Below are 72,089 nucleotides of genomic sequence, written 5' to 3'. Positions count from 1 at the left end.
AGTACATTTAGGTACCTCACATACAGGGGGCTTTTTTCATTCATATTATCATTAACATCATGTATTACAAATTATGTATAATTCATATAATATTTTCCTTTGGTTTTAATGCAACATTTACCAGATAGAAAATTCTTATATGTACTTGACTGGTTACTTGAACTATTCTTTTTTTTTTTTTTTTTTTTTTTTAAGATTTTATTTATTTATCTGACAGAGATAGAGAGGGAGCCAGCGAGAGAGGGAACACAAGCAGGGGGAGTGGGAGAGGAAGAAGCAGGCTCATAGCGGAAGAGCCTGATGTGGGGCTCGATCCCATAATGCCGGGATCACGCCCTGAGCCGAAGGCAGACACTTAACCGCTGTGCCACCCAGGCGCCCCTATTTGAACTATTCTTGAACCAGAACCATGTTTATTAAGTTAAAATGATATTATAACATATTTGATACTTTGGTGTGGCAAATTTCTTATTACTCTTCTTTTTTGGAGTTTTTTGGCTATTTTCACTTTTTAAAATTCTTCCAGATAAGATTATAATCATTTATAAATTTTAAAATTGTGTTTGGATTTTTGTAATTTTATAAATGCATTTGGATTGAAATTACATTTAATAATATAATTTCCCACATAAGAACATAGTATGCTTTCATTTATTTGGGATCTGAGTCTATATTAAAGTTTTATTATAATCACCATAGGTCTTGAACAATTTAAATTTTTTAATGTGCTTTTAATTTTGTATTGTTATATCAAATGAGATTTTGCCCTCATATTCTCTAAATTTTTATGAATTATAAAGCTGGACGGCTACCTAAAAATTCTTATTCTATTACTGCTAGTTTTCAAAAAACACAACTTTAATTATAAATACTAACAGTTTGACTTTTGATTTTTACTTATTTCTATGTCCTTAAATTTTATTTTATGTCTTTTTAAACAGCATTAAATAGAAGATCTACTGTATACTCCTAAAGTCTGAGACCACTCAATATGTCATTTTGCACATTTCCCAAAAAACAAAATAGAACATACAAAAAACCTGTCCCTTTAACAAAAACTTAAGACAGAGTTGGAAGGTCTGTGTATGGCCCTGACTCACTCCAGGCACTGACTACACAATTAGCAGCCCAGAGAAACACATTCTGGTCAATAAGAGAATACCCCTAACATGGCTGGAGCTATTTGAGGTTTGCCTTCTTGTAAACAGTATGAAAAGTTCAAACAGAATGGGAAACTATAAAGGCACTCAGAGGCCTGAGTCAGAGGAAAAGGTATCCTGTGAACCAAAACCTACACTTTGTAATACGTTATTATGATCCCTATCTCTCTCTTGTTTTGTTTTCTTTCTGTGATAGTTTTTCAGGAAAATTCAGCCAAATGTTCTAAGCTGAAGCAATGGAATAGTTTCTTGTCTCCCTGTTACTTACAACTTTATTTGAATTAAAAAAGAGTTCCACCCTTGGATAGAGGGAAAGTGGGATACAGTTGGGGCAGAGGTTATCAGAATGTAAACACCTACAGAAAATCTGTATTACCAAGTTGACTTGTAGCTTTATATGACTACTGATTCCTCAAAGTCTCTATCAAGTGTCTAAGGCCTGGTTTCTTTTTTGCCCTCTGAATATATATTACTAATAAGTTCCCCAGGTTTTGTTTGTATTCAGAATGTCTGTGAATTTAATGTGATAGGGAAAGAGGATCACAAGGAAAATAGGCAATACTGCTTTGTCTCATCCCTCATCATTTGATAAGGAAGTGGCTTCCAGGGCAAGATCTTAGAGGGGCTGGATCTTGTTTCATTACCTTGTTTTTGTGTTTTTTTTTTTTTTTTTCTGGTTGAGAACCACAAGACTGCACTTTTGACCAGAAAATAGACTTACTGAAGACCATGGCAACCATGGTGTCTGTTATTCTTCAAGATCTCTTATTTTTATAATAGCAAATCTCGTCCCCACTACCACTCTGAACTAGTGCCACTGAGAGGCCAAAGGTAAGCAGAACATGGACTCAAATTCACACAGGGGTTTTTTAAAAGTTAGAGGCAAGAGGATTCTCTGGAAACTTTATAAGTTGTAGAGGACCTTGTTTCTAAACATATTCTGTCAGAACACATGCGGCAGCCAGAAACCCAGGTTGATTTCCCAAGAAGTTTCCCCACCTCTTTGTGGGAGGAGGTGGGGGTAGGGTGTGTTAGGAAGAGAAGGGAGAGATTCTGTCTCATTGCTTTGAAACTTGTCTAAACCTTGTATAAGTTAGTAGATTCCTCTACTTCGTAGTTGATTGCTATGTGACCTTTCAGAAGTCAACTTCTGTTTACTTTGCTTAAAAACAGAGAAGCATATCTTTTATAATCACATGGCATTATTTTTTCATTCTTTTCTGTTACATAATTGTACTTAGGAATAGTGGTAGAGAAAGAGAATCTACAACTCTTGGGCTATTATATAAGGGAATTAAAAAATGATTCCTAGATAGGAGTTAAGATGGTGGAGGAGTAGGGGACCCCTTTTTCAGCCGGTCCCCTGAGTCGAGTTGGATAGGTACCAGACCAGCCTGAACATCCACGGAATCAGTGCAAGTCACAAATGTTAGATCCAAGGATAAAGTATTGAAAGCGACCAAGACAAAGAAATTTCTCACGTACTAAGGGAAAGGTATCAGAATTACGTCAGAAATGGATGCCTTCCTGGAAACCTATAAACTACCAAGACTGAAACAGGAAGAAATTAATGACTTAAACAGACCGATTAACTATGAAGAGATTGAAGCACTGATCAAAAATCCCCCAAAAACAAAAGTCCAGGGCCTGACAGATTCCCTGTGGAATTCGACCAAACATTCAAAGAAGAAATAATACCTATTCTCCTAAAGCTATTTCAAAAAATAGAAACAGAAGGAAAGCTACCAAACGCATTCTATGAGGCCAATATTACCTTGATCCCCAAACCAGGCAAAGACCCCATCAAAAAGGAGAATTACAGACCAATTTCCCTAATGAATATGAACGCCAAAATCCTCAACAAGATCCTGGCTAATAGAATCCAACAGTACATTAAAAGGATTATCCATCATGACCAAGTGGGATTCATACCTGGGATGCAAGGGTGGTTCAACATTCGCAAATCGATCAGCATGATACATCATATCAAGAAGAAAAGATTCAGGAACCATATCATCCTCTCAATTGATGCAGAAAAAGCATTTGACAAAATACAGCATCCTTTCCTGATTAAAACCCTTCACAGTGTAGGGAGAGAGGGTACATTCCTCATTCTCATAAAAACCATCATGAAAAGCCTACAGCAAATATCATTCTCAATGGGGAAAAGCCGGAAGCCTTTCCCTTAAGATCAGGAAAACGACAAGGATGCCCACTCTAGCCACTATTATTCAACATAGTACCAGAAGTCCTTGCAACAGCAATCAGCCAACAAAAAGGGATGAAAGGTATCCAGATCGGCAAAGAAGTCAAAATGTCTCTCTTGCAGATGACATGATACTCTATATGGAAAACCCAAAAGAATCCACGCCCAAACTATTAGAAGTTATAGAGCAGGGGCGCCTGGGTGGCACAGCGGTTAAGCGTCTGCCTTCAGCTCAGGGCGTGATCCCGGCGTTATGGGATCGAGCCCCACATCAGGCTCCTCCGCTATGAGCCTGCTTCTTCCTCTCCCACTCCCCCTGCTTGTGTTCACTCTCTCACTGGCTGTCTCTATCTCTGTCGAATAAATAAAAATAAAATCTTTAAAAAAAAAAAAGAAGTTATAGAGCAATTCAGTAATGTGGCGGGATACAAACTCAATGCTCAGAAATCAGTTGCATTTCTATACATGAATAACGAGACTGAAGAAAGAGAAATTAGGGAATCCATCCCATTTACAATAGCACCAAAAACCATACGTTACCTTGGAATTAACTTAACCAGAGACGTAAAGGACCTATATTCTAGAAACTATAAATCACTCTTAAAAGACATTGAGGAAGACAGAAAAAGATGGAAAAATATTCCATGCTCATGGATTGGGAGAATTAACATAGTTAAAATGTCCTTGCTACCCAGAGCAATCTACACTTTCAATGCTATCCCAATCAAAATACTGAGGACATTTTTCAAAGGACTGGAACAAATAGTCCTTAAATTTGTATGGGACCAGAAAAGGCCCTGAATCGCCAAGGAACTGTTGAAAAGAAAAAACAAAGCTGGGGGTATCACAATGCGGATATCAAGCTGTACTACAAAGCTGTGATCACAAAGACAGCATGGTACTGGCACAAAAACAGACACATAGACCAATAGAACAGAATAGAGAACCCAGAAATGGACCCTCGGCTCTTTGGGCAACTAATATTTGATAAAGCAGGAAAAAACATCCGGTGGAAAAAAGACAGTCTCTTCAATAAATGGTGCTGGGAAAATTGGACAGCTACATGCAAAGGAATGAAACTTGACCACTCTCTCACACCATACACAAAGATAAACTCCAAATGGATGAAAGACCTCAATGTGAGACAGGAATCCATCAAAATCCTAGAGGAGAACATAGGCAACAACCTCTACGACATCGGCCAAAGCAACCTTTTTCATGATACATCTCCAAAGGCAAGAGAAACAAAAGATAAAATGAACTTGTGGGAGTTCATCAAGATAAAAAGCTTCTGCACAGCCAAGGAAACAGTCAGAAAAACTAAGAGGCAGCCCACGGAATGGGAGAAGATATTTGCAAATGACACTACAGATAAAAGACTGGTATCCAAGATCTACAAAGGACTTCTCAAACTCAATACACGAGAAACAAATAAACAAATAAAAAAATGGGCAGAAGATATGAACACACACTTTTCCAATGAAGACATACAAATGGCTAACAGACACATGAAAAAATGTTCAAAATCATTAGCCATCAGGGAAATTCAAATCAAAACCACACTGAGATACCACCTTACGCCAGTTAGAATGGCAACAATAGACAAGGCAAGAAACAACAATTGTTGGAGAGGATGTGGAGAAAGGGGATCCCTCCTACATTGTTGGTGGGAATGCAAGTTGGTACAGCCACTCTGGAAAACAGTGTGGAGGTCCCTTAAAAAGTTAAAAATTGAGCTACCCTATGACCCAGCCATTGCACTACTGGGTATTTACCCCAAAGATACAGACGTAGTGAAGAGAAGGGCCATATGCACCCCAATGTTCATAGCAGCATTGTCCACAATAGCCAAATCGTGGAAGGAGCCGAGATGCCCTTCAACAGATGACTGGAATAAGAAGTTGTGGTCCATATATACAATGGAATATTACTCAGCTATCAGAAAGAACGAGTTCTCAACATTTGCTGCAACACGGACGGCACTGGAGGAGATAATGCTAAGTGAAATAAGTCAAGCAGAGAAAGACAATTATCATACGATTTCTCTCATCTATGGAACATAAGAACTAGGAAGATCGGTAGGGGAAGAAAGGGATAAAGAAAGGGGGGGGAATTAGAAGGGAGAATAAAGCATGAGAGACTATGGACTATGAGAAACAAACTGAGGGCTTCAGAGGGGAGGGGCTGGGGGAATGGGATAGACTGGTGATGGGTAGTAAGGAGGGCACGTATTGCATGGTGCACTGGGTGTTATACGCAACTAATGAATCATCGAACTTTACATCAGAAACCAGGGATGCACTGTATGGTGACTAACATAATATAATAAAAAAACATTAAAAAAAAACTTAAATAATAAATAAATAAAATAAAAAATTTAAAGTAATTTTGGCATAGCGAGTCAATATCTCGGCAATTTATAAAATGTTGTAATGTATAAGATGTCTCGATTATTGCCCTATGAATGCTTAATGTGTTTTTTCGTTCTTCAATAAAGGTTAGAAAGTTGAAAAAAAAATGATTCCTATAGCTGAAGAGACTACCTCTAAGTCATCATCCTGTGGTGGTAGAGCACAGGAGCTTTGCAACAGCATGAAGAATCAAATCCAGTATCTGACAAGTCTGTTAAGTGCCTGACATGTAACATTCCAAGCATCACCATCATCATCACCACCACCACCATCATATCATCTGCAATTATCTAACTACTGTGGAGACATGATGACACTGTTAGGCAGTTAGTTAGGCATGAAGGAGAAGATAAAGCAGATGCCAGATATGCCCTGGGATTCTGCCCTCTCCCCCGCCCCAGGGTTAACAGCCACACCTTCAGAGCTACCACTACGGGCTAACGGAACATGAAAGGCCTAGCCACAGAGCTCCCTCAAAAGTCACAAAGGGTGACTAACATAATATAATAAAAAAACATTAAAAAAAAAAGTCACAAAGGGACTTCTAAGAGCCGAGCATGCACACAAAATACGCAACTTGGCCTTAAGTACTTTTAAGATCACAACAAAAGATCATTAGACACTCATAAATATATAATAAATACATACATACATACATACATACATACATACATTTATAACAACGCATCACGGGTAGGTACATGTGCAGAAGCCAGAAATTTTTGTCTATCAAATCATGGTGAGGTATAGAATACTAGTAAAGCAATCAGGGTTTATTCGCCCACTGACCACTGGTCATCTTATCTGCTCCCCAATTTTGTGTGAATTTAGAGCTCATATTACTAATGGCTTAACTAGGGGCAGAGAAACCACAGACCTTTTGCTGTGATATTGTTCCCTATCTCAATAACTATCAACAGCACCAGAAAATTATTAATTTGGCTGGGCTTTAAATCAATTCCTTGAAAGTAAGTTCCCTGAAAACCAAGGTTTAGAAAGTCAGTTTGTCAAATGTCAATTTGCTGAACCAGAAACTTATTCAAAACAGACAGACAACTCCTTCAATGGTATTCACCCTAGCCATTTTACCTTTGAGTATAGGGACAGACAGTGGTTGGGGTGAAGGCATGGTATAGAAAAGGGCAGCACAACTGGTTGTCAACTTAGTCAACCCTATGAAGAAGGCATCATGAGAAAAGAAAAGTGTGAAAGGCAGTTGCTGAAACACAATGCCCCAAGGATAATGAAAATTTTTCTATTTTTTCTCTAGGATACATGGCTCAGAAAGCAGAGAGTAGCAGATCTACTCATCTGTATCCTTTACATGTGGGCCCATGTTTAATCTTTATTAGACACTTAATCAAAATTAGAAAAATGAAGAATGAATTAATACATAAATACTAAATAAATTATTAAAAATTATAGGGGATATATAATTTTGCAGGCAGCAAGAAAAATCCCTTTTTATGACAATTTTTAGATTCTTGAGTGGGATAAGAAGAGCTTTGATTTGTCTTCAATTTTTTTCCAAAATTAAGGCCTGCTGGACATCTACCTCAGTCTAATAAGTATTTTCAGTTTGATGAATTTTATGCAGGTTTTCTTGCTATGTGAGTGTTAGCTGATTGGGTCCAAGGCTCAGGATTCTAGCCTAGTTTTTAGGCCCAGAAAAATTGAGAAGGAATATGTTTGATGTAGATGTATGTATTTTGAGGGGGAAGATTAAAGAATCTGTAGTTTTTCTGCATGATATATAGAGTACTTTGAAACAAAGGGAAAATCAGTTTTTCTTTATCTCTGCTTTGGCAGACTGTGGCCACCTGGGGAAATTACTAACTTTTTTAAGATCAGTTTCATTCATTCATTCATTCATTCATTCATTCATTCATTCATTCATTTGAAATAGACAAAAAGCAATCCTATGTTCTTGAAATAATTGATGTGGATGGGTTGGCATGTAACCTACAGATTTTCTGTATTCATAAAGCAAGTGCTGGCTCTAAGTAGGACAAATGGATAAATGGGTTTCCTCTTTCTGTCAGTCCTGGCAAAAGATCAGAAGCTCAGGATTTATCAAATACTAGATGAAAATAAACAAGACATCTATTTACTCACTAAGATGTATCTGCTCATATACTGTACATAGTTACATATTATTGTTTCTCGTTGAGTTCATAAATGCACTACTGTCTGTTTAAACTCATCAAAGTTTGGACCCCTTTCTTGTAGTAGTATACAACATAGGATGTCACCTATGTTATGAATACAGCAAATAAAAAAGCAGTTTTTTAATGGGCACAGGCATACCCCCACATGGCTGTGCATCTGAGCACGGGGAGCAAACAAAATGCCCATCTCTTGTTCTGAAAAAGGATTGATTGCATACCTTCCCAACTGCTGCCTAAGTATCAGCTTTTAATCATCCTACATCTGTGATGAGTCTTGGTACACCCTTAACTATTGGAAGCCACTAAGAACAAAGACAGAAGCTTGTACAGTTACAAAGGTTTAAGAGACAACCAGGAGTTTAGGCCAATCTGATTGACAAGGTTCACGTCCTCCAGGAAGCCAATATGCCAAGACTGGAAGAAGGAGCTGATTTATCTAATGTGCAGAAACCAATATAGAGAGTCAAGAAAAATGAAGGAAAAGATAAATATTTTCCAAACAGAACAAGAAACTTCCTAGTTTCAAACTATATTTTAAAGCTATAGTAATCAAAACAGTATGGTATTGGCATAAAAGCATATCCATATATCAATGGAACAAATAGAAAATCCAGAATTAAATCCATGTATACATGGTCAATTAATACCATAAAGTAGCCAAGACTATCAAATAGAGAAAAAAATAGTATTTCAATAAATGGATTAGGAACACTGGATATCCACATGCAAAAGCATGAAACCAGTTTCACCAAACACAACATACACCATACACAAAAATCAACCTAAAGTGTATTAAAGACTTAAATCTGACACTTGAAACCATAAAAATCCTGGAAGAAAATAGAGGGGGTAACCTCCTTGACATTGGTCTTGACAATGATTTTTAGGATTTGACACCAAAAGCAAAGTCAAAAAAAGCAAAATAAACAAGTGTGACTACATAAAACTAAAAAACTTCTGTACAGAAAAAAAAAAAAACATAAAAGAAGACAACCTATGGAATGGGAGAAAATATTTGCAAATCATAAATCTAATGAGTTAATATGCAAATTATACAAGGAATTCACTCACAAAAAATAAACAACGAATTTTAAAACTGGGCAAAGGACCTAAATAAACATTTTTCCAAAGAAGAAACACAAAGTATTTGAAAATGTGCTCAATATCACTATCATTAAGAAAATGGCAATTCAAAACCTCAAAATAATACCTCATACCTGTTAAGATTTCTATTATCAAAAAGACAAAAGATTAGATGGTGACTATATAGACTTGTGGTGAGCACTGAATAATATATAGAACTGTTGAACTACAATGTTGTACATCTGAAACTGATAAAACATTGTATGTTAATTATACTTCAATAACCATTTAAAACAAAACAAAACAACAAAAACATAACACCCGGTGATGAAGGGAAAAGGGAAGCCTTGTACCTTGTCTGTTGCAATAGCATATGGTAAAGTCACTATGGAAAACAATATGGTGGTTCCTCAAAAAACTAAAAATTGAACTACCATTTGATCCAGCAATCCCACTTCTGGATCTACAGTCAAAGAAAACAAAATCATTATCTTAAAGGTATATCTGTACTCCCATATTCATCACACCACCATTCACACTAGCTGAGGTATGGAAACAACACAAATCTTTGTTTACAGATTAATGTAGAAAGAAAATATATACATATACATAATGGAATATTATTCATTAAAAAAAAAATAAGGAAATCCTGCCATTTACAACAACATGGATGAATCTGGAGTGCATTGTGCTAAGTGAAATAAGCCAGAGAGAGACAAATATTGTTTGGTATCACTTATGTGTGGAATCTTTAAAAACAAAAACAAAACAGAGTGTTGAATGCTGACTTCCAGGGTTTGGGGAGTTCATAGAAATAGGAAGAAACTGGTAAAAGTGTACAAATTTTTAACTGAAAGATATATAAGGTCTGAGGATCTAAACTATAACAAGGTGACTATAGTTTATAATATTCTATTGTTTCACTGAAATTTACTAAGAGTATAACTTAAGTATTCTCACAAAATTTTTTAAAAAGGTAAATACACGAAATGATGTATATGTTAATTAATTCAACTGGCAATCCTTTCACAATGTATATCAAATTATTGCTCTTGTACAGAATAAACATACTTTTATTTGTCAATTATACCACAGTAAGACTAAAAAAAGAAATCTTGAGACAGCAAAAAAATCACAGATGTGGGTTAAGAATGCCATCTTCATTCAAATATTTTGTAAAGTTAGCTCTTTACTATCAGATTACAGAGTAAACGGGTATTTCATAAGACTCCTGATACAAAGATATTGTGAACAATGTGATACATATTTTGTTATGAGTATACTTTATTTTCTGATAAAAGTAAATATAAAAAAAACATTGATATATTTCATGTAGGAAAGTGAATAAATTATTTAGGTTTGCATTAAGGTGCAAATTACAGAAGACTTGACGAAAAGTGATTATATAGATGGAGAATTTATTTTTTTCATTGTAATAGAAATTATGAAGGCACATGGGCGCCTGGGTGGTGCAGTTGGTTAGGTGTCTGACTCTTGGTTTCAGCTCAAGTCATGATCTCAGGGTCATGAAATCAACCCCGCCTTGGGGTCAGGCTCCACGCTCAGCAGGGAGTCTGCTGGAGAGTCTCTCTCAGTCTTACTCTGCCCCTCGCTGCCGCGCTCTCTCAAATAAATAAATCTTAAAAAAAAAAAATTCTGAAGGCACAAATCTTAAGGATGATGTAGCAGTTAAAGTCATAAAAATAAGACTACTTCTATCTTTCTGCCCTATCACTATCAGCATGTGGTGTTTGTAGCCTCTCTCTACCTCTCTTCATATGTAGGTATCTCTATCTATATATTGCATTTTAACAAAAGAGACCCAATAGCTTTTGATAACATGAACCAGCAATATAAAAGTTCCCATTATAAACATAGCAATGGAAATCAGGTTGTTGAGTACAGGATGAAACAGATATTTGGTGAATGAACAAATTTACAATAATAATTTTAAGGTATAAAATATACTTTGGTAGTATTTCATGAAGTCTCACTTCATGAAAACCACTACCTTTATTGTGCATCCATTTATTCACACAATAAATGATTAACCTATTTCTATAGCATTATGATCTATTGTTCCATAATTTAAAAACAAACAGAAATATACTGAAACTGGTTATACTTATAAGCACTACATTACTTAGATTATTAATTGAAATCCTGTCTCTCTTTCCAAGCCAAAAGTCTTACACCCTTGTTTTTTTTTTTTTTTTCAGTAATCAAATGCAAATTCTGTTACAGTGACACTTTTTGGAGAACTTATCCTTGAAATTTAGTATTTGATCATAAACCCTCTGTTGAGGCTTGCTAGAAGCCTAGAAACACATAGAAGAAGGCCTGTTAGAGGATGACAAGGAAAAGACCTTGGCTAGATATCTAAGAGGTATACGAGAATTCTACTAGATGTATTCCATAGCCAACAGACAAATGTAAGCTCATAACCTAGGCCACGTGCAATTTTATGTTGGTGGTGTAAACTGAGTTTGGGTCTTTTGTCCAATAGTTGAATCTAATGGAAATACCCAGAAGGCAGTTAGAAAAATAAATCTAGAGTTCTACTGACAGATGTACTTTGAAGTATAGGCTACTAAGTCTTTAATATAGTAGTTAAGTTATCAATGAATATATGTTTACACAGATAATCAGATAAAAGTAGAAAGAAGATAATGAACTCAGAGGACACCAATACTGTTTTGATTAGAAAATTTGACCAATTAAATAGTTTTCTACCAAGTATATATTTTCTTCATTAGCACTTCCGAATAGGAATTTGTTGGAGTTAAAAATAGTGTCAGTAGTCAGGACCATTATATGATACAACTTTAGGAGAATCTATACACATTGTGCCATACTTTTTTTTTTTTTTTTTTAATTTGAGTACTGGGCATCTGGCTGGCTCAGCTGGTTAAGTATCCGACTCTTAATTATGGCTCAGGTCATGATCTCGGGGTTGTGAGATGGAACCCTGCGTTGGGCTCTGCACTCGGCTCAAGATTCTCTCTCTCCCTCTCTAAAAAAATAAATAAATAAAATAAATTTGAGTACTAATGTCTAAAATATGTGTTAACTGGATCAAAGCACTTTATGTGATTTTTTTTCCATTAACACCCTACCTAAAATCCTTCCTAAGAATCTGTATTTCCATGTTTTTTTGAGGTCTTTGAGTAAAGAGAATGTTCCATTCTTTATATCCTAACAAACAAACCAGAGTTAGCTGTAACTCAAGCAGCACATTCTGTGTTTAGCTAACCAATGAGACTGAATGTTCATATTAAGATTATTTTTGCTTCTGACTGGTTTCAGCTCCTTAAAAGCTTAGAGTCAGTAAAAAAATTTACCAGGTATAGCCTAGACTTCAGGCACATATTTTTTTCTTCATTTTAATTTTCGGTATTCAGGAAAATAGGCACTATTTTGTCACAAAAACAATACTTCAGTGACCTAAAACAATAGAAATTAATTTTATATTTTCTGAGATTCTAATGTGAGTCAGCAGGGATGCTCCTCTCTCCAGTCACTTAGGTTCCTGCGCTCCTTTCATCGTTTAATCTTGGGGATTTCACATTCACTTGTAGCGAGAAAAACTGGTGGAAAAGGCATTAGTTGCTTTTAAGCTCCTCAAAACAGAAGTGATGCATATTACTTTTTCTCTCCATCCACTGACAAAACTGGTCACATGGCCCCATTTTAAACGGAAGGGAGGCTGCGACATATAGGCAGAAGATGGGAGTATTTGTTGAGCACTGAGTATCTTCCACAGCATATTATTGGCTAGATTAGGCTCATATGGATCCCCACTTCCTGTAAAACATTCCTTTTATCTGACAATATTTGGTTAATGAACAGGCATAGACTCTCAACCAGACTTAATTAATCCTCATTTTGAAATCCTGCTAGCACAGGTGTATACTAAAAAAATTATCCAACAAATGTTGACTGAATAGCAATTTTCCATAATTTCATCGGTTATTCACCTCAGGTTTCATTTATGCATCTGCTGTGTCATTATCTGAGTTCATTATAACATTAGCTTTCAAATTTCATAGACCATTACATAAGAAAGAAGGGTACTAATTATAGAGGCTTATTGTTGCAACATAGTTCATCACAGGAATATTATATGAATGCTTTTATCTTTTGAAATGAGCTTGCTATAAAATAATTAAGTAAATATGTCAATAAAATCATAACAATTTCTTTCCATGTTTAAATATAACTTTCCTGTGTCATGACTATGATAAATAATTAGACATATTTGGGATATACTTTTAATCCAAATTAGGATGCTAAGTATTCATATGCCATCATTTTTGAGAATTTAAACTTTAGGAAGAACAAATATAATCAGACTGGTCAAAATTATTCTTCATATCAGTAACACAGATTTCAAATAGTATTCTTAGTTAACCAAGCATCAAGTCCAATTTAGAAATCCTTTGATTTTAGTAGAAAATGTATTATGATTTGTGAGATTCAGAAAAAGAGCAGCAACTGCTTTGTATGACTTAGGCTAAATTTATGAATCGCTAAAGTGGAAAATATGGCATTTCAATTTTTATTATATTTTTGGAAGTTTCACAACAAACCATGAACAGTTAATAAAGTATATTGCAAGTGCCTCTTCAACTTTAACTTCAAGGGTACTGCTATAGAGTCACCACTACATATGTGTGTCACATCTTTCTACAGATGGTAAATCAATAAGATGTGGAAAGACTTTTAAAATATTTCAACTATGAAAAAGGAAGATATGTATAAAATGGGATTTGTCAAAAATGTATTCTGTTCTTCCTTAATTCAAATATAAATACCTATAAAACACTAACAAGAAGCTCATTTTAATGCTGTTAAATGTAAGAAGCACATTTGATTGAAAAAAATACGTGCCAAACAATTTACTAGCAATATAACATACAGTATTATTTAATCATATAATAAGATATGCAGTAAATAGTATTATTCCCACTTTTTTTTTTTCAATTAGGATATGGTACAAATTTCGTTAAGGTCACACAATTATAAAAGTTATAGGCAGACTCTATACTCATTTCTGCCTAAAGCCCATGTTTTTTTCATTAAAATGTGTATAGGATCATCCAAATGAGACATCTGAAAAGAGGATTTAAGGTAAATCGCTAGTAAAACCTGACTTTATGATAGATAAAAAGGAGAGGAGCCAAATCACAGTATTGTTTAAAGGAACCATGGAATAATATGTAGATATTCCATTGACCCTATCCTTGAGAAGTTCACAAGTGTGTCATAAAGAGAAGTAGGTGATCAAAAGTGTACATGATCATAAACAAGGAGGAATGCTTCAAGAGAATGATCTTATCAATTATATTAAATTCTGAGAAGGTTGGGAAAGAAAAAGATTTGGCCCGGGAAATTAATGTCATCACACAATTAGGAGACTACCAATAACTTTATCAGAGTTTGAGGACAAATATAATCATTTTAATTAGAGAATGATTTAATATATAGAGTTTACACAAATTATGGAAGAATTAGAAGAGAAAAGGACAGTAGACTCAGGAAATAACAAAATGTAAATATCTCAAGTCTCTGCGGCCAGTGAATCCAGCGCTCTATAGCATCTAAATGAATGATTCTCCTGAAAACCTCCAGAACCAAAGAAAAGTTCCTGCTGATGTTCTGAGCTGTCTGCTCATGGTGAATGTGATTTCAACTGCTGGACTACAAGTGATTCTCAGTAGGAGTCCAAAGTCAAGGGGAACTACTACCAATATTCCGTACTATCCGTCTGAATCTGCCATCACAAAATACTGGCTTTTATTCCCCTTCTACTTTCCAATATTTGATTAAATGGTTCCCATGGGTTGAATCTAAGGGCCAAAATTCTGGGAAACGTAGTTTCAGCCTTCTCCCCAAAATGCGAAGGAAAATGCTGAAGGAGGCAACAGTGCTGAGTTGACAAAGGCAATTCAGCCCAATGGCTCGAGAAGTGCTGAAATTGGAAGCCAGATTGCAAAGAATAAATAAACCAATTTGAAACAAAGAAGTACATGCACTGACAGAAGATTACATAATTAAAAGAAGAAGGAGGAGGAGGAGGAGGAGGAGGAGGAGGAGGAGGAGGAGGAGGAGGAGATGATTACTCTTTAGGGAGGTCTGACAAACATGCAAACTGAAGAATGAAGGGAAAATGTTCCTTGATGCTTCTCATTGATTTTAGCGTGGTAAAACTTGTGGACAGAATTATAAGACCTGGATGATCTGGATAATGAGAAAAAAGGGCAAAATACATGTTCATCAATAGATGAATGGATAAAGAGGATATATATATATATGCTATATATACATACACATATGTGATTTATATGTATATATACACAAGAGAATATTACTCAGCTATAAAAAATAATGAAATCTTGCTATTTATAACATGGATAGACCTAGAGGGTATTACACTAAGTGAAATAAGTCATACAGAGAAAGACAAATACCATATTATTTCACTTATATGTGGAATCTAAGAAATAGAACAAATGAACAAACAGACTTAAAAACAGAGAACAAACTGGTGGTTGCCAGAGGGGAGTAGGAAAATAGGTGAAATAGGGGAAGAGGATTAAAAGATACAGACTTCCAGGTGTAAAATAAATTACAGAGATGAAAATTACAGCATAGGGGATATAGTCAGTAATGTTGTAATAATGTTGTATGGTGACAGATGGTGACTACACTTATTATGGTGAGCACGGAGCAATTGTCAAATCACTATGTTATAGAATGGAAATATAACATTGTATGTTATACTTCTACAAAAAAATTTTAAAGGGCAAAATACAATAAAAAAGGAAAAAGGTTAATACATGAAAAGCAAAATTAGGGAAATTTCATTTGATAAAGTCTAACAAGGAACTCATTTTTTTCTCATAAAATTAATAGAAAACTGATTTATTTTGGACAATATTTTGGCATTTCTAATTTAGAAGGATGTTTACGTTGAGTGATACATTTTCCCTAGCCTCTTTTGTCCCTCTAAAATTTCATAACCTATACAAAGTATAGCAAGCAACAAGAGTACTAACAGTTGAGAACTTTCTAATGTCTCTTAAGTGTCAGGCATGTACAGTACACATACACATCTAATATCTCCTAAATATAAACAACAATATAATTTTAAATCATGGAAATAAAAATATTAAAATGAAGTTTTCTATTGATAAGGCACATACCACTTAGGTGCACTACACTTTTAGATTTTCAAATTACTAAGTAACAATCACCACAGACACCTATCTCTACCCCATCAATCACTAGGAAGAAAATTAAAATGAGAAAACAGAATTGTGATATAAAAAGAATGTGTAGCAAATACTATCACAGCATCTGAAATGCTTCTGAATTTTAATGTGTATTTGGACAAGACACTACAGGTTACAAAGAAGGAAAGAGGAATATATGAGTTTCTGATGAAAGTTGCATGATTTTAAATCTCTCAAGATCTCCAATGTAGTGGAGTGTTTCAATTCATTAGAAAGAGACTGTTCATCTTGAACATCATGGTTACCTAGGATTATGCATCCCTTAGGCTGATGTAAAGTCGTAACTACAGACACATGAAACAGGCTGTTATAAAAACACATTTATCATGCAACACTAAATGAAAAGTGAAAGTGGCTAGAAGTTGTCAAAAGGACAATTTCAGTTCAATGTAAATATACTCTTTTGAATACTACAGACTTTTGTATTTGAGAAAATATTAATATACAGGATTAATAACCATCAAAAATAGTATTTCTTAAAATACATTTGGTGAAGATTCCATTTAGCTCACGCTCCACTGAATATAGTCCCATGACACAATAATATATATTAAAATAATATATATTAATGAGTAATAATTAATTATTATTTAATATTTTAAATATTTATATGATTTATAGAATAATTCAATCATTAATTAACAATTTATATATATTTATTTATATTTATCATATATTTATATTATATATCATATATTTATATAATATATATAAATATATATTCATTATATTTATTATATATAATATATACATGGTTTATATAATAATCTAATAATTATTAATTAATAATTGATATAATATAATATTCATATATTAACTGTGTTACATATTACATGTGTTGTACATGTACACATGCACATATCACATATTACATATGTATAACATAGTTATAGAGAATAAAGTGTATATACAATATATGAACACACACACACGCACAGATACTTGGTACAGCATGGCCACTAGCAATCAAAATACTGCCATAACCATCTAAAGGTGATCATAGGAGGTCTTAACTGAGTATTAGCCCCAATTTTATGAACACATGGGTTTATGAAATCTTTCTCTATACACATATCTCTTAGTGATTTATAAATAACATTAGATTATTAAGGTTCTGGGAAGACCTATATATGGAACATGTTTAATTATATTACATCTGTGTTTCCTAAAAGAATCTGGCTTGACAACTCATTTATCCTGATTTTTTAAAATCCATGCTCTATAAAACATTTTGGGGAATTAATAATCTATAATGGTGTTTCCACTGGATAGTAATGTTTTTCTCAGTTTCAGGGGATCTATGTTTTGTAGTCAGTCAGCGGAATCAGGATAGACATCACTTGAAATTTGGTTCAGATGTAAAGGCTGAGGACATTCTACATACCCAGATAATTTGAGAGAAAGTTTTTTAGTCATATGAGGTACTTGTGGATAGACCTAGACACAAACTAGCAGGTCTGGGCTGGCTTGGGCAAAGGAGAGATTGGAGGCTGGGCATTTATAGTGATGAGGGGATGGGACTGCAGTAAAATTCGTTACTGTGGTTTGAATTCCCTGTCTGCACCAAAGGAGGAGGTGCTTGTGCTTTATTATCAGCCTGTCCAGATACAAGGCCAAAGGAGAGTGAGGCATAAAAGAAGTTAGTAGTCAAATATCAATAACAGACTCATTTATTTTATTACATTTATTACAATTCACTACTTTTGTTTGATTGATGACTGACATGTGCCATGTATCATTTGAAGTTGCATTTAAGCATAAATGTTGGAACCATGTGCCTGTGCAACCATCTATAATGAAAATGAGAAGACCTTGGAAGAACATAAGCATCCAATTAACCTAGGTAGTTGAGGAGAGCCAGGAGAAGACATCCGGGAAGTTCAAGGCACTTGATTAAATACCCTAGTGATATTACTGACTTTAACCTATTGTCTCATTTGTTAGAACATCTGAGTGACTTTGCCTGTATTGTTTATCCATATTCGGCAACAAGTTCAGTGCACCCAAACTCCATGTCCCCAATCACTACAAATTTTTATTTTAGTATTTTTATTTCCAAGGCTTAGCTGGCTGGTGAACAGTCTAATGCTAGACCTTTATCAGCAACCATAGTTGCCAGAAAGGGTAGCCCTTTCATTTACAATTCTGAGGGGAGAAGTGGTTTGAATCATACATGTGGATATTATTTGGGACAGTTCTTGAATGGCATCAATTTAAATTTTTTTTGGTATAATATTGTGGATTCTGAAACCAGCACAGTGTCCCACAATGTGATTAGCAGAATGGGGTAAATGGCAAGAACACAATACACTTGGAAACAAGATTGCTGTGGTTTGTTTAGGGACAGGAACTCAAGAGGATATAGTTAGCCCTAAATGCAGATGGTACAAGTAAAAAGAAGAGGAGAAATCAGAGGAAAATTAATAAATTAGCTCAGAAGGATAATAAAACCATTAATCTTTGTAGAATAAAATCTTGAACCAAGAATTTATATGTTGCTGTATCAGCTCTGGCATTAAATTGAGCCCGATATGGGCAGAGACAGGTGAGATCTTAATTTCAATCTTTTGTTACCTTAAAGTCAGGAATTCCTAAATTCTTTACCCCAAAAAGGGTAGCCTTGAGTAAGAAGTGTTTTTTTGTTTGTTGTTCTTGTTTTCTGGGGTATTTTTGGTGATGGCCCAACCAAATGACTAGATAGACTATTGACAATGGGTTAGGATCTGTGAGGATTTATAATGTGAGTCAACTGTTGGCCAGGACATCCTCCAATGCCAATGTGACTGCCTGGAATTTGGCCTATTGTGCCTAGTATTGGGTTCCATCCTTTACCAAGAATGTTCTAGTTTAGGGATGAAAAGCAGCAGTTCTCTAGTGAACTCTACAATGTGCGATTGTGGTACCTGTTCTCCTCAAGTATTATGAACACATTCACTCTTCACTCAGTTGATCCCAGGGCTCCTCAAGTAGCCAAGGAGTCTAGAAGAGAGGTGATCTCCTTTAGCACAATGGTACCTAGCAAGGGGCTGAGAGCAGGAGAGGCCATCTCCTCTGGTATGGCCCAGATTTGGCTCTACCATGTAAGTGCAATCTCCATTTCAGCAAGGAGGCCTCAGTGGCTATGTTGACCTTGTGGAGTGCAGTTACCATAACTCACAAGGTAGTAAACCGAAGACCATCAAGGGTTCAAGTCCTATGAAGAAAGCCTTAGTTTCTAAGAGGGTCTGGCATGTAACTTGATATGCAAATATCAAGTAATACAGGATTAAATCAAGCAACCTTTTTCATGCAAAGTAACTTGCAGCCCTTAAGGGTTGTCCAGAGAATTCAAGAAGCTCAGGTAGTCATAAGAGTTTCCTCCATAAAGGAGTCTCCAGGAGGTACTAAAGGATGTGCCTGCAGTGTGGCCATCTGTACTGACTCGTGGGCCCTCTGGTATAAACAGCACGGAATAAAGTGCAATGATTTGTGGGAGACCACATAAATAGATTTTGGTAGTGTATGTAAATGGGAAATATGTTGTCTCTGGAGGCCAAAGAGACCCAACTGGTTTTGAGCCTACTTGCAGTGGTTAGTGTTGACAACGTTAGGAGCTGCCTTTTAACTACATCACAAATGAAGCAGCTCTTATTAGGCCATATGATGCCTAAGAATCTTAAAAGACATGGCAAGCCCCTGAACCTTACGCAGGGCAAGAGCCCACTCTCTTTTGGCAAATGCAATGATGAATGTATATATGTTCCGTGTGCGAGTGGCTAGTGAATCTGCAGAAGCCTGCCATTAATGGAGTGACTTAGCTGGGTTGCCTGCCAAGAGCTCGTTGTCTCCTTGGTTTTGTCTCTATCTCACTTCCCTTTTTTTTGTTGTTTTTTTTTTCTTTTGAGCGTCTCTATTCGTTATGCCATAAAGAATCTTCTGGGAGCTCACACACTGCGCATGATATAACAGTCTTTTTCTGGAGTATTCTATAGATTAGAGGCCAATATTTGGCTGAAACACACAGCCTATCAGTCACAGAGTATGAGTGCATTCCCGGAGCCTAGCATCAGTCTTAGACAGGCAGTTCATTTGGTGTCACACCCACCCAGGCGTGGGCTGAGATGCATGACCCAGGGATACTTTCAGGAGAGCCCAAGTCCTATGCTCATGTCTTAAACTCCAATATCAAAATTTTCAGTTTAAGTCAGAAAAATTTTGCTCAAATGCAGCACAACTCAAAATGAATGTTTGTTAGCAAGCGACAGAGCTATCTCACACATATGTACAGAGCAAACCAAGAGCCACAGAAAAAAGATGTCAAAGGAATGATGGCCATAGCTTAGAGCATGCCAATATGATTCTCCTCACCATGCCAAGCCTTTTTTTGGTCACCCCATGGAAGTAGAATGGACTGACACTTGAAATTAGGTTCACTATCAAAATTGATGACATTCCACACATCAACAATATTTGACGGAAAGTTTACTATTCACAAAAGGGATGGCTAGTGAGAGCTGGTCAGGTATAAGGAGGTTTGGTCTCACTTCGGCAAACCACCGGGAATGAGTAGTTTGGGAAAAGTTTAGAAAAGGACTAGGGACAAGTTTCCGTGCATGAGAGGTTTACATTTCCAATCAGTGCCAAAGGAGAAGATACACACATGCGAGTACTTTCTTATCAGTCTAAATGTGGTACCAAAGGGAAAAGGAAAGAGAGACTTAAAAAAAAAAAAAAATCAGTGGTTAATCACAAAAACGGAGTCAAACTCTTTATTATAATATTCTAAGAAAATGTAACTGCAACTATACTGTTACAACTACTTATTATATCAGTGATAGTAATGATATTTATTGTGTGATGTCTAGTGTCTTCTATGTGCCAGGGCAATATGCCACACATTTTAATACATATTATTCTTTATTGTCACCATCTTAAAAAAAAGCTAATATCATTATTCCCATATTTAAGGAAGATGAGGATCTGAAAGGTTATTTGGAGACCACAAATTTTACTCAAGGCTTCAGACTCAACAATTATTAACAATCATATATTTTGCTTTGTAAAATCCCCTTCTTTCTCAACTAAGATACATGGAGATTTTAGAACATTATATTTCAATTGCTTAATATCTTTCTGGTTTCAGATTTTATAGAAAATCTTATCAATTCTTACTTTATTCATTTAAAATTTCTGATTTACAGCCTGTGCTCATGTACGAGTTTTTTTATGTACATGTGGAAACAATTTGATTAGAAAATCTGTACGTGCTATAAATAAAAAATATATATACATATATACACACATATATATGATATAAATGTAGTATTTAATATATTAAGTTTTATTTCATTTTTGAATATGAATATGAATATCAAGTATTATTTAACACTAATGTGCTTACCAGTCATATTATAACTTCTTTACCATTACTGACTAGCAGTCCCCATAGGAGGTATAAGTTAGTAAGGTTTTGCTACACAAAACAAGAATGATCATATATTCACATTTTCTTTCTTAGGACATTTTATTTCCTATCTATGGTTAGAAGCTGTATCTTATCTGCAAAAACTAGTTAACTTATTTCTCAGGATAAAATCCAGGCTTTTTTTATGCATAATATCCCGCTGAGAATAGTTAGAACCTGGCATATTTCTCATCACCTTTTTCTTCCCTTTTTCTTGCATTAGCGAATGTGAGTATGCTAATAAGGACAATATGGAATTTATTTGCAACTGACTTTTGCTTTCACTTTTTCTTGATGTCAAGGATTCAGAAGCTAATGAATATTAATTTAAAATAAATATGCTGTAAGAAAGCTATGAACTGCTTTATATTATGTAACATGCTGAGGTCTTTACCATTGATCAGGGAGACTTGGCCCATTATTCTATCTACACACAGATCACAGTAATGACCCAAGAAGTCACAGAAAAATAAAAATCTGCACAGCTTTCTTTATATTAGTCTTATCCCTACTGCTGAAAAGTAGTAAAGTAAAGGTGTAGTGATTTTAGGCCAACAGAATGAATTCAGATTCTTAAATTGGTTTTATATAGTGCATTGCCTTAATATTGAAAAACATAAATGGCCATGTTGTATACACCAACACAATAATGTTTTTAGAACTGATAAGAATTATTCTTATCTCTCCTGTATTTCAAATTGCAGGATAATATTTAAGCCAGCAAGCTGCATAGTCCTGGGTATTAAGACAACTTCAGGTTAATTATGTAGTTTAATAATTGATTAATGATAAACATTTTTATTAAAACTACATCTTGCTAAGCACATATTAAATATTACTTTGAATTTCAGAATATATTTAAAGACTAATTCATAATAGCTAACCTTAAAGATAAGCAAAATGAGATTATACGAAACCTGCAGGTATAAAGGAAAGGAGATAAAAATTACTCTGTGGGTTAATGGTAAATTCAAGCATGAATCCATGATCACTAGCCTATGGAAGCAAAACTTTTTTTTTCTCCGTTTCCCTTCCTTTTATACAATCATGTGTATTGTTTACACATGACTATATGTAATGAAAAAAATCAGTTTGAAACTAATTGAAACTACTAACACTAACTCAGATTCAACATTATTTGGAATGAATATAGTTTCTGATATATTATTTTTGCTACTAAATGTTTGTTTATTAATGAATAAGAAGTCTATCACTCAGAACACACAATTTATCATGCTTGTACATAATATTCAAGCAAGTTACTTTTACGAATATTACTAATGCTATATAACTTGTTACTAAAACAGGGTTTGGATTAAACACAAATTTCACAGTTTGATATGGGTCATAAAATCAGGAAGAAAATGTGGTACTTTCATATATTTTTAAACACTGGAAAATAGTTTAAATCAATAAATAATACCAATCAGTAAAACTATTGCAACTCTCAGCAAAAGAGGTTATCTCTTGGTGCTGCTGTTTATCTTGCACAATTTTCTATTAATTGTAATTTTTTCTTCAACGTTTACTCTTCCCCCAAAAATAGGCAAACAAATGTTGGCGCATCTGGGTTGGATGCTAATTTTTGTTTCTCTAGAATGGGGTTCTCTGGTACATTGAGGGCAGAGCCCTTTCCATTCCTTTGAGACTAAAGAAGTCACTTTGCTATGGTATCTTTAATTCATTCGCTCCAGGCTGAGGGTTTTTAAGATCACTCAATAATTGTTACTTTTGAAATCTGAGGTCACTCATTGTTTACATTTGGCCAGATGCTAGAATATTTTAATTGTTTTGATTCTTGATAAAGTATACTATTCAAATATTTTTAGATTATTGAGGATTTTTACATAAATATTGCCATACATAGGAGATCTTTTACACAAACTAAGCTGTGGAACGGGTAACCATTTATGTATAAATTTTAACATGCAGAAGCATAAATGATTTGTGTATGACTAAAATATAAAACACTATAAACAGCACAGAAATACATCAATTCCCCATTCATGATTATTAGGCAAAAGTGAATTGCATGCATTTTCACGAAGCAAATATTTAAGAATGTGGTCTAATATTTTTAAAGTCTGTTTTCGTTTTTTTTTTTTTATTCCTATATATATTTTTTATCACTTTCAATTAGCCAACATTAGCAGTAGTATGGTTTTACAATTCCACCAGCAGTGTATAAGAGTCTACTTCCTTAATATCAACAGTTGGTAAGGACAGATTTTTTTTTTATTTGTCTAATATATATACCATTTTAGCCTGTAGTATACTCATTTAGGTGTGCAGTAGTAACTCACTGCGTTCTTCCTGTAGTTTCTGGCTAAGGCACATGACCTAGATTTCTTTCCAGCAGGCAATTAAATCTGAATTTAAAAAGTGAATAATACTCAATTTTCAATATAAGGGAAAAATTACCTTAGTAACCTAGTAATTAACAGATATCCATCCCCCTAAGCTGTGAATTGTGCTTTAAATTCATGCAACATGCTTTCTGAGTATTCTTCTTCCCTTCCTCAGATAATGAAATTCCTTCCTTTTTTTTCAAACACAAGTAAATTGTCACATTCTTAGTGAAGCTACTCTTGATTTACCCTGGTCACAATAATTGCTTTTCAGCATTAGATTTTTCTCTTTCTTTGGCATCTACAAAATGCATATATACTATTGCTTCCACACTTGAGACAATGCATTATAATTATTGTTGATAAACCTGTTTCCACCAGTACATGATTTTTGTATTCTTTTAATACCATCACAGATCAAGCCAGACAAATGAGAATAGATTATAAAATTTGAGGGAGTAATTTCTTAGAAAATCCTATAATTTTGAGACCTGAAAATATAATTTTTATAAGACTGAACACACTTAAGCTTAGTAATTTTATCATTTTTTCCTGGCTATAAAGTGCAAAAACATAGAAATACACAAAGTTTTTTTAAAAAATCAATGAAATTATCTGAAATGCCACAAACTAGAAATGAACAAATTAACATTTTTTTCAGATGCTAAACATATATTTCATTTCAACTGTTAACCATTTCTCTTTTTAGCTTTTCTGGTAATTATCATCAAAACTTTACATTTTATATTTGTGACTCTTGTCCTGAAGTCATAAAACTTAGGTGCATTCTATTAACTCTGTATTGAAAGTGAGCTGCTCAGTGAGGTTATATCACCAGATAAACCTGCTTCTCCATGGGGTGCCTGGGTGGCTCAGTCTGTTGAACGTGTGACTCTTGATTTCAGCTGAGGTCATGATCTCAGGGTCCTGGAATCAAGCCCTGGCTTGTCTCCCTCAGCCAATTTTGTTTTCCCATTTTAAAGATAATGGAAGTTCGTAGGCAACTTGCTCAGTGCAGATACTGACAAGGGTGGAAAGGGACATGAAAAACAGGACCTAGAAAGAAAATATGAGGTATTTACTGGACATTTTAAAACAATGTAGGCTTCTGGAAGACTGAGACTAGATCCAAAGCACAATGATAATTAACTTAAGATGTCCAGTTAGTATAAGATGAGGGCTAATTACAGGTATATGCAAAGGTGGCAATATTCTATGTAAAGGATATTAGCACAATGTTTTATTATTTGAATCAGAAAGCAGAATATACAGAATCAGTATCTTTAACATTGCAATAATCCCTTTCTATTCCTCCTCCTGCCCATCCTCACCCCATCCTTAGGCAACCACAAACCCACCTTCGGTCACTGTACATGAGTTTACATGGCCATATAAATGGAATCATACAGCATGTATGCTTTTTGACTGCTTTCAATCACTCAGCAAAATTAAGATTTAGCCATGTTGCTACATAATTTAACATTTCTATTTTTAATTCTGAGTATTATGTCATTATATATACATGCACCACTGTGTATTTGTGACAGCATATTCATCTGTCATTGGATATATGGATTGTTTCCAGTTTGGGCTGTTACAAAGAAAACTGCTATGCACATTCATGTATAAGCCAGTTAATGGACATATGCTTTCATGTCTTCATTTCTACTAGCGGTGGAATGGTTTCATATATGGTAGGTGTGTGTTTAATTAAAAAAACAAATAAATAGACAAACCACTTTTCAAACTGTTTGTCTATTTTACATTCACACAACAGTGTATGAGTCCCTATCTCTATAGTCTCATTGACATTTGATATAGCCAATCTTTTTAATTTTGGCCTTTGGAATAGATATGCTATTTTATTGTGGTTTTAATTTTCATTTCTCTGATGACTAATGATATTAAACAACTTTTTTTTTTAAGTTTTTATTTTGATTCCAGTTAGTTAACCTACAGTGTTATATTAGTTTCCGGTGTACAATATAGTGATTCAATACTTCCATATATCACCAGGTGCTTGTCACCACAAGTGCCCCCCTTTAATCCCCATCACCTATTTCACCCATCCACCCACCCACCTCCCTTCCAGCAATCATCAGGTTGTTCTCTGGAAAGCCTGGGTAGCTCAGTCAGTTAAGCGTCTGCCTTAGGCTCAGGTCATGTTCCCAGGGTCCTGGGATTGAGTCCTGCATAGGGCTCCCTGCTCAGTGGGGAATCTGCTTCTCCCTCTGCCTGCTCTGCCTGCTGCTCCCCCTGCTTGTGCACTCTCTCTCTCTCTCTCTAATAAATAAATAAAATCTTTTAAAAAATCATCAGATTGTTCTCTATAATTAAGAGTCTGTTTCTTGCTTTGTCTTCCCCCCCTTCTCTCATTTGTTTCTTAAATTCCACATATAAGTGAAATTATATGGTATTTGTCTTTCTCTGAATGACTTATTTCAATTGGCATTATGCTCTCTGACTCCATCCATGTTGTTGCAAATGTAAGATTTCATTCTTTTTTATGGATAATATTGCATCATATTATATATACACACTACATCTTATTTATCTACTCATCAATTAAGGGACACTTGGGCTGCTTCCAAATCTTGGCTATTATAAATAATGCTGCTATAAACACAAGTGTTGGGGCACGTGGATGGCTCAGTTGGTTGGGTGTCCGACTCTTGGTTTCGGCTCAGGTCATGATCTCAGGGTCATGGGATTAAGGTGCCATATCAGGCTCCATACTCAACATGGAATCTGCTTGGAGATTCTTTCCCTCTCCCTATCCCTCTGCCCCTACGCTGCTTATCCTCTCTCCCTCTCTCTCTAAAATAAATAAAATAAATCTTTAAAAAAATGTTTCTCCATTCCACATGTTGTGTTATTTTTTAGTTCTAATGGTTCCCCTTAAGTATATAAATACGTCCATTCTGAGTAATGATCTTTAAACAAACATGTTGACTCTGCACTCCTATAGAAGACTGAAAACATCACCATCTGCACACAAGACTATATCTCCCTCTCCACCACTCAGGTATAAAAATAGATATATCCATTTCATAATGCTTTAATTTAGAAAATGGACTATCTCATCTATAAGTATGTTTACTGTGCTTGTATAAATGCTGATTATATAAATTATAGACAGTATAAATAGCATCCCCAATATTTTGAGAATTTACACCTTCCTACTGAACAGGGTAATGCGATTATATCATTAAAAATAGTGTATAATTTCATAAGACTGTATTTATGAAATCTGAAAGAGATCAGTGCAGGTATGAAGAGCAGATGGGTGTGCTTTTTTAAAACACCTGTGAAAGCTCAAAATTGTGTCATGATTTTGCTCTATATTTTCGATATTTTCTATAAAGCTTGTTTATCTCTCAGAGATTTTTAAATGCCTTTCCATTGACAAAATTTACATATATTTTTAATCATAACATTAAGTTTTTTTCATTCGTTTTATCATACAATCACCTCTTTCACATGCTGAATTGAGCCAGTTGCTATGGAGGGTCATTGCTTCCTTCTGTTTTGCTTTGCTTTTCATTGCATTCTAGTTCTGACCTGCTATTTTCTGAATCACAATTATGATCATTCTTATATTTCAGTTTATTTTGGTAATGTATACCTTTGACTAATATTCATTTTAGAAAGGTTTGGTGAGAGAAAAATTTTCCTCAGCCTATGAACCTTCAAAATACCTTTATTCTGCACTCATATATGAATACTGTCTGGATAAGCATGCAAATCTAAATTCAAATGTATTTTGACTCAGAACCTTGAGAGCATTGATCAAATGCCTCCTAAAGACTCATATTGCTGAAGACAAATCTGGGGACAAAATGATTCCATTTTTTATACAAAACTTTTCTCTATCAGGAAGCTTTTTAAATTTTTTTATCCTTAGATATTTAATTTCACTACAATCCATGGATCTCTCTTCACCATTTTATTTAATTCATTCTCCTTAGCATTTTTTTATGATTCAAGGATTTATTAAGTCATACATGCAAAACATACTGCTAATTGCATTAGGTAGGATAAGATCAATGTAAAACCACTCGACAATTACGCAACTGTCAATTTAAAAAAATTTGCTCTAGTGGTTGAAAGGTCCAACCTTGTATTCTTGCCAGTGGATAAGTAGTACAGAACTTCATTAGCACAGAGCACAGACTTATAGAACCTCACAGACCCAAAGGAACATGGTTAGGCAGAGCAACATGTATCCAGGGGGGTGAGGCAAAGAGAAGGGTCAGAATTATTCAAGGTCGGTGCTGGTGATCTGGCAAGACAGTGATGTTAAGAAAGTTCATTGTTCAGGAATATCTAAAATATTTCAAAAACTATAAAGCTACAACACATGATTTTTATACCTAGTTACTAGAAAACTAAGGAAAGTGCTTATTAGCTTTGCATAAAGGAAAAAGGAATGCACCTTTACTAATCTACAAAAAAAAAATTCTAATGTATTGTCAGAAAGATTTTATAATACAAGGAGGGGTTCATTAAGAAGGGGTTCTATAAGAAAAGCACTAAGTTAGCCACTATGTGAATGACCACTTCGAAGATGAATTAAATGCCCAATTTCAGGAGGGATGGTAGGTCTAAGAAAAAGGAAAAGCTTAAAACACTTAGTGATAATACCAACCTTTCTTCATTATTTACTGCATTTGACAGAGATTAACCTTTTAAAATTTTATCCGTGACACTTTTACTCAGCTTAATTATGATGTGTACAATGTAGTGTAAATTAACCTCTACATTTTGTCAAAATACTGCCTTCATTCTTTGATCATGACAGGTGCCGCACACAGCCCACCCACCAGCCCATGGCTAGAGCAGATACTTCATCAGAGGGACAGGGGAGTAAGAGGTCTATTCAAAATCTCAGCAAAAGTGAATATGCTAAGTTTGTTGTTGTTTAATTTTACTACAGAATCAAAAAGATTGATTCAAAGAGTTGAGTCATTACACTTATTCCCTTAAGACATTCAGTACAGTGCTGGGAATGGGCAAGTGTCGATAAATTATGCACGGTTGGATGGCAATATTTCCGAGGCTGTGCTGCTTTTACATCAGAAGCTAGTTAAGAGGTATCTGCTTTGCCAAACTTGGGAAGCTGCAGGCTCTTCTTAAATACAAAGGTCTTCAATGGTTTAGTGCTTAGTGTTTTCAGCAGAACAATGCTACATAGTTGACAAGGTATTTGGCAACTCTTAATCTGAGCAATAACAGGGGCTTTAGAAAAATAATGCTTTAAGAAAGCTTGCCATTTTAGCACTAAATTTTAATTTAATGTGAAAGTTTGAAGTTTTAACTTAACACAAATAAAACCTACTTATTACTGATTGGTTCCAAATGGTTTAATGAAAAACTAATCTGTAACAAAAATTTGGCACTGAGTGGAGGGCTTCACCATTTTTGAGCAAAGCGTACAAAGATTCTGAGGACAGGCCAGTAGAGGGGCCCAGACATTCACAACAGCAGGCATTTTCTCTTCCTCATCTTGACTGGAGGAGGGCAGAGAACCGCTGGGAGAGCTACATCCAACACTGTCTTGAAGCCTTGCTGGGTGCGGAGCGCTGCAGGTATTTTACAGCACCAATTTCCTTAGCCACGGCCAGAACCTGTGGGTAGGTGGTGGGAGTCAGCCTCTTCTCCTTTGGTTTCTCAGTCGCGTCTCTGTGGTCCATGAGATCACTTTTATTCCGCACCAGGATGATGGGGGTGTTCGAACAGTGGCGTCACACTTGAAGGTACCACTTTGCTCGAACATTTTCATATGATGCAGGACACACAAGAGAAAAGCAAATTAAAAATACATCTGTATGCAGATAGGATAAGGGATGAAATTGGTCATAATCTTCTTGTCCAGCTGTATCCCGTAAATCCAGATTCACCAGTTTTCCACCTATCATAACTTTGACAGAAGAGCTGTCAAGGACAGTGGGGACATATTCCCCAGGAAATGCAATGGTTATGTAACTGATGAGTAGGCAAGCTTTACAAGCTCTGTCTCCCACCACCACACACATGATGACCTACATCCGGGCTCCTCACTGTGCCACAGCAGTGGCAGGATGATGAAGGGAGAAGCTGCAGGCTCAGTAGAGCAGGCGGGCGAATGGGCAGGTAGCTGGGGGCATTAAGCTGCAAAGCGTAGGGGGCTGGGGCCACTGCCCCTACTGCCTCGCCCTCCAGCCCACAGGAAGCCAGTGGCCAGCAGTGGCCGCCACCCAAAGCTGGAGAAAGCTGCAGAGAAACAGGAGCTTTACTAAAGAATGTTCTAGACTCTGGGATTCTCACCATGGAGATTACAGTACATTAAGAAAAGAGAGACAAAACATAATATATAAACCCATCATTTAGTATGTTAACAGTTTAAGATAACTAGGAAAGAAGTTAAGCAGCATGGCATTTGTGGAGGTTAACAAACGATGAAGTTCTCTCTATTAAATCTCGTAGTTAGAGCAGAACTTACTGAGAAAATAAGATTTGTGCAGACATGGAAACAGCATGAGTGTTAAACATGTGAGCATCTATGGGAAGAGCATTATGGGCCAACCAAAGCGTCAATTCACAAAACAAGAGTCCGAGGGTCCTTAGCCTGTGTGAATATAACAGGAGGCCGGTGGCCAGAGGGGCTGAAGCAAGGAAGAGAGTTGTAGGTGAGGAGGTCAGAGAGATGGGCCATGCTGATCCTTTAGGGCCTCAGAGGTCACTCCAGGAATGTGGCGTCTCGTTCTAGAGAAGCAGGAATGTACTTGATTCTGACAGAGAAGCAACATGATCTGGCTTTCAAAGTCTTGCTCTGCTGTTGTCTTGAGAACCGATTCTTGGAGTTCAGAAGGCAAAGCAGGGGACCTGTTTCCTGCAGTCCTCTAGACAGAGAGGTGGTGGATTCACACCAGGGCTTTTGCAGTGCAGGTGGTGAGAAGTGGCTGGATCCCACATATCTGCACCTGGTTCTGAAGCCAACAAGGTTTTCTAATCTTGGAATGAATGCACACTTTGAAAAAAACAGGCCCCACCTTTTCTGAAACTTTCTTCAGTGTCATTTTTGACTTGAAGTTACCATCTACTTTGGTTTAAATATTAAAATGATATCATGTGCTACATCTCTTACATTAACTCAGTCTCTCCTCCGCAGAGGGCATTTTTATTTGTTTTTCTTGTTTTCTTTTTTCATCTTTTCAGTATGACTACATTGCTCTAAGTCACAGTACTTCAGTGTTACTCTGGGTAGATGGGAAGACACATACATGTTCTAGTCTCTGGCATTATAAAAAATAATTCCAGCAATAATTTTTTTAAGACTGTACTTTTTAGAGCCGTTTTAGGTTGATAATAAAAGAGGAAGTACAGACATTTCCCATAAGCACCCTGCTCCCACAGGTGCACAGCCTCCTCCATTATCAACATGACTCACAGGAATGTACAATTTTTTACCAAGGATAAACCTACATTGTTATATCGTAATCACCCAAAGTCCACAATTCATATTAGAATTCACTCTTGATGTTGTATATTGCGTGGGTTTGGGCAAATATATAATTACATATATCTACCTTATACTATCATACAGAGTATTTTCATTGCCCTAAAAAATCCTCTATGCTTGCCCCATTCATCTCCACACAGCCCCCAAAAGACTTTGTAAATATTTTGTTACATAGTGCCACATTTTCAAAAACACTAACAATTTATTCTCCCTCCAAAACTGAGGGTGACTTTGTATTTCACTGTCCACACCTTATTTCCATATAGTCAATAATTTTTTTAATTATTAGGAAAACATAGATATTATTAAATGGACCTTGATTTGATGGTGTTTAGCTGGGTAGTACTGAGAGATGGAGGAAACAGGGATACATTAGAAATGGTGCTCACGGCACTTCCGTTACTGTTGAACACCCATGGAGAACTGATGCTAACTAATGCAAGCCAAGAGCTTATTCACAATTGCCACAACTGGTCATTTTTAGGTAAGAAAAAACAATGAATTGAATATCCTTTCATAATTTTATATACAAAAGTATCAAAGAATATAAACTGAAATGTGTGGAATATGATATATACACTGACTGCAAAATGTAAATTTTTCCATAATTTTAATTCAATAATAAAAGAACGAATTATCTTCTTAAATTTTCATTTTGTTCTCTGTTATACTTCAACTGACTGAAAATCTTTAGTGCTATTTCAGTGTGAGTCCTCTTATAACATAGCTACATTATATAAAGTAATTTTTAGCTAGCTTTTATGAGACAAAATTTAATTAAATTTTCAAAGCTGAATCTATATCAGGCTTTTGATGATGTAGCACTTAAAACACAGTATGTGTTTTATTAAGTAAAAATTAACAATCCATTTGTACACTTAATCATTAAAGAAAGCATTATCTCAAATTATTGAGGCAAAATAGTAAAAAGGCAGTCCAAACTAGAAAGATTTAAAAGTAATAATTCCAGTTATATTAACAATCTGCTGTCTCCTATTTGCCACAATTACTTTGTCAGTCCTTATTTTATTAATTCAGTGAACTTCTACTGCCGCTTACAGTGCTTGGTATTAAAAAGAGATACCAAAAGACAACTCACAGACACCTTCCTCAAGATGCTGACAGCTTCATATAAAACAAAAGATTAGCAGAGACACATACTGTAGAACACATGTGCTATTGGAGTGTGCAGAAGGGCTAGGAGAACACAGAGGACCAGAAGTCCCTCATACAGACTGAGGATGAGGAATGTGAGGTTTTCCAAAGAATGCTTCCTCCCCAAAGTGACAGAGCTCTGTGTGTTGAAGAGTAAGTAGGAAATGAGCACGTGGGTGAAGCAGTCAGCTTTCTAGCCAGAAAAAAAAAAAAAAAAAAAAATGTCTGGCGAAGTCTTGTCTGCACTGGCAAGATAGCAGATTCACAAACTGCAAGCTCTGTATGCCCACCATCTGTGGCTCTCTGATCTGTCACTCTTCAAACTCAGGACTTCATCCTTTGTACCTTGTATATTTTCAGCAACCTCCTCGGTGTGTCCTCCTTCCAACCTGTATTTTCTGTCTTCCAAGTTAATCTCTACATAGATAAAAGAACTCTATTTTTCTTAAGTAACACATTCAAGATAAATCATGTCAAGATTGTACTTAAAAAAAAATCCCTAACTTTCCACATCCCATAAATAAAATCTCAAGACCTTAGGTTGACACTTGGGACATGCTCATCCCTTTGAACTCAGGCTGTACTCCCATCCCGAATTCCCACTCTCTGAATCCCATGCAAGTGACTGCTGTGGATGGCCATCATTGCCAGCACACACCACAGTCGGTGTGAGTCTGCAAACGCTTACTTTCTGAGTACAGAATCCTTTCCTCTCACTTTCCCCCATCCTTCACCCTGTCATCTTGTACCTGGAAATTCTTATTTGCTCTTTAAGATTCATTTGAAAAATCATCTTCTAATGAAGCCATCACCCTAGATGTTAAGACTGAATTAACCACGTCCTTTACTTTTCAGTCCTTGAAACATTTTGTTCATATTCATACTTTTCAATGTTTCAAATGCCAATTATTTCTCATATATTCAAGGCCTCAGCATTGAGAATTATACAAAAAAAAAATGTTATGCTTCCTACCCTCATGGGGATCACATTTTAGGAAGAAAAAAAAAGACATATCAATAACACCTAAAATACATGGTGATAAAGAACATCATAAGAATATATATGAAGTATTCTGGACACAGATGAGGGAACATTTAATTTGAACTTGGGCAGAAGATGGAAGCATTGGTCAGAGATACCTACGAAAGTAAAGTGATATCAGTGCTGGCCTTGCGTATTTAATAACAGGAGTTACTGATGAGCATAAAGGCAGAGACTGGATACACACCCTCAGATGGCAACACTGGCTAAGGCTGAGGAGCAGCTGAGGAGCAGCTGTCCAAATGAACCAGGGCATGTACCCCACTAGGTTCATTTTGTTCATTTACATCTCCTTCCTGGTTCTTGTAGACATATAAGATTTCTGACCCCTACTAAAGAAGACAGTGGTTGCTAGGTCATGAAAGAAAAGATCATCCATGACAGGAGGTTAGGCTTTATCATGGAGCAATGGGGTGACTCAAAGTTTTGAACAAGGAGATTGACATAGTGTCTCTTCAGAACTATTGCTTGAAGGCAGTGTGGGGAATTCATTGCAAGGCTTGAAAATATTGTTTCTTAGGACAAGGGCTGGGAGTTTATTGCAGGAGTTCAGAAGTTCAGCAAAGAGAAATAAGAGCTTGACCTAGAGTTGTGACAGCTGGAATGAGGTAGAAGATTTGAGCTTGAGAGTCTTTTTGGAGACACTACTCACCAAACTTTCTGACTCATAATAGCTAAGGGATAAGAAGGTACAGAGGGGACTGGGTTTCTGTTTGAGTTACCTGGCTCATGGCAATACAATCAAGCTAAACAGAGGAAGACAAATAGACACACTGAAGAGAGGAGACGGGGGAGAAGAGACACTCAAAACTGCGCATCTTGCTTTTTTTATTACATTATACATATAACAGATAAAGATATAACTTTATAAAAAATGAATTCATTATTTTTAATAGCTGTATGTACCAATTTAATTACCTTTTTAATTACCACTTAGGTAACTGGCAGATGTTTTTCCCCTACTACACAATAAAATATATTTTTCTGGACAAGTGTAAAAATAACTTACAATGTAAAGGCCTTCAAGTAAATTTCTGAATCAAAAGGAATATGCATTTTTTGATAGACAAAGATCAGTTTTTTAGGGAACAGATTTGGAGTATAATAAAAGCTCAGAGAGAGATCTATAGTTTTGCTGTTTTGCAAATAAGCATCCAGCAACCATGAGTAATGATAGATTGTTTGGCTCCTGATAATAAGTGGTCTTGGGCAAAAGATGGTAGTCAGAAGCTTTGACATCAGGGTATTGGATGAGATAATACTTTCAAACTAAGAACATGATAACAATTACCATGATAAAGATTATACAGCCAAAATGATTCAATCCCCAAAATACACTTTATTATATGAAATCTATACAATACTCTATACACAAATGAAAATCTTAGTTCTATAAAAGACCTAACGACTATTTTTTCATAAGTGCCTAATTTTTAAATAATGTCTAGGTCATGCAGCTTAACGAGGCACGTTTCAATTTCTTGGAGTAGAGGAAAAACATTGGATTCAGATATGCCGTATTAGTTGAGTACTAGAATTGTCCTTAGTTGACTCTACATTTTAAGCGACCACTTTAATTCTCTAAATATCCAATTTTCTCATTTTATTCATTGCACTGTGTACAATTCCACCACAGTAAGCATGCATATTGAATATTACTGAATATAGCAGGATTCAGTAAACATATTCTGTAAAGGGTTAGATAGTAAATATTTTAGGTTTTGTAGCACATTCAGCGTCTATTGCAACTCCTCCCCTCTGTTGCTGTGGTGCAAATGCCACCAGAGAAAATACACAGACAGGTGTGGCTATGTTCCCATAAAGCTTTACTGAAAGGTGGCAGTCTAGAATTGGTCTTCAGGCTATGTAGTTTGCTGACCCCCGAAATCCAGAAGTGAAGGAAAAGCTTTAAAAAAATAGTATTTTATATGTTCTCCAACCCTGAGACATCATGATCCTAAACAGTTTGTCTTTTGGTAATAAAATGTTTCTATTAACAATTTTTGGGGGTATATTTATAGATATTTTTAAAAGTAGAGAATATGGATAATAATAAAAGGTGAGAAAAATAAAACATTCCTAGATCTCCACTAACAAGCTCTGAAATTCCTTGATAACTTTCTATGATTCTATCTTTCAAACCTATATGAAACTCAGACAGCAGCAAACTGCATACTCAGTCTCTTCCACAGAGGATTTTAAAAGCTGCCATTCTCTCCCAGGTAAGTTTCGAAGGCCTTCGGTTATCTTATTTTGAAATGTAGGAAGGAGCCTACAGAGACCAACTTGAACAGAATTGTTTGGTTTGAAATGGGTATAACTGTCTTAAGTGTTGCTGTGGTTCCACCTTTGAATTATGGTTACATTCTACTTTTAATAAAGAAGTGGACCTGAAAAATAAAGACTCAAGGTTTTAAGATTAACCACAAGTGACCAAAACAATGAAATAATCTAATAATGTGCATGTATAGACTTGTGTCTCTTTATTTACTATTAATAGTTGTTATGTTATTTTCCCACTAAAGGAAAGCTATCTCTTTCCATCATGTATAAGATGGAGTAGTGTGCCACAAAATTAAACATTATGATTTATAGGGCTTATTAAGTGTAAAAAAAGAGTGTAATTAGTTTTCCAGTGCCAGAGGCATGTCTGAATTATTTGAGTGGAATATGGCTGGTTATGTGATAAACCTTTAACTGTGAGTCAATGAAAACTGATACCTCCCCCCTTTAATATCTAGAGATTTTTAAACATTATTGTTGTTGATGATTGTTAACTGGAAGATGAGGTCATTAAAGCTGATAATTCATCTTTTTTGAGGCTCTTTGTAAAAACTTAGTGAAAACATGACCTGGCTAGCACTTGTCTGAACCTATAGACAGTTTAATTAATCAAACAAAATTGACAAAAATAATAAAATTAGGGAAAGTGGCATTACCAATGAACTTACTTTTTTATCATGCCATTTTTTAGACTAACATTTCTTACATGATAAAATCTACTATTAGAATTTCTAATGGTGGTAAAATCTGACAATCTGCTCCCAGTTGGTGGTTCCCTTCTCCAGAATATAGCTCTATATGGCTTTGGTCTTCACCATTTTCATCATTCCGGGTCTGAACTTGAAGCGATAGCCACTACCCAAGGGAAGCTGTTCCCGTGCTAATGTTAGAGGCATATACACAAACAAAAAGAAAACAGAATCATAAGTCTCCCTTATGGTCTTGATTCATCAATGGTTCATTATCATTTTCATGCACACATCTTTGTCAAAACAAATAATACAATCTAGAAATGAGGGGGAATGCTGTCCATATAATGAAGCAAAAACAAGGTATGGATATTGGTAAAAATGAACAATTATGGACAATGTTTCAATCTATCACATTTGCCTGCTATGCAAAAATATGATTTACATTTTACCATATGTCACTTTTTTCAGAATAATTAAGTAACAATATTAAATTTAAAAATTGTAATTACAATTTATTCACCAACTCTGGTTAGGAAGTTAAATCTAGCTTACAAAACTATTAAAAATATCTTCAGAACTGGGGCGCCTGGATGGCTCGTTTGGTTAAGCGTCTGCCTCCGGCTCAGGTCATGATCTTGGGATCCTGAGAAGCCCCCTGTCTGGCTCCCTGCTCAGTGGGCAGTGGGGTGTCTGCTTTTCCTTCTCCCTCTGCCCCTCCCTGCCCTCATGCATGCTCTCTCTCTCGAACAAATAAAATCTTTTAACAATATATATCTTCAGAACAGATATTTAATTTGATTAGATTATTGCTGGCTTATTGTGCAGCTATCAATACATTTATAATAACTATAAAGAACACTTATGGACACAGCTTGTGCTCTCAAGGAATTCACAACTTACTAAGAAGCACAGATGTGTAAGTGAATGATAGTATATTGAGCCAAAGCACTGTGATTAGTCCTAAATTTGACAAAGTCATATGGAAATTTTGGGGAATAATAACTCAGCTTTGAGAATAGGGTGAAGTGAAATATTGAAAGAGAAGTAGAACTTCAAAGGCAATGGCAAAGGGCATTTCAGGGAAGAGGTAATAACCAGAGCACAGACACAGGCATGTGGGTGAGGGCCTGCCTTGTCCTCTAGACATGCATGTCATGCATTGGGCTATGAAGACCATATATGAGTCAGGCAAAAGTACAGAGATGGAAATTACTATCACCTGTTCCAGAATTATCAGAGACCTCAGTTTGGTTGCTGTTTATGTGCCCAGGCTAAAAATAAATGGCTAGAAATAAGAGGACAAGTGCATAGAAGGCATCTCAGATCACGTGTCTTGGTCAGGGGTAACCCTCAAAAGTATATCATTAGACAAAAGATTTGGGGTAATTTGTAAGATAGGCACAAGAAGAAGAAAAAGTGGAAAATGAGAAAGGAATAAAGGAAAGAAAATAAAAATAGCAACAAAAAATGGTGTGTATATGAGTGTGTCATTCTTGTGGCCAACTCTTGTTTATTTCTTCTAGGAACGCTCAAAGATGTTGTGAAATATAACTGAGAATCAATGAATACTTGTAGTATGAATACATCAATAGAAAAATGAGAGACAGCAATTAAATATGGAACTCAGCATAATTCAGAACCTTGATCCTTGAACAGGTTTCCCCTCCATGCCTTAAGCTCCTTTTTGGGCTCTTACATTGTTCTCACAATGTAATATAATGCATGTAATATAATTTTTTCAATATATATGGCAATACTGTATATCATATGTGGAAACATAATAATATGGATGGCATAAAAAGAAGCTACAACAAAGCTTAATAACTTTAAGATGGTAGTTGCCTCTGGGGAGAAAATACGAAAAAAAGACTATTTCTTTTAATGAAATCTCTATTTTTATTGTTTTAAAAATAGATCTCAAGTAAATATATTAATACATAAACATTTACAAAACTGCATGAATGCAGAGGTGTTTTGAAATATTTCCTGTCCATTTTTTGTGTTTGAAATATTCTGCAACTTTCAAAATGTATAAAATAAAATGCTTGAGTGTAATGAAGGAAATTTGCTTAAATTCTACCAATAACCAACATCTGAACTACATTATCATTCACAGAGAAACAGTATATTTAAACTACAGTAAAATTTAACTCTAACCAATTATCCTACAATTTAAATTACTATAGCCTGAATTTATAACATTTGAATATGAATATGGTTATAAATAATGAGTGCAACACAAATTTCTTTAGGCCACGACAATCTGTAGGTACAAAGAGCTCATATAACCATCAGTGCTCAAATTTTTTAATAACTCCCATCTGCATCTATGCAAGATCTCAGCTCTAACCAAATACATATGACCTCTACTCTGTTAGCTATTCCTCTCAGGAAGCTCTATGTTGATGACATAGAAACTCTTGGGGCAGAATTTGCTTTTGTCCTCTTAATATCTTCTGACCACTTTGTTGTCAGATGCCTGCAAGACAACTGGGGAAGCCTTTGCTTAGGTGGACCAAGAACTAAAAACCCTGCAAGATGCTGAGTTGTCACTGAATTCTGTTTAATCTTCTTTTGGACTCTCAAACAGATCTGTTGGTGCCCTGGAGTCTTATATGCTTTTTATTATCTCCCTCTCTCTCTCTCTCTCTCTCTCTCTCTCTTTTTTTTTTTTTTAAGAGAGAGAGAGAAAGAGAGCATGTGCATAAGCAGAGGTGGGAAGGGGCAGAGGGAGAGACAGAGAGAATCTTAAGCAGGCTGCATGCTCAGTGTAGAGCCTGACATAGGGCTCAATCTCACAACCCTGGGATCATGACCTGAGCTGAAATCAAGAGCTAGACGTTTAACCAACTAAGCCACCCAGGCCCCTTAAATGCTTTTATAGCTCTCTCAGCCTTTGTTTAAAGTTTTCCATGCAAAAACTCAGATCTATTTTGGAAGAGTTGCTTAGCTACAGATCACCATGCTTCCTTGGTTGTTCCCTAATAAATACCTGAAAACTTAGATACGGGATCAACTCAAGCAAGAGGAGGAGCAGTGGGCAGAGGCAGTGTGCACTACTGGTTCATTAGATACCCATTCTCTACCTCCTCATGTAGGCTCAACTGGGTTACCACCCAGTGCCTAATACTATTAACTGTGGTGATAACTCTCTCTGCATTTTGTAATTTGGGGAGCCCTTCCTGAAGATGGGATACAATTTGTGGGCAGTGCCTTATGATATAAAAACCTAACAATAACACCAAATCTTTAGTATATTCAGGAAATACAGCTCACCCTTCAACAACAAGGCCTTGAACTATGTGGAGCCACTTAAACATAGATTTTTCTTTTCAATAAATACAGTACAAAACCATATTTTCTCTTCCTTATGATTTTCTTAACATTTTTTTCTCTAGATTACTTTATTGTAAGAACACAGTATACAATACATAGAACATACAAAATCTGTGATAATTGACTGTTTATGGTATTGGCTAAGGCTTCCAGTCAATGGTAGGTTTTTAAGTTTGAGGGAGTCAAAAGTTACACACAGAATCTAACTACATAGGAGGCTTGGTGTTCCTAAGCCCCTGTTATTTAAGGGTCAGCTGTACATAAGTAGCTTGATATGGTCAGGTGTATTTATATTTGACTTTTCATTCTTACCACACTGATGTTAATGTGGCAATTGCAAGCAGCTTTAAGATTCTTAGCAACTCAGGGTGCCTGGGTGGCTCAGTCGGTTAAGCATCTGCCTTCAGCTCAGGTCACAATCCCAGGGTCCTGGGATCGAGTTCCAGATCCAGCTTCCTGCTCAGTGGAGAGTCTGCTTCTCTCTTTCCCTCTGCCACTCCCCCTGCTCATTTATATTCTCTCTCTCATAAATAAAAGAAAAATAAATCTTAAAAAAAAAAAAAGATTCTGGGTAACTCAATGCCATAGTAACTAAATTCATTATTTGCTGAAAAGCAAAGAGGGAAGTTAGAAAGTATACCAGACAGTGGTTTGTCCGTTATAGAATTAATGAAGGAGCATGAAGAACCCCTAATGCAAAACCCCTAAATGCACTTGAAGATAACCTTTCTGAAATTGCATCATTGTTTAATCATTGGCAGAACTAACTAAAGGTCTGAGTTTTTCATTGAGGATCTAAACTGAAATTATAGTATATGCTCAGAGGCCATATGAATATTTCTGACAAAGATAAGCAGTGAATCGAGTTGATGCTTCCGTTGAAAAGGGATAAACCACTTTACTGGTAAGGCATTTATCATTACAGGAAAAAAAGTATCAGTAATTTTATTCCCCATTCTGAGATTATCACTCACAGCTATGGTCTCCGTTATTGCAATAACAAATTGAGAAATAATATTTCCCCCAGGAAAATGTGGGATGTTTTAATGTTTTATGGCAGAAAGACATTTTTGCAGACATTGCAGAAAGCTAATGTCTCCTTTAAATTGGGCTATAATTCAAAGAGAACTATGAAATGCAGCTGCAAAAAGTCAGCCAAATAAGTAAGCTTATACTTTCTAGTTTATTCTTAAAATATTTTTTATTGTTTTATTGTTTTTCATTTTGTGGCTACAGGACTTAGTACAATTGATTTATATCATATCTGTCCTTGGTTAGAGAAAAATTAAGTATCCCTAAATAATAAGATGTAAAGCTCAATATAAGCAGAGCCTTATATAGATATATACTGATACATATCATATAGGGATACATATATCTTATATAGATACAGATAGATAGATCTAGTAATGTCTCCACTTGCATTTCACTCTTATTTAATGCATTAGCCCATTAACAAATATATGTGGAGCAAGTACTGTTTGCCAGACAATATGCTACATGTGTTGTATACTTTGTTGAAAAGAACAGTCAAAACCTACATCATGAAACCTAAAATTAGTAGAAAAGACCAGCAAGAGCAAGTTAAAAATAAAAAATATATATATAATGAAAATCTGTGATAAAATGTCAAAGAAAACATAAGAGCAGATTGTTTCAAAGACAGATCTATTTTTAAAATATTGGTTTTCTTCAGAATCGTTTTATTTTCTAATTGAAATAAAATTTTACTATAGTCAGCTATATATTTGTAGATTTATTATTTTAGTCTTTACTGTGGTATATATTATTTAGAAAAGTATATAAATGTAGAACAATTAAAAGACATAATAAAACCAACACTCATATATACCCAGTTTAAGAAGTAGCATATTCCCAATACATGTCATAACCCTCTGCATCTCACCCCCAAAGCATTACCTACCCTACCTCTCAAAAGGAACCAATATCACAAATAGTTTACCAATCCCATTGCATCTCTTCATAATTTTACTATCTACATAGTATCACTACCATTAAAAATTACAAAAATGGAATCATAGTATATGTCTTATTCAGCAATTTACCTGTTTTGCTTAATTTTTTGCAATTTCTCCATTTCTACATATGTAGCTAAAGTTCCTACATTTTAGTGTTTCAAAATTGGGTTTTTCCACTCTACTTTTGATAGATGATGAATTGCTTCCCACCCCCCCCCTTTTTTTTTTTTTTTTGGAAATTATGGACAGTACTTCAATGAGCAGTCCTGTATACATCTTCAGGAGAGAGGCATAATCATTTTGCCCAGCATATATTTACCAGTTTAGATTTACATTGAATTGCATGCTCAACTTTACTATCTAATGAAAAGAAAAGCAGTTTTAAAATAGAAAACAAAAACATTTAATGCACGATATTAAAAGGATGAAGATAAAAATCTTATAAGCATCTTATTAAATAGAGAAAAATCATGTGATGAAATACTAATTCATTAAAAACAAATAAAACTACCACACTAAAAAAATAAACTATAATATCTGATAAAATATATCTTAAATAAAAACTAAAACAAACATTGTACTTATAGACAGAATTTTGAAAGGTTTCCCTAAATCAACAGTAAGATAGCAATAGCCACTACTGTCATTTCTAGTCAAAGTTGTACCGAAAGTCCTGACAAGAAAAGGCAATAAAATATATGAAAATTGGAGGAAAAAAAACCTTAAATCATCTTGGACTTTCTACATAGATAATCCTATCATTTGAAAATTACGAGATTTTTGTTTTTCCTTTTCAAACTTTATATATTATATTCCTCTTCTCATAACAATGCTGCATAGATATGTTAGATCATAGATATCTTTGAAATTGCTTTAACTAAAAGGAAATAGTTTTATTATTTCAAAATTAAGTATGATATATATAGGTGTATTATAAATGCTCTTTTTTATTATAAAGATGTTTCCTTTTATTGACTAAAATTTTGTGTAAAAGATATCTGTCCCACAAATGATTGATTTCACCAGTGAAGCAACTAAATGTAGTATTTTTATTACAGTAAGACTTTTAACTGCTCATAATTTTCTTTAATGGCTATAAAAGCATTTTGTGTTTTTAACATCTTTTAGAGTCATTTTCAGAAAGTATTTTTCAAAGTAATGAGTTTTTGAAAAATTTAAATTATTGACCTAAATTTATTTGTATTTTATATTAACTCTATGGTTGTGTCTCCTTTTTCATTTATATTTTACTTTTACTTTCTCTTTTGATTTTGATCAATCTTAGAAGTTCATGTTATTATATGTTTCAGAGAGCCAACTTTCAGCTTTGTTGACTTAATTTGCCTTGAATCTCATTAAAAAAAAGATTTATTTATTTATTTGAGAGAGAGACAGAGTGAGAATGAATCGGGGGAGGGGCAGAGAGACAAACAGACTCCCTGCTGAGCAGGGAGCCCAAATCCAGCACCTGATCCCAGGACCCTGATATCATGACCTGAGCCAAAATCAAAAGTCAGATGCTTAACCAACTGAGCCACCCAGGAGCCTCCCTCCTTTTTTTAAGAGATGCATTTATTTATTTGAGAGAGAGAGACAACCAGACAGAGAGAATCTCATTAATTACAAATTCCATCTTTGACTTTTCTTCTTTCTATTGTCTGACTTTATTTCACTTTCTTTTAGTTAATATCTTATTATGGACTCTTAGCTGAAGTTTCTCAAAGGAAAGCTATATATTTCCATCTATCTACAACTTTATCTACCTTTCAGACATTCTGAAACATAATTCTACATTTATTTTTATTTTATTTATTTATTTGTAAGATTTTATTTATTTGAGAGAGAGAGCATGAGCAGGCTGAGAGGGAGAAGCAGACTCCCTGCCAAGCAGGGAGCCCACTGTGAGACTTGATCCCAGGACCCCGAGACCATAACCTGAGCTGAAGGCAGACACATAACCAACTGAGCCATCTAGGATCCCTTGCAGTTACTATTTCTAATACTTAATTTCCATTCTGGTTTTTCATTTGTGGTTAGAGTTGCATTTTTAAGTTTTAAAAATGTATTTTTAGTTGTTTTTAAAATTAATATCTAATTGCTTCTGTTCAGAAAATGTCTGCATGAACACAGATGTATAAATGTGTTCAAGCTAACGTCATTGCAGTAGAACCTCAAAGTCTCCAGACCTTGATCATCTTTTAATCTCGAACTTTCCTACTTTCACTTCATCCTAATCCTTGTTTGGATTCCTTATTACACTGCTAGCTTAGTGATTTATTTAAAAGTTGTAAATTAGTTTTATTCACAATTTTACTTATTTTTGTCAGGCGTTCTTTGGTAGTATCTATTCTACAGGCTGGCATAACTTCAAATCATCTATTTTCTTTTAATCTCAGAAGATGAACAAATCCTCTGAGTTCGTCTGTATTTTCTGTTCATTCATTTATTCAGCAGAGATTCTTTGAGCCCCACTATTTTCCAGACACTGTTTTACATGCTGGTTTATATATAACTATGAACGTTCAATGTTTGTCCCTGAAAAAAAACAGAAATAAATACATTAAATGAGATTCTAGTTATTGATAAGTCCTAAGAATCAAAACAAAGCAGAATTAATAAATGATGAGTGAAGGGGGATGCCCCTTAGACAGTCAAAAAAGACCTCTCTAAAAGGGGATATTTGAGCTGAGATCTGAAGGTTTGACCTGAAGGAGTTTGATGTCTATTTGTAGGAAGACTAATTCAGCTAATAAAAAAGTAGAAAGATAATGAGACAGGAAGACACATGACATGTTGAAACTCCAAAGAAGCTGGTATTGCTCTACGTGAAGGATCTTTTGGAAAATAGTCAGAGATAAGGAAGAAGTAGTAGCTAAATACCTGTGTTAGAGTATCCTAATGCTTACAAATTTTATTAAAAGCAACTTTTGTTAATATTGCTGGCTGACATTTGATTTTTCATAGAGAAAGGGATATTATCTCTGTTTTATTTCTGTTTTTTCCCCTGTGTCTTTTGTTTGTTAAACCTCTTTACCTGATTATTTGAGATTATTTTTCTTTAATCTTCAAAATCCAAGCATCTTTCCAGAGTCCATTAATTTTGCATTAATTTTAACAATAAGGTGAGTAATCCTGTCCTACAGATTCAGGTTATTTTAAAGATATTTTTGTTTAATTTTCACTTGTATTTATCTATTTGTTTTGTGTACTTATTGGGCTATTTTATTTGTAATTAGGATATTTTCCTAAGGGATCCTTGATTTTGATTAGCTTCCCTTTCCGTATTTGTCTTTTTTTTTTTTTACTGCAATCATTCTACAAGAATGAATAAAGTTTACCTTCCAAAAATTTCTATTCCCATTTCTTCAATTTCCATTCAAGATTTCATGGCCTCCAATGGGAATTATAATCATTATTGCATTTTTTATTTCCCTGCATTGTGTTCTTAATTAAACAAGTTCTTTTTCTCTTTTCAACCTGCTTCTCAGATTTATGTCTTTGCATTTCTGCTTGCTCCTTCTTATGTTACTGTTTTATTTTTATAGAGGCAATATCACCTTGTACTTATTGAGAATGCAAAGCAGATCTGTAAAACTTTTGTCGTTGTTATTTTCTATCTCAGTTGTTATTCAAAGGTATTATTCTCTTTAATTTTTCCTAGCAGAGGTTTTCCTTACTGCACCATTAATTGTGCTGCTTATATTCTTCATTTGCCTTATATTGTCCTATTGTTGCTTACTCACATTTAAATGAAGAAATAAATATTCAAGTGCTTATTTTCCAAATATCTCAGTTGTGGTCTTTTGCTTATTTATTTGTTCTAACAATCTTATTTTACTTATTTTACTTATTTCCCTTACTTATTTTCCACAGGCTGTTGGAATGGAGATTTGGAGATAAGCCATGCAGGAAAAGGGTAATATATAAGGGATAAGAGATAAAATAAAAACAAAATAGAGAAGCTTTCTGAAACCATGGAGCCACCGGACTGCTTATACTTATACCAGCAAATCCTGCACTTTCTAAGGATATTAAAGGAAAAGCTGATCCCTTTCTTTTTCAATCATAAAAAACAGTCATCAAATAAAGAATGCTTAAAAATACAGCACTACCGGAATCACAGTATGAAAATATCCCAGGTTAATTAATTGACTGAGCTACTTTTTAAATTATTATTTGTAAATACACTCAATTGTATTAATTTTGAAGGTTTATATTCCTCAATGTTAATTTCGTATCTTGTATTTAATAAAAAATGGAGATTGAAGGTTAATATAAAATAGCCATACTTGCCCTAGACACCTTTCACTTCATTTGGAATAAATGTTGCATCTGGGTTGTTCATCTTTCTATTAACTATACCCTATTAATTTACCTTCACAAAATATTCTTCTCGAGTAATATGAAATTAAACTTTCTGATTCATCCCTTTTAGATATACCTTTTGAAAGTATTTTTTCTCTAAACCTCATATTTTGGTGACTATCAGTCTTTTTTTTTTTTTTTTTTTGCAGTTTTATTTATTTTAGAGAAAGCACACTGGGCGGGACAGGGTGGGGAGCAGAGAAAGAGAAAGAATCCTGGAGCAGACTCCACACTGAGCAGGAAGCCCATCCTGGGGCTCCAGCTAGCCTTTAACCACTGAGTCACCCAGGTGCCCCCTGCAGCTATTAGTATAGCTGTGCCCTTCAGTGAGGACTGTGAGAACAAGCTTTTCCTTTTAGCAATGGTTGAATTTCTTTTTTGAATGACTGAATTTTAAATCTAATTTTATGACCAAGTTGTAAAAAGTACAGATGGAATTGTGAAGGGTAATCTTAAAACAATTTTATAAAACTGAGATACCAATGATTTCTGGCTATTAAATTGCTCATATTCTTAGTACTAATAATAAAAAATCTCACTGTAATTTTTTTCATCTTTGTCTCATATGGAAGAGCTTTTCACCTTGGCATTCTGGCCTAATTCCAATTATTTAACTAGCTTTTTTTAATTCTACTTACAACCTTTTCAAACTATAATAATTTATTTATTTTAAAAATATGACAATCTCAGATCATCCTTCCCCAGATGTAAACCTCACAAACACCTTAGTGATATTCTTTGTAACTGAGTAAATAGTTAAATAGTGAAAAGCTGGATTGGGTATTTTAACATTAGCTACTGTAACATACTGATCCAGAACTGATAATGCTTCAAGCCCAATAGTTTATTTCCTCAAATGCAACAGCCCAAAGTAGGGGTCCATGTTGGAGGGGAGGTTCTGCTCTAAACAGCTGTTCAGGAACCCAGGCTGGTCAAAGTACTACTCAGCATCTGAATTCCAAGGTTGCTGTGACCTTCCTCATCTCAGTCAGCTAAAAGGGAAATGCGGCCTTAAGGAGCATGTGTGGGAGGTCTCAATGGGCCAGGCCTGAATGTAGGACACATTACTTCCTCTTCTATAACATACGGGGCTGCATAAACTACATGAGGAGCTAGAAAATAGAGTCTATCTCTGTGTCTAGCAAGAAGAGGGAACAGGAGGTTGTAGAAAAGAGAACAACACCTGCCACAAAACACTGAGGAGCTTAAAACATTCCTACAGGAATAAGTCCATCAATGGTTCCAGTTTGCCTGCGACTATCCTGATTTTAACACTGAAATTACTAAGTCCTGGGAATCTCCTCACTCTCAGACCAAGGACAATTTGTCACTGAATTTAGAAAATTAATGTATTTTAAAAAATTAAGGAAAAATGGCTTAAATAATGATTGCATTTGAATCAATTTTGTCATAGGCAGAGTAATCTAAAAATGAGTTAAGGGAAATAATCCTTTATATTTTTTTCATTGTGAAATATAGCATACAAACTGGGAATTAATATGATCAGGAAAAAAATCTTGAGATCAATGAATATTTGGCAATATACTTGAAGATTTTGTATAGATTGACACTTTTTAACAAAACGGTCATAACTAACAAAACATAGGAGCATGTTTTCCCACAAAGCTAGTTACTTTATATCATTTCAATGTCTTTGCACATGTATTCATTCTTAAAAATTATTCAAATATATTGAGATTTTAAAAGAGACAATTCTACCAAACAAGTAAAATAATGGCATTCAGATGCCTTTCATACAAATAATATCTGGAAAATATTTCATAAATATAATACTTTAATTCAATGATAGAGGACTATTCATGGTATATTATAATGTTACATAAAAAGTAATGTTTGCCCAATATCATTTCTACTATTTAAAGATACACATTTACATGTATATAAGCATTGATTTATGTATTTTATATATAGAGAGAGAGCGAGACAGTAAATGAGCAGAGTGAGGGGCCGGGGGAGAGAGAGAGACAGAATCCTTGAGCATACTCTCCACTGAGCACAGAGCCCAACATGTGGCTCAATCTCAGGGCCCTGAGATCATTAACTGAGCAGAAATCAAGAGTCAGCCACTTAAACAACTGAGCCACCCAGGAGCCCCTGTTTACATTAAATAAAAATAAACACATGAGAATGAAACAATGCTTAACTCCAGATGTTAATGTGCATGGGTTACTGAATTTTCCTTTGACACTGAGTATACACTTCTGAGAAAATGCAAACATTATTTTAATTAAAAAATAAAATATTAAAAATCTTAGTATACAAGTAGTAAAAAAAAATCTGCACTTATACACCAGATACAAAGCTGAAGAAATTTAATCATCTTGTTTATTTCTCTGAAGCACACTAGGCTACAGTATATTTTTCTTCTTTTTGAGAGAAGTTCTTTTTTTAAACATTGGTTTATTTTGATTTCCATATGCAAGTCTTTAATTCTATAACCAAGAATTAGTGATAGAGAATTTATTTATTTACTTGTTAATAATCTTCTTAGGACTTTTGGAAAATACAATATTCCTTTTCATTTTCAGAGAACACATAAGAATGCAAACATTCTTAACAGGTAGAAAACCATGGGTGCCTGGGTGGCTCAACTGGTGGAGCATCAGAGTCTTGATGTCGGCTCAGGTTATGATCTCAGGGTCGTGGGATCAAGCCCCACGTCCAGCTCCATGCTCAGTGTGGAGTCTGCTGTAGATTCTCTCTCTGTCTGTCCCTCTGCCCCTCTCCCTTGCATGCATGTTCTCTCTCTATAAATATTTTTAAAAAATAGGAAGAAAGCCAGTTTTTAAAAATCTCATGTGACCGTTTGATATTCAAAACTGATATTTTAAAGTACAAATCTGAGTATATACTGGAATGTGTATATATGTATTAAAACTTGTTTTCAAGAATATATAAAATGATGTGGCCAAGTCTGATCTACTATGAACTCTTGTCTCCTGCATAGCAGGTTTCTGATCAGGAATAATAACACTTTTAAAAAATAAATATCTACTGAGGGGTGCCTGGGTGGCTCAGTTAAGTGTCTGCCTTCACCTCAGGACATGATCCCGGGGTCCTGGCACTGAGCCCCTTGTTGGGCTCCCTGCCCAGCAAGAAGTCTGCTTCTCCCTCTCCCCCTGCTTGTGCACACATGTGCTCTCTCTCTCTCAAATAAATAAAATCTTTAAAAATAAATAAATATACATATATTTATTATTATATAATATATATCATTTATATATTATTTATATTATATATCATTATTGACATATTATTAATATTAATATATGTTATATATTATATATACAAATATATAATATATATCTACTGAATATCTACTTAATGCCATGCTAAAAACAGATTTAAAAGCATGAAGCTTCATATTCCTTACACTGAAGGCAGACTGAAAGTTACAATCTTTTTACAAATAATGAGTTTAGGTAAAGTACTATGGACCCACAGAACAACACATACTAACTATGCCTGAATAATAAAGGAAAAGCTTCTTAATTGGTTTTGGAAGGAATATGGAGTAGAAGGAATTCCAGAAAGCAGAAACAGCTTGCATAAAAGAACAGAGTTGTATGCAAACATGGTATCATACGTACATACATATCCTTCCTTTTCTCACACAGCTGCCCACTGTCATGGTGCTTTATAAACGCCATTTAGCCTATGCCTGTCCTCCAAGTCCTATAACCTAATTCTGTCTACTTCATCGAAGGGATTAGCACAGACTTGCTCCCTGCTCACCTATGTAATGACACCAGTCCTTTGCTCATCATCCTTTTTAAGTGTCAGTGATCAAATAAAGGTGTCCACTTTCAGTATAATTATCATAAGGACATGATGCTGAATCCAAGAAGCATGGTAAGCACCCTGATTATCTAAATTTGAAGTAAATTAGAAGAAAAAATATAAGTTAAGGAAAAATAGAAGACATTTATGGACATACGGGCATATTAACAAGCTTCAAATAGCACATGGTAAATAATCCCCTACTGCTTTTATATTCTAGATTTAATTTTCTTCTCAGTGCAGGCTGAAATTTTAACAGAAAGAGAGTATTCTTATCTGCCCCTGTTGATATGGTTTTTTTTGTTTAAATAATTATGACAAAAGACAAAGAGTGACATTTTACGTGGAACTGTGGTTTGTCCTAAGTGCATCTAACTGATCGTTAACTATCCTTATTCTTTTTAAAGATTTTATTTATTGATTTGATAGAGAGAGAGAGATAGTGAGAGAGGAAACACAAGCAGGGGGAGTGGGAGAGGAAGAAGCAGGCTCCCAACGGAACAGGGAGCCCGACGCAGGACTTGATCCCAGGACCCTGGGATCATGCCCTGAGCCGAAGACAGACGCTTAACAACTGAGCCACCCAGGCGCCCCGTTAACTATCTTTAAATAAAGAAGTTCCTGCTGCTACTTATTTGGGATAATGCTAAATAAAAAGAGCTTTCTCTGCCAGGAGCATCTTAATCACAAACAAACCTGCAATTTGGAGTGATCGCCCTTGCAGCAGTAAATGTGAGGAGCATGCAAGAAATCACTGTTTTCTCTGTTGACACTGCGTTAGCATGTGTGACAGTCTCCAGTCCAGCAGTTCAACAGAACCCTGTTGTAAGGTAGAGTCACTGTGCTGGAGGATACATGTCTTTCATTTCAGTTGTCCTTGAGGTTACTCACAAGCAATCTCTATTAGTTTGTATTGGTGTGCAAACACATTGTCCCAAACTTAACTGCTTAACAAAACACATATTTAGGGGTATCCTGTTGGCTCAGTTGGTTATGCGTCTGCCTTAGGTTCAAGTCACGATCCCAGGGTCCTGGGTTTGAGCCCTGCATCTCGTTCCTTGCTCAGCAGGGAGTCTGCTTCTCCCTCTCCCTCTGCTCCTTCCCCCACTCATGTTCTCTCTCGCTCACTCTCTCTCAAATATATATATATATAAACCACATACTTATTTTCTTATAATTTCTTTGGGTCTGGAGACTGAACACAGCCTACCTGAATCCTGTGCAAACCTGCAATCAAGGTGCTGGCCAGGAAGTAGTCTCATCTGACACTCAAGTCAGGAAAAGATCTACTTCCAATTTCACTCAGGTTGTTGGCAAAATTCATTTCCTTGTGCGTATAGAAGATTCCCTTCCCACAGCCTTTTTTTTTTTTTTTTTGCTGGCTTTTGACTGGAGGTTGCTTTCATCTTCTAGAGACCACCCCACTTCTCTTCCATAACGGATTTCCCAACATGGTTACTTCCTTCCTCAAAGCAACCAGCGGAGAGCAAGGTACTCCTACAAGATGAGTGCTATGGTCTTCTGTAACATAATCCCGTAATCATGTAGACATAATCAAATATATCCTGTCACCTCTCTGTGTTCTACTGGCTAAAAGTAAATCACAGGACTCCCATACCCTTAAGGGGACAAGATTACAGAAGAGTATGAACATCAGGAGTTAGGATAATGGCAGGCATCTTTACAGTCAGCGCCCTACAACGACTCTGTAACCTCCCAATTATATTTAGTCTAGTGAATATATGCCTAGCTGTACCATTCAACACAATAACAAATATCAACCTAATGTATATAATATATATGTCTAAGACATCATATTTACTCTATGTCATACTACCAAACATTCTACATACTTAATCAAATTTATTCACACAGAGGTGAAAGACAATTTTTTTAAAAGATTTTATTTACTCATTTGAAAGAGAGAAGAACAGAAAGAGCACACAAGCAGGGGGAGAGAGGAAGGGAGAGGGAGAAGCAGACTTCCCACTGAGCTAGCCAGGAAGTCTGACATGGGGCTCCCTCTTAGGACCTGGAGATCATGACCTGAGCCAAAGGCAGACACCTAACCATCTGAGCCAACCAGGCACCCTGATAGATGAATTTTAAATGACAACTGTACTGAAAACACCCATCAATCTATCTTGTGAAGTGGAAAAGTTAAATGATTGCCAAGGCCTCCACTATACAGCAGAAATCATCCGGATTAAATGAGCACTCTCACATGCCAATAGATAGAAATAAGGAATTAAAACATTCAATTGGTTACTGTAATAAAATATTATAAGGCTTTGAATTTACTAGATTACTTAATCTATGTCCCTATGCCTACTTACGAGTGAATTTTTAATGAATTATAAAGTAAAATCTATCTTTAATCCTAATTCAAAATTATAAACTTGACTAACATGAATACACTCTTTTTCCCAATTATTTAAACTATATGTTTGGTTGACCAGATGACTTTGGTGAATTGGACGTCCAGATATTATTAAAATACTACAATAAAAATATCCATACTTTCGCTCCTCTCTCTATATATCTCACAAATATAATCATGTATACAAATCTGTCCTACTGCCAATTTCTCTTAGTATCGTCTCCTGACTACACAAGAAATGTCTTAATTTCCCATTTATTTTCTGCAATGAACAAAAATATATTCAATTAATACACCTTGCTTTTGTACTCCCTTAAAAAACAAAGCAAAACAAAACAAAACCTTGAGAGGCTTTAGGTTCCTTTTAAAGTAAAATCCCAATTCTTTAACTTTGATTCTGTAGTCCTGATAACCTGCCACTTTGTGAGGAGTCTCCCACAATTTGTCTTATTTTATAAGCTGCAGCTGTACAATTTTCTTCCAACTACTGAAAAAACCATACTCCCTGTCATCTGATTGGTCTTACACATAGTATTCCCTTGTTCACATCATCCCTATTGTCTTCTCCTAAGATAATTACAGCTCACTCTCCAGGTCTCAGAATATGTGTTACTTCCTATAATTAGTTATACAGTGATAAAGGGGTGTCAGTGGTAGTAGATTTAGCAAGTCAACATTGCTAAGATGCTTGCACTGTGATAGACACGTTCCAAAAATGGAAAGTGGACCATCTTTGGGGCATAAGCTAAATACAGTAAATGTGTTTTAGTTAAATGCATATATGGTGTGATTCCATTCTGAACAAGTCATTATCTACAGTATAAAAACATTAGATAATAGGATACATGTCATCTAGAAAAGATCACTCATGACATTGTTATTTACCATTCCTGACCATTTTCTGTACATTCACATTTTTTTAAAACCAGTCCATAATATACATACTATTTCCAAAATTAACTTTGAAAAATCATTACCAAATATTAAATATCAATATATTTCCATACATCAAAATTTGTAACAAAATATAATTTCATTCTTTTTTATAGTTGAAAAATATTTCCTTGACCTATAAGTTATATACCACGCCTTTTGGTTGAACATTAACTTCTTCCTCTAAAATTTTATTATTTTAAACAGTACTATATTGATCATTCTTATAGGTAAACACTTTGAATGTACTTGTTTTGTTTCTCCCCCTGAAGTTCACTATCTAAAGATCAAATGGGGGCTTCCCAGAAGTCCTTAATCTTATTTAGGTCTATCAGAAAATTGCTCAAGCATTTTAACAGCAATGCCAATTACATCCCAGAGGAGGTTGTGAATTATATCATGCAAAAAAGTTCTGCCCTAGACCAGGTTTGGGACAATTTTTATTCTCAATGTGAATATAACTTTTGTGCCAAAACATTATCATCAGTTTTTTGTTCTAAAGTAATGGTTTTTGTCAGCGTTCCAAGATGGCGGAGGAGCAGGAGACCTAAAGTTTGTCTGGTACCAGGAATTCAGCAAGAGAGCTACCAAACCATACTGAATACCTATGAACGCAACTGGAGAATGGAGAAAAGAGTAGCAGAAACTCTATGAACAGAAAAGCGACCACTTTCTGCAAGGAGGGGAAAAGATGGCGGAGGAGTAGGAGACCCTTTCTCAGCTGGTCCCCAGTCAAGCTGGATATCTACCAGAACATCCTGAAAACCCACGGAATCAGCCTGAGACGCAGGAAGATACACCTGGATCTCCACAAACGAACATCTCCAGCGCTGAGTATTGAGATACTAAACGGGGAGCTGTGAATCCGCGCACAGATATAGGAAGATAAACGGAAGGGGGAGGGAGCCACCACTCTCGGGATCTGGGAAGCAGTAGCCACTTGTGCTGCTGAGCAGGCCAGACTCGCGGACCAGAACCCACGAGAGAGAAGACTGAGACCGTGAGCCCAGGAACACGCGCGACCAGCCTGAAAACCGGAGCTCCGGAGTGCTCACTGGAACCGGATTAAATCCCGGAGCTCAGGAGCACGCGCGTGTCCAAACTGAAAACAGGAGCTCCGGACCACACACTCGAACTAGACTGAAACCGAGAGCTCGGGAGTGCGCGCGAACAGACTGAAAACCGGCACTCCAGAGAGCAGGCGAACCATACTGAAACAGGGAGTTCAGGAGCTCGGGAGCATGCGCATGAGAACTGGGGGCGGCGGGCGGTGTTAGAAGCACAAAGAACAGAGACGTGCCGGCCCTGGAAGTGAGGACTGGGACACAGGCTGTAGGGCGCACAACCCGGGTCGCTGCAGGCTTTTTTGGCCTCACTGATAGTAACAGAGTTAAAGTGGCCAAAAGAGCTCAGTGGAGAGCGAACTATGATCTCTCTGTTCTGAGACAGAGGCTAGGATATGGCCACTGCTGCTCTGACTCTCAGAAGAGGCACAGAAAACCGCCAGGGAAAGCCACCAGAGAACAAAAGCCTGGAAATACCGGCTCACATTGTGCCCATCCCCATCCCCCCTCTCAGGGGACGGGGCAACTCTACCCAAACAGGGTTTCCTGAATATCAGCACGGCAGGCCCCTTGCCCAGAAGGCAGGCTGAAAAATCAAGAAGCGGACATCCCTAAGATCCCTATAAAACAAGTGCACACTGCCTGTGTCCAGGTCAATAACTTGGGCTCTGGGCATCCCCACAACCTCTCCTCATCAGAATGACGAGAAGGAGAAATCCCCCCCCGCCCCAGCAAAGAAAAGATAATGAGCCGGTGGCCTCTGCCACAGGACAGATGGATATGGACATAAACAAATTGTCAGAAATGGAGTTCAGGGTAACAATGGTCAAGATGATGTGTAGGCTTGAAAAAACTATTAATGAAAATAGTAATGAGAATATAGAATCTCTAAGGGCAGAAATGAGAGCGAGTCTGGCAGAAATTAAAAATGCTATGCATCAAATGCAGTCTAAACTAGACGCTCTGACAGCCAGGGTAAATGAGGCAGAAGAACAAATTAGTGAATTGGAGGATGGGATGGTAGAAGGGAAAGTTAAAACAGAAACTTGCCTCAAAAAAATCCAATTTCAAGAATGTAGATTACGGGAGATTACTGACTCAATGAAACGTTCCAATGTCAGAATCATCGGCATCCCTGAGGGGGTGGAGAAAGAGAGAGGTCTAGAAGAGATATTTGAACAAATTGTTGCTGAGAACTTCCCTAATCCGGCAAAGGAAACAAGCATTCGTGTCCAGGAAGCAGAGAGGACCCCTCCCAAGGTCAATGAGAACAGACCTACACCACGTCACGTCATAGTGCATTCGCAAATATTAGATCCAAGGATACAGTATTGAAAGTGGCCAGGGGGAAGAAAATCTTCACGTACAGAGGGAAAAATATAAGAATAACGTCAGACCTCTCTACAGAGAACTGGCAGGCTAGAAAGGGTTGGCAGGGTATTTTCAAAGCTCTATCTGATAAGAACATGCAACCAAGGATCCTTTATCCAGCAAGGCTGTCATTCAGAATTGATGGAGAGATAAGGACCTTAGAGGATCGGCAGAAACAAGGAATTCGTAAACAAGAAACCAGCCCTACAGGAGATATTAAGGGGGGGTTCTATGAAAGTAAAAAGGCCCCAAGAGTGATACAGAACAGAAATTTAGAATCTATAGAAACAAAGACTTCACAAGAAACATGACATCATTAAAATCATATCTTTCAATAATCACTCTCAATGTGAATGGCCTAAATGCTCCCATAAATGCCACAGGGTTGCAGATTGGATACAAAAACATGACCCATCCATTTGCTGTCTGCAAGAGACTCATTTTGAACCTAAAGATACATCCAGACTGAAAGTGAAGGGATAGAAAACCATTTTTCATGCCAATGGACACCAAAAAAAAGCTGGGGTGGCAATTTTCATATCAGACAGATTGGATTTTAAACTAAAGACTGTAGTGAAAGATAGAGAAGGACACTATATTATTCTTAAAGGATGTATCCAACAAGTGGATGTGACAATTATAAATATCTATGCCACCAACAGGGGAGCAGCTAGATACATAAGCCAACTCTTAACCAGAATAAAGAGACATATAGATAATAATACATTAATAGTAGGGGACCTCAACACTCCAATCTCAGCAACAGACAGATCACCTAAGCAGAAAATCAACAAAGAGGGGCACCTGGGTGGCTCAGTTGTAAAGTGTCTGCCTTCAGCCCATGGCGTAATCCCAGAGTCCTGGGATCAAGCCCCGCATCAGGCTCCCTGCTCTGCTGGAAGCCTGCTTCTTCCTCTCTCACTCCCCCTGCTTGTGTTCCCTCTCTCGTTGGCTGACTCTCTCTCTGTCAAATAAATAAAATAAAATAAAATAAAATAAAATAAAATAAAATAAAATAAAATAAAATAAAGAAAATCAACAAAGGAACAAGAGCTTTGAAAGACATACTGGAACAGATGGACCTCATAGATATATATATAGAACACTACACCCCAGAACAACAGAATACTCATTCTTTTCTAATGCACATGGAACTTTCTCCAGAATAGGCCATATACTGGGGCACAAAACGGGTCTTAACTGATACCAAAAGACTGAGATTATTTCCTGCATATTCTCAAACCACAATGCTTTGAAACTGGAACTCAATCACAAGGAAAAATTTGGAAGAAACTCAAACACTTGGAAACTAAGAACCATCTTGCTCAAAAATGACTGGGTAAACCAGAAAATTAAAAAAAAAGTTTAAACAATTTCTGGAGACCAATGAGAATGAAATCACAAGGGTCCGAAACCTGTGGGACACTGCAAAGGCAGTCCTAAGGGGAAAATACATAGCCTTCCAAGCCTCACTCAAAAGAATAGAAAAATCTAAAATGCAGTTTTTATATTCTCACTTCAAGAAGCTGGAGCTAGAACAGAAGAATAGTCCTAACCCATGCACGAGAAGGCAGGTAATCAAGATTAGAGCAGAGATCAATGAATTAGAAACCAGGAGCACAGTAGAGCAGATCAACAGTACTAGAAGCTGGTTCTTTGAAAGAATAAATAAGATCGATAAACCACTGGCCAGACTTATTCAAAAGAATAGAGAAAGGAGGTGTGATTAAAATAGAAGATAAGTAGCATGTTGGAGGAGTTAAGATGGCGGAGGAGTAGGAGACACCTTTTTCAGCCGGTCCCCCGAGTCGAGCTGGATAGGTACCAGACCAGCCTAAACAACCACGGAACCAGCCTGACACGCAGGAAGATGCATCTGGATCTCTACAAATGAACATCTCCAGTGCTGAGTACTGAGCTATGAAGCGGGGAGCCGTGAAACCATGCACAGATATCGGAAGATAAACGGAAGGGGCAGGGAGCCGCCTCGTTCGGGTGCCGGAAAGCGGTAGCCACCTGCACGGGAGAGCGGGCAGGCTCGCAGCCGGCACCCGCAAAACAGCAGACTGAGACCGTGAGCAGGGTGCGCTCGCCACCAGGCATCTCGCAGAACACCGGAATCCCGGTGCACTCACTGGATCCAGACTGAGACCGGGAGCTCCCGGAGCACGCGCGGGGCGGCTGGCAGCTGGCAGCGTTAGAAACACAAAGGACAGAGACACGCCGGCCCTGGAAGTGAGGGCTGGGACGCCGGGTGTGGGGCGCACATCCCGGGATGCTGCAGGGTTGAGCAGCACCAACAGTAACAGAGTTAAAGTGGCCAGAACATTAGTAGAGAACGGGCCGCAATCCCTCTGTTCTGTGACAGAGGCTGAAATTCGGCCACTGCTGCTCTGACTCTCAGAAGAGGCATAGCAAACCACCAGGGAAAGTTGCCAGAGAACAAAAACCTGGAAATACCGGCTCAGAGACTGCCCATCCCCATCCCCCCTCGCAAGGGACACGGAGACTCTACCCAAACAGGGTTGTCTGAGTATCGGCACAGCAGGCCCCTCCCCCAGAAGGCAGGCTGAAAAATCAAGAAGCCCACAACCCGGGCACCTGGGTGGTGCAGTCATTGAGCACCTGTCTTTGGCTTAGGGCGTGATCCCGGCGTTCCGGAAAGGAGTCCCTCATCAGGCTCCTCTGCTGGGAGCCTGCTTCTTCCTCTCCCACTCCCCTACTTCTGTTCCCCCTCTCGCTGGTTTGCTGCCACATAAATAAATAAATAAATAAAATCTTTAAAGAAGAAGCCCACATCCCTAAGATCCCTAAAAAACAAGGGGTACGGCCTGGGACCCAGTCAATAATTTGGGCTCTGGAAAACCCCGCAACCTCTCCTCATCAGAATGACAAGAAGGAGAAGCCCCCCCAGCAAAAAAAAGACAGTGAGTCTGTGGCCTCTGCCACAGAAATAATGGATATGGACGTAACCAAAGTATCAGAAATGGAATTCAGAGTAACGATGGTCAAAATGATGAGTAGAATTGAAAAAACTATTAACGAAAAGGTTACTGAGAATATAGAATCCCTAAGGACAGAAATGAGAGCGAATCTGACAGAAATTAAAAATTCTATGAGCCAAATGCAGGCAAAACTAGAGGCTCTGACGGCCAGGGTCACAGAAGCAGAGGAACGGGTTAGTGAATTGGAGGATGGGTTAATAGAGGAAAAAACCAAAATAGAAGCTGCGCTGCTCTTAAAAAAATCCAAGCCCACGAATGTAGGTTACGGGAGATTACTGACTCAATGAAACAATCCAATGTTAGAATCATCGGCATCCCCGAGGGGGTGGAGAAAAACAGAGGTCTAGAAGAGATATTTGAACAAATTGTAGCTGAAAACTTCCCTAATCTAGCGAGGGAAACAAACATTCGTGTCCAAGAGGCAGAGAGGACCCCTCCCAAGCTCAACCATGACAAACCTACGCCACGTCACGTCATAGTGCATTTTGCAAATATTAGATCCAAGGATACAGTATTAAAAGTGGCCAGGGCAAAGAAATTTCTCACGTACCAAGGCAAAGGCATAATAATTACATCAGACCTGTCTACACAGACCTGGAATGAGAGAAAGGGTTGGGGGAGCATATTTAAAGCTCTTTCAGAGAAAAACATGCAGCCAAGAATCCTTTATCCAGCAAGGCTGTCATTCAGAATTGATGGAGAAATAAAGACATTTCAGTATCGCCAGTCACTAACCAATTTTGTAACCATGAAACCAGCCCTACAGGAGATATTACGGGGGGGTTCTATAAAAGTAAAAAGGTCCCAAGAGTGATACAGAACAGAAAGTCACAGCCAATACAAACAAAGACTTAACTGGCAACATGGCATCATTAAAATCATATCTCTCAGTCTTAATGGGAATGGCTTAAATGCTCCCATAAAGCGCCACAGGGTTGCAGATTGGATAAAAAGAAATGACCCATCCATTTGCTGTCTACAAGAGACTCATTTCGAACCCAAAGATGCATTCAGATTGAGAGTAAGGGGATGGAGTACCATCTTTCACACCAATGGACCTCAAAAGAAAGCTGGGGTAGCAATTCTCATATTAGATAAATAGGATTTTAAACTACAGACTATAGTTAGAGATGCAGATGGGCACTATATTATTCTTTTATTTTTAAACATTTTATTTATTTATTTGACAGAGATAGAGAAAGCCAGCGAGAGAGGGAACACAAGCAGGGGGAGTGGAAGAGGAAGAAGCAGGCTCACAGCAGAAGAGCCTGATGTGGGGCCCGATCCCATAACGCCAGGATCACGCAGAAGGGCACTATATTATTCTTAAAGGAAGTATTCAACAAGTGGATATGACAATTATAAATATATATGCCCCCAACAGGGGAGCAGCAAGATACACAAGCCAACTCTTAACCAGAATAAAGAGACATATAAATAAAAATACATTAATAGTAGGGGACCTCAACACTCCACTATCAGAAATAGACAGAACACCCTGGCAAAAACTAAGCAAAGAATCAAAGGCTTTGAATGCCATACTCGACAAGTTGGACCTCATAGATATATATAGAACACTACACCCCAGAACCAAAGAATACTCATTCTAATCTAATGCCCATGGAACATTCTCAAGAATAGACCAATTTCTGGGACACAAAACAGGTCTCAGCCGATACCAAAACACTGAAATTATCCCCTGCATATTCTCAGACCACAACGCTCTGAAATTGGAACTCAACCACAAGGAAAAATTTGGAAGAAACTCAGACACTTGGAGACTAAGAACCATTCTGCTCAGGAATGACTCAATAAACCAGGAAATCTAAAATCAAATTAAACAATACATGGAAACCAATGAGAATGAAAATACAACAGTCCAAAACCCATGGGATACTGCAAAGGCAGTCTTAAGGGGGAAATACATAGCCATCCAAGCCTCACTCAAAAGAATAGAAAAATCTAGGGGCGCCTGGGTGGCACAGCGGTTAAGCGTCTGCCTTCGGCTCAGGGCGTGATCCCGGCGTCATGGGATCGAGCCCCACATCAGGCTCCTCCGCTATGAGCCTGCTTCTTCCTCTCCCACTCCCCCTGCTTGTGTTCCCTCTCTCGCTGGCTGTCTCTATCTCTGTCGAATAAATAAATAAAATCTTTAAAAAAAAAAAAAATAGAAAAATCTAAAATGCAGATTTTATCTTCTCACCTCAAGAAGCTGGAACAGCAACAGAGGGACAGGCCTAATCCACGCACGAGGAAGCAGTTGACCAAACTTAGAGCTGAAATCAATCAAGCAGAAACCAGAAGTACAGTAGAGCAGATCAACAGGACTAGAAGCTGGTTCTTTGAGAGAATCAATAAAATTGACAGACCACTGGCAAGACTTATCCAAAAGAAAAGAGAAAGGACCCAGATTATTAAAATTATGAATAAAAAGGAGAGGTCACGACGAACACCATTGAAATCGGAAGGATTATTAGAAATTTTTATCAACAGCTATATGCCAATAAACTAAGCAATCTGGAAGAGATGGAATCCTTCCTGGAAACCTATAAACTACCAAGATTGAAACAGGAAGAAATTGATTTCTTAAACAGGCCAATTAATTACGAAGAAATTGAGTCAGTGATAAACAACCTTCCAAATAACAAAACTCCAGGCCCGGACGGTTTTCCTGGGGAATTCTACCAAACATTCAAAGAAGAAATAATACCTTGCAACAGCAATCAGATGACAAAAAGGGATCAAAGGTATTCAAATCGGCAAAGAAGAAGTCAAAATGTCTCTCTTCGCAGATGACATGATACTCTATATGGAAAACCCAAAAGAAGCCACTCGCAAACTATTAGAAGTTATAGAGCAATTCAGTAATGTGGCGGGATACAAACTCAATGCTCAGAAATCAGTTGCATTTCTATACATGAATGACGAGACTGAAGAAAGAGAAATTAGGGAATCCATCCCATTTACAATAGCACCAAAAACCATACGTTACCTTGGAATTAACTTAACCAGAGACGTAAAGGACCTATATCCTAGAAACTATAAATCACTCTTGAAAGACATTGAGGAAGATATAAAAAGATGGAAAGATATTCCATGCTCACGGATCGGAAGAATTAACATCAGCATTAACATTAAAATGTCCATGCTACCCAGAGCAATCTACGCTTTCAATGCTATCCCGATCAAAATACCGAGGACATTTTTTAAAGAAGTGGAACAAATAGTCCTTAAATTTGTATAGAAACAGAAAAGGCCCCGAATCTCCAAAAGAAAAACCAAGCTGGGGGCATCACAATGTCGGATTTCGAGCTGCACTACAAAGCTGTGATCACAAAGACAGCATGGTACTGGCACAAAAACAGACACACAGACCAATGGAACAGAATAGAGAGCCCAGAAAAGGGCCCTCGGATCTTTGGGCAACTAATATTTGATAAAGCAGGAAAAAACATCCGGTGGAAAAAAGACAGTCTCTTCAATAAATGGTGCTGGGAAAACTGGACAGCTACATGCAAAGGAATGAAACTTGACCACTCTCTCACACCATACACAAAGATAAACTCCAAATGGATGAAAGACCTCGATGTGAGACAGGAATCCATCAAAATTCTAGAGGAGAACATAGGCAGCAACCTCTACAACATCGGCCAAAGCAACCTTTTTCATGATACATCCCCAAAGGCAGGATAAAGAAAAGATAAATTGAATTTATGGGACTTCATCAAGATTAAAAGTTTCTGCACATCCAAGGAAACAGTCAGAAAAACTAAGAGGCAGCCCACGGAATGGGAGAAGATATTTGCAAATGACACTACAGATAAAAGACTGGTATCCAAGATCTACAAAGAACTTCTCAAACTCAGTACACAAGAAACAAATAAACAAATAAAAAAATGGGCAGAAGATATGAACAGACACTTTTCCAATGAAGACATACAAATGGCTAACAGACACATGAAAAAATGTTCAAAATCATTAGCCATCAAGGAAATTCAAATCAAAACCACACTGAGATACCACCTTACGCCAGTTAGAATGGCAAAAATTGACAAGGCAAGAAACAACAATTGTTGGAGAGGATGTGGAGAAAGGGGATCCCTCCCACATTGTTGGTGGGAATGCAAGTTGGTACAGCCACTCTGGAAAACAGTGTGGAGGTCCCTTAAAAAGTTAAAAACTGAGCTACCCTATGATCCAGCCATTGCACTACTGGGTGTTTACCCCAAAGATACAGACGTAGTGAAGAGAAGGGCCATATGCACCCCAATGTTCATAGCAGCAATGTCCACAATAGCTAAATCGTGGAAGGAGCCGAGATGCCCTTCAACAGATGACTGGAATAAGAAGTTGTGGTCCATATATACAATGGAATATTACTCAGCTATCAGAAAGAACGAGTTCTCAACATTTGCTGCAACATGGGCGGCACTGGAGGAGATAATGCTAAGTGAAATAAGTCAAGCAGAGAAAGACAACTATCATATGATTTCTCTCATCTATGGAACATAAGAACTAGGAAGATCGGTAGGGGAAGAAAGGGATAAAGAAAGGGGGGGTAATCAGAAGGGGGAATGAAACATGAGAGACTATGGACTATGAGAAACAAACTGAGGGCCTCAGAGGTGAGGGGGGTGGGGAAATGGGATAGACTGGTGATGGGTAGTAAGGAGGGCACGTATTGCATGGTGCACTGGGTGTTACACACAACTAATGAATCATCGAGCCTTACATCAGAAACCGGGGATGTACTGTATGGTGACTAACATAATATAATAAAAATCACTAAAAAAAAAAAAATAGAGAAAGGACCCAAATTAATAAAATTATGAATGAAAGGGGAGAGATCACAACCAACACCAATGAAATAGGAAGGATCATTAGAAACGTTTATCAACAGCTTTATGCCAATAAATTAAACAACCTGGAAGAAATGGATGCCTTCCTGGAAACCTATAAACTACCAAGACTGAAACAGGAAGAAACTAATGACTTAAACAGACAGATTAACTATGAAGAGATTGAAGCATTGATCAAAAACCTCCCCAAAAACAAAAGTCCAGGGCCTGACAGATTACCTGTGGAATTCGACCAAACATTCAAAGAAGAAATAATACCTATTCTCCTGAAGCTGTTTCAAAAAATAGAAACAGAAGGAAAACTACCAAACTCATTCTATGAGGCCAGCATTACCTTGATCCCCAAACCAGGCAAAGACCCCATCAAAAAGGAGAATTACAGACCGATTTCCCTGATGAATATGGACGCCAAGATTCTCAACAAGATCCTAGCTAATAGGATCCAAAAGTACATTAAAAGGATTATCCATCAAGACCAAGTGGGATTCATCCCTGGGATGCAAGGGTGGTTCAACGTTTGTAATCGATCAGCATGACAGATCATATCAAGAAGAAGAGTCAAGAACCATATGATCCTCTCAATTGATGCAGAAAAAGCATTTGACAAAATACAGCATCCTTTCCTGATTAAAACCCTTCAGAGTGTAGAGAAAGAGGGTACATTCCTCAATTTCATAAAAAGCATCTATGAAAAGCCTACAGCAAATATCATTCTCAATGGGGAAAAGATGGAAACCTTTCCCTTAAGATCAGGAACACGACAAGGATGCCCACTCTCGCCACTATTATTCAACATAGTACTAGAAGTCCTTGCAACAGCAATCAGACAACAAAAAGGGATTAAAAGTATCCAAATCAGCAAAGAAGTCAAACGGTCTCTCTTCACAGATGACATGATATTCTATATAGAAAACCAAAAAGACTCCACCCCCAAACTACTAGAATTATAGAACAATTCAGTAATGTGGCAGGATACAAAATCAATGCTCAAAAATCTGTTGCATTTCTATACACAATCAATGAGACTGAAGAAAGAGAAATTAGGGAATCCATCGCATTTACAATAGCACCAAAAACCATGCGTTATCTAGGAATTAACTTAACCAGAGACAGAAAGGAACTATAATCTAGAAACTACAAATCACTCTTGAAAGACATTGAAGAAGACACAAAAAGATGGAAAAATATTCCATGCTCATGGATTGGAAGAATAAACATAGTTAAAATGTCTATGCTACCCAGAGCAATCTACACTTTCAATGCCATCCCAATCAAAATACCAGTGACATTTTTCAAAGAACTGGAACAAACAGCCCTTAAATTTGTGTGGAACCAGAAAAGACCCTGAATCTCCAAGGAATTGTTGAAAAGGAAAAACAAAGCTGGGGCATCACCTTGCCAGACTTCAAGCTATACTACAAAGCTGTGATCACAAAGACAGCATGGAACTGGCAGAAAAACAGACACACAGACCAATGGAACAGAATAGAGAACCCAGAAAAGGACCCTCAGCTCTTTGGGCAACTAATCTTTGACAAAGCAGGAAAAAACATCCGGTGGAAAAAAAGAGTCTCTTCAATAAATGGTGCTGGGAAAATTGGACAGCTATATGCAAAAGAATGAAACTTGAACACTCTCTCACACCATACACAAAGATAAACTCCAAATGGATGAAAGACCTCAATGTGAGACAGGAATCCATCAAATGGTGCAACCTCTTTGACATCGGCCGCTCAACTTTTTTCATGACACATCTCCAAAGGCAAATGGAACAAAAGAAAAAATGAACTTGTGGGAGTTCATCAAGAGAAAAAGCTTCTGCACAGCCAAGGAAACTGTCAAAAAAAACTAAGAGGCAGCCCACGGAATGGGAGAAGATATTTGCAAATGACACTACAGATAAAAGACTGGTATCCAAGATCTACAAAGAACTTCTCAAACTCAATACACGAGAAACAAATAATCAAATCAATAAATGGGCAGAAGATATGAACAGGCACTTTTCCAATGAAGACATACAAATGGCTAACAGACACATGAAAAAATGTTCAAAATCATTAGCCATCAGGGAAATTCAAATCAAAACCACCTTGAGATACCACCTTACGCCAGTTAGAATGGCAAAAATTGACAAGGCAAGAAACAACAATTGTTGGAGAGGATGTGGTGAAAGGGGATCCCTCTAAACTGTTGGTGGGAATGCAAGTTGGTACAGCCACTTTGGAAAACGGTGTGGAAGTCCCTTAAAAAGTTAAAAATTGAGCTACCCTATGATCCAGCAATTGCACTACTGGGTATTTACCCCAAAGATACAGACGTAGTGAAAAGAAGAGCCATATGCACCCCAATGTTCATAGCAGCATTGTCCACAATAGCTAAATCATGGAAGGAGCTGAGATGCCCTTCAACAGATGACTGGATTAAGAAGATGTGGTCCATATATACAATGGAATATTACTCAGCCATCAGAAAGAATGATTACCCAACATTTGCAGCAACATGGACGGGACTGGAGGAGATTATGCTAAGTGAAAGAAGTCAAGCAGAGAAAGACAATTATCATATGGTTTCACTCATTTATGGAACATAAGAAATAGGAAGATCGGTAGGAGAAGGAAGGGAAGAATGAAAGCGGGGGGTAAACAGGAGGGGAAATGAAGCATGACAGACTGTGGACTCTGGAAAACAAACTAAGGGCTTCAGAGGGGAGGGGAGTGGGGGATTGGGATAGGCCTGTGATGGGTATTAAGGAGGGCACATACTGCATGGTGCACTGGGTGTTATATGCAAGTAATGAATCATGGAACATTGCATCAAGAACTGGGGATGTACTGTATGGTGACTAATATAACATAAATATTATTTTTAAAAAAAGAAAAAAATAAAGATCAAATGGGTCAAAAAGCATAGGTATTTTTAAGCTGTCCATTATGTTGATACTAATTTATATCCTTATAAATAGATCATAGCATAATTTCGAGTTACTTAAATCCTTAAAAGCTCAAGACTCTGAGTTACTTGTAGAAGGTTAATCAAATGCAAAAAAATAATTCCATTCGATAGTATCATTTTAAGAAAAATTAATTTTTAAATACCTTGATATTTTATATCCCTTCTCAGTACAAAATAAAATACATAATAGCATGATTAATTTATATAATATTTCAAAGTTACTTAAAGTTATAGAGACTGTAGTTCAACAAAGTATGTAATAAATTAGAGAGATTTTAACTAGGAAAGAATAACCAGCACACTAGCAACCCTCAGAGTTGCATTAACTTGATAATTTTGCCAACATCTCAGGCCCAGTAGTCTTAAACATCTGATTTTGACAGCTCACCATGAGCCAATCCATATCTCAGGGGTAAATTCCAATTATTTCGTGTAGGTGACTAATGCATGAAAAGAACATTCTCTTTCATAAATATGGTAGATAAACAATCAGGGACACTCATATAAACATCACTTCTGTATCTGTTCCTAATTACAGACCTGTAGAGAATGTCAAGTTTTAACAAAATTAAAATAGTACTTTTGTAGCAGGAATTGTGTGTCTCATCGTGGCATTAAAGAAATCTGGGTTGGTGGGGAGGATATTTCACGGTGAGTCACTGCTTAGAATATGGTTTTATTTTAGCTCTAGAAGATCACAGTGATAACAGAGACCTAGGAAAAGGTCAAGATGTTTAACTCTCTAAATAACTTCCTCTTTCCTTTGTGCTCCATGTTTCAAAAAAATTTATGTTTAATGACAAGCTTTGTCATATACATATGGCATATTTTAATGTTTTATTTTCTAAAGGAGTTTACATGCAGTTTAATTTCATACTGCATGTCCTAATCATACAGAACATTTAATATTACACATTACCGCTCTGTGTCAAGGGAATGTAGCTTAATTTATATAATCACCTGAGTAAAGTAGGATCCAAGAAATATTGTGGGAACAAACTTCCAACAGACATGGTATTTTGCCACTGTTTTGGACTATCTGCATTAATATTACACTTCATTAACATAGACAATCAAGAGTTGGCAGTACTGATTGGTATTGATGCCAAGAAAGAAGAAAGAGGTAGGCTGCATTTGCATAAATAAGAATGGATTTATGAAAAACCCTTGGGCACAGGAGTAAATGTGAAACTCATTTCAGAGCAAACACATTAGTGAATAGTTTGATTGACACAAAGCTCTGTGTAAATGACAGCTGCATTTCATTTGAATAATAAAGGTGTTGACCTTGGTAATCAATGGTTTATCTCTAGATTTTCACAAGTAAGAGGGAAGAATATTTGTGTAATAAAACAGCACATACCATGCCAAAATTAGGATTAAGATTACTTGTTGGAATTTACTGATTTCAGATCCTGACAGAATTTGTATGATTTTGCAACAAAACCCATTTCCTTATTACTCTAAAATGGTTAATATAATAAAAATTTTAAAAGATACCATTTATTCCAATTTAGAGAACAAAGCCTAATATATTCCATTCTATGCTTTGGTAAGTTATTGACATCTCTGAAAAATACTGCTGGGAGAGAAATATGCCATGGCCTGAAATCAAGGAAACTATAACAAAACCCAGTGCCTCTAAAATCAAATTAGAAGATGATTTAGATTAAATTTTAAAAGCAGATCCAATCAATTTTAGACAATGAACACGTAATCTGTCAAGGGTTTAGGAATACAGCTTGTGGTGTGATAAAGTTTCATTTGTCAGAAAGAGGAATTCTCAAATTCCCATCTTTGTATTCACTGATCATGTACTCTGGAAATGAATGTAGGGATTCCTTTAATCCCAGTTCTATGGATAGTTATTGACTTTTAGATAGTAAATGAACACTAATTAGATAAAATGGGTCCTTGTGGTAGAACAATAGCTTGAGGGGAAAAATATAATACTTGAAATGCTTCATTGAGGACCAGAAAGGGATATTATACTTTGCAATATTTTGTACTCATGCTTCACAAATCCCTGAGTGAGGAACTAATAAAAGTGCATAAAAACTAATAACACGCATTTTCTTGATTTCCCATATATGATTAGTTAACGGACTGTTGTATATAATTTATGCATTCTTTATAATAGTTTCTTTCAAAGCTCATTTGTTCAGGCATTTTGCTGTTGTTCACTGCTGTTTCAGACATTGCCTAAATGAAAGAATAAATGAATGAACAAATGATTCTTTGTAAATATGCATTTTTGTATTTACAGTATTAAAAACAATGAAACAACAACATGATTGTCAAGGTTAGAATCATAAGCAGATTACTATGGCTTCATAACTTTCAGTGTAAGAAGACCAGACGGAGTGGTTGATGGATTATTACATACAAAAAGTGGTGCTCTTGCATACAAAGAAGAGATGCCAAGAAAATGAAGCAACAAATGGCCATTACATCTCCTATTTTGTTCTTATTATCTATAGAAGTTCTGAACACTTGCTCTTGTGTGGACATGGATATCACACAATTTAGGAACATAAAAATAAGCAGTAGAGTACTACACTAGTACCATAGTGTACATCTAAGTATAATTTAATAACTTTCAGTGATTTAATTGGTCTTTGTGCTTGAGAACCCAGGAGAGTGCTAAATACATGGTATGTTCAAAGTTCGTGCCTAAAAATTAAGAAAAAATAAGTATATCAAAAGTAATGCCTTAGTATTTATGCCATCTTGTACAAAGTACTTAAAGCCAGAGCCTCATTCGTAAATCGGGCATAGTAATGGTTCTAAATTCACAGATTTGTCATTATGATTGCATGGGCTAATACACACAAAGTGCTTGGAAATGTGGCTGGCATGAATTAAAGCACTTATTAAAGCGTAGCTATTTTCATTATTATCACCATTATTATGTTTATTTTCCTATGATTCAGTCATATGGCCTTGTTATCCTTGCCACATGGGAATGAAAACCAGCATACTATCTAAAAACTCCCACAAATAGATTAGGGAAATAAAAGCTTTGTTTTACTAAGGTATCCAACAAGGTAAATTTCCCCAAATATGTGAGGACATTCTAATCGGCCTCAGTGTCTCAAGTGTTTTTACTGTAAAATTCACATAGGGAATGCAGCAAAGTTAGAATTATACAAGCAGAAAGAAATTCAGGCTCCCAGAGAAGCTGGAGCACACATCAGAAGAATCAGGAGTGGAAAAAGGAATTAATACCTACTTCAGAGGAGATGACAAGAGATGAGAGTAACCAAGAATATTGTTAGGCCACCAGATCTATTATTTAATCCTGAATATAAATAAATAATGTTCCATTTCTCTGCCAGGCTACAGAACTTTTATATCCTTGCAATTAGCCTTTATCCCCTGAAGGAAAGAAGTTTCCATTGCCTAAAACACTAAAGAGCCAAACTAACATACGTTCTTTCATCTGTTCCCACAGTGGTCAAGATGGAGGCTAGGACTATGGATTGAATACTATAGTCACATAACCATGTCTTTGATATGCCAAATCTTGATTACTCTCTGAAAGTCCAAAATTTTCTTTCACCTAAGAAAAACAACATTATTACACATTAGCTTTTCTACATTAATGACTCATACATAACACAAGCACATATTCTTGAGAAAGTACAAGCTATGATTATTTTTTTAAATAAACAGGCACAAAATATTTCAATCCAAATTGGTTTAGTGACCTCTGAGACTGCTTTCTCCTTTTAAGAAAGATAAAAAAAAAAGTATTCTGCAACAATTCTCTTCCAACCTAGAGATGGAACAGGACAGACATGATGTGTAGATTTTAGGAGCACTATAAAAAGACAGAACCTCCCCAAGGCCATCCTGGTCAGGGTCCACCCACTGGAGCGTCCCTGTAACCAACTAGGTTTATGATGAAACAGAACAATTTTTGACCCATATATACATCTAAAACTGAGGTATGGTGAAAAGACAATGATAATGGAATATATAAGGCTGGCTATATTACTAATTATCTCTATATCTTTGAAAAAGTAATTTAATTTCTCTCGTCCTCAATTTCCTATCCTCTAATGAGATGTGGTTATAAAAGACCGTCTATAATAAACTCTCCAACACTTCAAATCTATAAATTAGCTTGTCAAGCCCCTGACATATCTGAATAATGCTAAAGATGTTATGACACAGAACATACTTTTGTATCAGGGATTTGTTTAACTCAAACAAGCAATTGTGCTTTGAATCTGGTGACTTTAAAAATTGATGCATGAATTCTGGTGAGATGTTGAGATGTACATTTAATCACTAGAAATGGGCATAGTTTTGTCAGCATTGAATACTTTTAGTAATGCATTAATAAGTTATGCAAATATGTAACTATTCACATGTTTCATTAATTCTTGAAAAAAAAATGGGGTATTTCAAGTCAATGTGGTTTTGTAACATGAGAAGAAAAGACCTTTTCCCTGAATTGGGTTTCAGTTTTAGTCTGTTTGTTTGCTTTTTACCACTGAATATTAAACTGGAAAAAATGTTTTTAGGTAAAATGAATACTCCAGCATTTATTTGATAAGATTTGGATTGCTATAACATTTTAAGGCATGTGAAATATGATTTTCCAATGGCAATTAAAAAGGACTTAGGCTTAAATCTCAACTCTACATTTAGTATTTTTTTCCACCTGATTGCAGGCTCTCTTTCTCAGTGATCACATGTACTTACTAAGACAAACACACTAGGGAAGGGATGTACATACTGAGCAGTTTGAATGTACAAAGCAAAGGAAGGAGTTAGGTCAGCCCAGGAAAGGGAAGTACAAACATTTTAGCATTGCTTTCCTACCTTTCTAGGCCTATGAACCCTCTTTATTTCGTGAGATACCCCTTCATTGCAAATTTGGAGAAAATCTCCTTCCTTCCTTCTCAGTACTCATCTGGAACCATAATTATGCTTCACCTGTAGTAACTACAGAAACATATCTTAAAGTAATTATATTTGTGAATTTTCTCCACCCTAGACTATGAATTCCTTGAAGACAAGAAATCGATCTCAGTTCTCTCTGTATAACTCAGCACACTTCCCTAAAAAATAAAAACACAATGAATATTTGTTGAATTATATGGACCTGGAATCCTTAGGCTTAATTTCCTCTGTTGATATTCAACTCTTTCTCAGAGTATCTAACTCAGATTATAATAGAAAATATCTAATGGTTCAATGAGTGAGACAGATTTATGTACAGGGCAGCTATGCTTGGTAATAAATG

At 36.3% G+C, this 72,089-nt stretch overlaps 1 pseudogene; it reads right to left on the bottom strand.

The window, feature by feature from the left end:
- Positions 1-29,589: 29,589 nt before the first annotated feature.
- LOC123781331 (ras-related C3 botulinum toxin substrate 1 pseudogene) lies at positions 29,590-30,161 on the bottom strand (annotated as a pseudogene).
- Between the last annotated feature and the right edge of the window lie 41,928 nt (positions 30,162-72,089).

Source organism: Ursus americanus, chromosome 18 (assembly GCF_024610735.1).
Source record: "Ursus americanus isolate L20-20 chromosome 18, mUrsAme1.1.p, whole genome shotgun sequence".
NCBI lineage: Eukaryota > Metazoa > Chordata > Mammalia > Carnivora > Ursidae > Ursus > Ursus americanus.
The sequence above is the reverse complement of the archived record's forward strand: the minus strand, read 5'-3'. Positions and strand labels throughout refer to the sequence as shown.